A 72,089-nucleotide genomic window follows, 5' to 3' on the forward strand; every position below is an offset into this window, starting at 1 on the left:
ATTTACATCTTTGTTCTTGTGCCTCTTCCTTCAATAGTGGGATGGGAGAAAGGAAAAAAATAGACTTTTTTTGTGAGGAATTTATGTAGCAATTTTCACCCAGCCTCTGATTCCCACCCTGCTTGTTTCTGCTTGGTAAAGAAAGAGGACTTGCACCTGGACAAACTCAGTGCTGACTGGTGGGTGGGGCACTTCTTTTGAAAGCTGGGTTCTTTAATGGGAAAGGGGAGGGCATGCAAAGGAAAGCTAGTCACCGGCTGGGAATGAGGGGAGAGGGGTGGAGCCTGATTTACATTTGGAAGAATTGAAATTAAGTTCCAGACACCTGTTGTCAGCTCAAGGGCCATGGATACAGTTGGGTTATTGTCTCTCCCCACACTCCCTTTTTGAATTCCTTTCAAGCAAAAGGATGTATTTCTCCCACAGGCCCTTTAAATTTACTCCACCCTCTGAAAATAGATCTGTTTAACATACAGCCTTCTCTCTCTCTCTTACACACACACTCTCAACTCCTCCAGATTCCCACTGCTGCAAACTCCTATCTATATTAATTAAAGAACTACAGAGCAACACATGTCAGCTAATATGTTCTGCTGGCAAGACCCAAGGTACTGCTTGCTTATTGTGAATCAGGAATATCAGATCTTGAGTAAAGGCACATTGTACCATTCAAATATATAAGATATATAGTTGGTTAGTCTGAGATTCCTAACATATCCATTTGTTCATGGGCTCTAAAAAACACACTGTACTACTACAACTACTCCAGAAGTCGTAGACCACAATGCTGTGTATCCTCAGCCAGCATGGCCAGTGGTGAAGGATGCTGGGAAATATCGCCCAGCAATAACTGAAGGATCATATGTCCCACCTCCCCTTATATACTATGGTGAGCTATCCCTGCTCTATCAAAAGGAACCTATTGTGATACAGAACAAACCACACGCTTTCTCATGGCTAATTTCAGAAAGTTTGCAGCCATGCATTCCTGAATTTGACTGTCCAGAGACGGATACTGAGCAGCTCTTAAAACCAGAGAAAAGAATATGACATCGGGTGGTCCATAAATAGCAACTGGGGAACCCTTTCAAGGGTTACTTGTCATGGTCAATGCAAAAATGCTTAACGTGGAATCAGATTTTTCTCAGCATCATGGAGGAGCTGTTAATAATGCAAACTGCTGAAAAGTGCCTTCACAACTCTGATAGCCCTGTGGGGGCCCAGTACTATGCATCTGTGGTACATAATGCATTATGGAAAAGTTGATTAAAGTAAGAAATTACCTTTAGTTAGGAACTGTCTTGATGAACTGTCTTCAGGAATGTGCTTCCCTCTTTTAAACTGAAGTAATAAATAAATCTGGGGACTTTTTGAATGAGGTTCATAGAGAAAGCTAAACACCAGCATTCAGCATGGACCACTATGGATTTTCTTTACTTTTCCCCGGCCTCCACTGTGCCTTCCAGATGTTGCTGGGTTGTAGCTCCAGGCATTCCCCAACAGTGGTTAAGCTGTTAGGACTGCTGGAAATTGTACCTCAGTAACATCTGGACACCATAGCTTCCATAGCTGATGGACGATTTGCTTACAGTTTTGTATTAAAGGCCCAGTTTTAATATAGCATCCGATTTATTTTGATGGTTCTTCTCAATAGATTCTTTCAAAGGACTAAGTTTTTTTAGTGACATGGTTTGACTATTTGTACAGAGGCATCCGAAAAAAATGATTTGTAACTTTGTAACTTTAAAGAAATGATTCTTTAAAGAGAAAGAGGAGCTTGGATGCATAAAATTGGAGCAGGCAAATTAACATTCATGACTTGGAAGTAAGGTGATAAAACTTTGAGTACCATAACTTAGAGCAAAGAAAAAACACCTCCTTCTAATATTTGTAAGGCTTGTGGACACCCTTTTAAAGATGCCCATAACAAGAACAAAGTCAACATATCACAAACTAGGACTAGGCTTAAAAGAGAAAGGCTCCAGAGGTAGAAAAGTTTCCAGGATTTCTTTTTGTTTCTCCAGTCTCTTGTTTTCCATCAGTAATAGCCAGATGCCAAATGGTCAAATCAGTTGTGGACCATAAGATAGGATGACCTTTGTCAGAGGTATCACTGATCAGGAGTTTAGACAGTAGGGGCCATGTTGCTTTTGCTATGGTTAAACAGTTGGGAGTCACAAATCCATACTGATTTACTCCATGTGAGTGGGTCATAGGGCTGTAGACCTCTAATTTATCTTCTGCCCATCTTCATATCTATGCATTTAGAGACAGATGTCATTGTCTTTGAAAACAAAAATAGCAAGTAACTTATCAGAAACGCATGCAGGGCTGAGTTTGAGCCATTCAGGCATTCTGGAGTAGGAATTAAGCCAAAGGCATAGGAGGCATACAATATTCTACCATCCTAATTACTAGAGTTGTTAATGCAGACATATTTTATGAGCATAGGACATCCATTTTTTTCCAGCCCTGTAAAATCAATACAGCCCAAAAAAGTATTTTTAATGCATTGTAATATTATATGGCCTATCTAACACCAAGATGGCATCCTTCCCAAAAGAATGTACAGGAAGAACCCTTATTGAGAGGGATCAAAAATCAAATACCAGTATGAGAATTTTGCATTCAGCCAAAATGGATCCAGTGTAAGATACCATATAAACCATTCCTATCCAAGGATCAGAGTGTCTTTATGGCTTAAATAGGGTATCTTCTGCAATTCAAAGAATCCTCTGAAAGATACCCATGGCCACTTAAATTGAGTTTTTTGCTACTTTCAGCTCCAATACGAACATTTTCTTTCTACCCTTTCACACACATCCCTCTATAAATTCCCATCCTTGTGTGAGCACAATCTCCTTAATCGCAGTTCAGAGTAATGAAGGGGCACTATAAAGGTGGGAAAATGAATAGGAAACGTGCATTATGTGGTAGATGGTTTAGAGAGAGAGAAAGACTCAGGTGCATTGCCTTAGGCTACAATTTTCCTTAAATTAGCATATTGAGAGAAAAGAAGAAAGGTGGAACAACTCTGCAGGTAGTTTATATTCCTGATGCACTAGAAAGCAGAATTTGCACCTTGTTAAGAACTTTGTTATAACTTGGGGAGGACCTGAGCAAAGTAAAAGTTCATGTTGTTTTATCACATTAAAATCCAGACTTAAATCAATACTTCTAAAAATAGATTTTCAGGAGGTGTTGGGACTGGGTTCCAGAACTATCTGGGCATCTTATTTATTTTGAGGGTGGGGAGATGTTAGAAGGTAACCCTCCCTTTTCTATTTTGCAGCACCAGTCCTGTTTTCTGTTTGTAGCTACAACACACATGCACTATTATTGTGTTCTTGCCTGTTGAGAAGTCAAGTCCAACTGATTTATTCAGTTTATCTAGGATTGCAGCCTTCAGACATGGACAACAGGGCAGAAACAAGTGCCAGAATTATTCCTGGACAACATTACGGCATCTACAGAACTTGGAACTCCAACCAATATTTTTTGGTCCTGATCCAAGATTAGGCAAGCTCCTTCCACTGGAAATTTAGGTAAGGGAAATTCTTCTTTGAGTTGATCTTAATTCCTACCAAGAAGGCTGCATGGATTCATGAACCCATCCATGCAATCTTCTTGATAACATTACAGAAGGAAGTGGCCAATGCCTTCTTTCAGGACATTTTGTTGACTTCCCAATCAGTTCTACAGCTGTGGAGGAATCCCACCCAGGTACCCCACCCTGCTTAGATTTGGAGCCTAGCCAAAATTAGCCAGAAGCTGAGATTTACAAGAGCCCAAATGTCTTGCACAAGGACAGCAAAGGGGGTTCTTGCAGTGTAAACCTGATAATGTTATTTGCAAATAGGCATTAACATTACAGACTTTAATGGGGCTTATTCCCTAAGTAATTATGTTTTGGTTGCCACCTCTATGGCTGTCCTGCTTTCCATGAAGATTTGCCTAAATCCTCTAACCTTCTTTGGACTGCAGTGAAAAAAACCTTTTGTTTGGATTGGGATTGGGTGGCTCAGTTAAGCAAATACAGGGTTCAGTTTTAATTTATGTTGGTTTTTATCAAGTAGTCAGGCAGCCTTCCAGTGTCAAGGGCTGCCTGGTTATATAAAAGGGGCAATCAAGAAGAGTGGGAATAACTCTAGCAAGTGGCATAGCCATCACTAAATGAAGCCCATGCAGTGTCAAAAACTCAGTTGCCATTACAAAGTATCCAGTGTCTGCTCTGGATTATGTCAAATGGAATTCACTTATTCCAGAGTAAGGGGGTGGGGAGGGGGTCAGTTCCCTTTCAGGAATGTTAAAAAAAAACCCTTGCTGGAGAGCAAACACAATCACATTAAGAGAAATGGGCTCTAAACAAGCACAGATTGCATTTTCTTCTTCACTATGATCTTTTGGCACATAAAACCTAAGTTGTATTAATATTGCAATTGTGAGGGAAAATTCAGACAGCTTTTTAGTGACAAAATAGGCTAATAGGGCTTCTTTGGCCAAAAATATAAGTGCTAGGGATCATGAAATTTGGCATATTCTACTTGAAGAGTGAATACTTCCCTTGCAAATACAATGACACATCCAGCCTATTTTGTTACTGCCACTATGGGTTACTTCACACATGATGCTTTGAAGTACACCTACAGAATACAAGTGTAAGAATCACATGTGGCTAAATCCAAGGAAAACACAGATAATGCCCAGAGTCCCTCTTTTGGGGGAGATGGGCAGTAACAAAATTTGAATAATTTGAATTTGAGTAATAAATAAATAAAATAAATAATATCAGGATTAATTTGGCTTCCTGTTCAGGGGCAAAGGATCCTCTGAACTTACCAAGTATGATATGTGTGAGATTATCTAATAAATTCTTATTTTTCTAGGTCTAAGCCAGCAATCTAGAATTTGCTCAAGGGGGCTATGAAATCAGGTAAAACATCATCAGGTTAGGCCAGTGATTCTCAGCCTTGGCAACTTTAAGATGGGTGGCCTTCAACTCCCAGAATTCCCCAGCCAGCCATGTCCACCCATCTTAAAGTGGTCAAGGTTGAGAAACACTGGTTTAGGCAAAGGATAGAAAGTCCCACCCCCTATTCTGATCTGGCTTTGTTACCTCATCTGGATAACTATGTAATATTATCAGGAGCCTATTCCAAGTGAGGCCGATACTTTCTCTCCACATTCTGATTGTTATTATGGCATTATTATGCAGCCCAGTATGACTAGCTGCATCATATCACATCAGTATGGTTGGAACTGCCCCCTGGAAGAGTCCTTTTGTGGTTGTGGTCGTCATGAAAACAGGATTACCAGAAAGAAACTGTCTTAGACAAACAATATTTGTCCAAATTCTCTCCCCGCCACCCCTTTTTTTCCTGTGGGTAAAATTTTGGTTCAGACCTAACATAATTATTACTTCATCTGGCTTGAATGTACACACTAGAATGTGTGCTTCATAGTGCTGTGTGTAACAGTCCAACTGCCTTGTGCATTCCACATTCCACAATCTTTACAATCCAGGGAAAGAGTTTTTCCAAATGGATCTGTTTGCATCTTGACGACCGCCCCCAAACTTTGCTCTTTCATTTGTGGCCTTTTCAGAGGCTTCCAAGCATGCTTCTCTAAACTTGATAAAGTCCTACTTTTGCATGCCAAATTATAATCTCTGTAATCTTTGAGATCAGGCATCTGTTATCTTTTGCCTCAGGTTTACTTTTAAGGTAAACACAAACCGAAGTGCTAATGTGTGGGGCCTTCACAAAAACAGGATCGCAACACGACCTTTCATTTCTAATGACTCCCAAAGGCCAACATTGCTGAGGCTGGATATCTGTATCAACAGAAGTGTGGGGTGTCTAATCTTGGAAGGTTTTTTCCTAGCCTGGAGTAACGGTACAGTTGCTGGGGCAGGAGGAATCTTTTAGGAAAAGTTTCCATTTGTTGTTGGTGTTACAGAATCTCTCTTCTCCAGAGAAGATTTATCATCTCAGTCTTCTCCAGAGGGCTTTTGTATTGACGAGACCTGCGCCGTTCAACATTTGAAGGATCCTCAGCTTGAGTCATTTGGTCACCAGCAGGTGGCAACAGTCAGCTCAGATAAACAGAAAAATCTGGGGCCACATTATCTCTATTGAGAATATTAAAGAAAGTGATTCTGAGTCAAACTAGTCCTGGATTTTTAAAAATCACTTGATTTAGAAAACAAGAAAGGTCTCAAAGAATAGAGATCCCCAAAACAAGTTGTTGGACCTGAGGTTTGGTAGAGGTGGACAGATCGCGATAAATTTCTAAAACTCAGGGAGGTGTTCCAGTTACAGACAGGGATTTTTCTGCTGTGGGGTAGGGCATCTTTTGAATGCTGCCAATCACATTCAGGAATGGGTCTCCAAGATACCTAGGAGGCTGCTGCTAAAATAAATAAAACAAAATGTCCTTTGTGGGAATGTACAAAAATGCATTCGGTTTGTGCAACAGTGGTGAACGCTAGTCTTTATTTTCAAAGCAATAGGGAAATGTGTATCTGTGCATTATAAGCAACCTGCACATCAAGACTGCAAACACCACATTGTTTTAATGTGCACACCTGCATTCCCCCCCACGCAATATTCAGAGCTAACATTTCCTGCAGTGACGGACCAGCAGCTTCATAGAAGGGTTTCTGATTGTTCTTGAGCAGCTAGACAATTGCAAGCAGTTTGGACCAGGGCTTTTTTCCTGGAGAAGTATGTTGGCTAGCCATAAAACTTCAACAGAAATGGGAATGCTTTAAAACGGTGCTCTCATGAACATCAATGAGTTTCTTTATCTGTAAACATCTAACCTCAACTCTGAACTCTAGATACTCATAAAAGTTTCTTTCTTGGCTTTTAGGCCCCAGGTAGAAAAAAATGCTAGTTTCAAAACTGCATGATTTAATTTAGAAATGGGATCTGTTCACCACTGCAAGTGATCAACTGCTAATTTCAAATTACACCCACAAATTTGGCACATACTTTCTTATATTAAGAATATTTAACCAGAACTGGACTGCAAACTTCCAGACAATCAATTGATGACAGCAAAGAGTTTTCTATATCTCTTTGCTGCCATCTCATGGTCATCCAGACTTTTGCAGCCCAAGGCTGGCCCTACCTCAATTTCATATCCATATACAAGCACATTTTCACAGTAGAATAGAATAAAATAAAATAAAATAAAATACAGTTCTGAGATAACATCAGACACCTCCAAACGGCAGGGATCTCGGTGTTGTATTTATTTAGCTTCTGAAAGCTTTTCAAAACAGATGCTGTTTTTTTTTCTTTCAAGCTTATGTGTAGGGCAAAAGTCCCACAGTATACTTGATCAACATCACATCATCATATGATTCATCTATTCCAAATAAATGTTGTGTGTCTTATTAGCTTGTACGTCAAGGTAAACTACGCACAAATGTGTGCAGTGAAGCCCTTGATAGAGCAGAAACAGGGTAACAATTTCTTTCCTTCACTTGCCTCTTAAAAACATTTTATGTTCCAAAGCAGAAGTCACCAGGGCTGCTTTACATGCATTGAACATAGTTTTTCTTTCTTGATTATGTTTTTATAGCTGTATGGCTCTGGTGAGAGTCAGTTAAGCAAAGTCCTGTCCCTCAGACATTGCTGGACTGCGGTTCTCATGGTCTATGATTCCCAAGCATTCTGTCTGCAGTTTATGGAAGTTGTAAAGAGGTCACTAGGTCACCTACTCCATTTTATCCTGACACTGTCAGGAGACAACAGATTGGGATGGTAGCCTTTACAATTACATCTTTACGTGAATATGCAGTTGTGTGAAAAATAGCTTCTTAGTGTCAGCTATTACTATTCAGTTAATCAAGACCTCTCTTTTAAGGTGAGATGGAGTAATCTTATTAAGTGAAAAAGTTTCTGGTTTTGGTTGATACAGTCTGAACTATGAAGCACATCAGATATGGTTTATGCTACTGAGCAGGATGACTGCCCATAGGGCCTTGTATCAAAACCATGAAGTTTCTTGTTAACCCTTGTTTCTCATTTTTCTTGAACTGAGAAATCATACTTGTTGACATTGAAACAAGCCATGGTGTCTAACCAACAGTTGTTTAATGCCCAGGCTTTGTGGTTAGCTTTAGAACAGTGACTTTGGAACCATTCGTAACAGAAGCAGGAATGCAAACAACTCAATAAGTAACAAAATATAATTGACAATGATATTTTTGAAAACTCTTCTTCTGTCAAAGGGTCAATCTATCCATGGTTTGAGGAAGGGTTCAGCTGTGGGCAGGGGTAATGATATTGTCTTTCTTGTGATTCCATCCTCCAGTTCTTCATTCTAGATAATAGGCTATAATTACCAATCAAATAGGGGAGTGTGTCAACCCTGAGCAGAGCTTGGAAAAGAACTATAATTAAAGTTGGACTATATTTTTTGCAATCCATGTAGTGGTAGAAAAATTGCTCTGCAAAACAAGGATCCCAGGTCAACCCCTGGAATGTCCAGGTTATTCTGAAGTTAATTCTAGCTAAAACCTGCTATTAGTTAACATAGAGAACATCAAGGTAGATTAAGATTTGAGGGACACATAGATGCCACTTTTAACACATCCAGGGGTGTTTTCTAGAAGAGGAAGCAAGCGTCTGGAGTGTATCCCACTCCTATCTTTCCAGTGTCTTTCCACAGTTGTCATCGGTATTTCCACCAGCCTGTCCTCCTGATTTCCCAGTGTCCTATACTGCCATGACTCTTCCTTCCCAATCAACAGCATGCCTCTGTTTGCTTTATATGTTTTTGCTGGTCTAATAACACAACCACAGGCTACTGTAAATACTGAACCATCCACCCTAAAATGTGATTGTACAGTGCAATTACTTTCTACTGTTGTTGCATTTTCCCACAATACTGCAAAGCTTTAGAAATGTTCCCACTACCTATTAGCACCCAAGTGATTTATGTTCCTTATTTCAACGGCTGTTAGAGATTTCTCTCCCCTTCTCTAATCAGGATGTATTGTCTGAATTGCAGCTCCATTTCCTTTCTTCTCTCCCCTTTGTTTAAAGTTCATTCATCCTGCAGTCAATCTGTTTTCTCCTCTTTCCCCTTCTATTTGGTAATCTTCCTACTTTTCCTTATTAAAGGTAATTGCCCGACAATGTGAAACTGTTGGGAAGGGAATGGGAGTGGGATGGAAGAAAGAGGATCAATTAACTTCTTAATAGGGTGAGAGACTCTGCTCTAGGGCATCAGCAATTCACTTCTGAATTGGTCAAGTAGAGCTGTGGCTTGCATAATAGCTTCTCCCAAACTGTGGGCAGCAAAAGGCTTTATCTCACCATCCATTGCTCTTTGGGATGCCCTGGAGTCAAACGTACTAGGTTGCCTCTCAATTCCTTTAAATACAAGCCTCACTTTCTTTTTAAAAACAACCAAATAATACACAGTGGTCACAAAATGGAGGAGGAGGACTGATGGGACAGACATAATGGGGACTTGCAGCATCTTAAAAGATAAATGAATTTATTGGCACATGCTAGGGGTCTCTGGACCAGGACAGTTCATGGGCCAGAGGCCAATAATTTATGCCATAATGTGTTAGTCTTAAGCACTACCAGACTCTCTGCTTTTCCTTCAATGAAAGTTTAAACTTCTTAACAGCAAGAAGAGTTTGAGGTAGAACCAATTATCCAGAGCAGTAGTGGGCTCCTCTGGCTATGTTTGAGCAGAAGCTAGACAGCCATCAGACTGGGATGCTTTCATTTGGATCCCTGTGCTTGGCAAAGGCCTAAATTTGACTGATTGATATGTGCCATCAAGTTGTTTTGACTCCAGCGACCACGTAGATTTTTCAGGGCCTAAATGGCTCCTATGAATTTGTGAGCTGTTCAGATGACACCCTGGGTTGGGGGAAGTTAGCACCTTATGTGAACACCCTAATCAGTACAAACAACCCAAACAGCTACTTCAGAAGGGCTATGGTTTAGCACACAACAGTCCTGGGTCTGCTTGGGACTAAGATTATTCTCCCCAGTTAGCTGTTTCCCTTCTTATGAAGGGGAGGGGCAGAGAAAGCCACAAATAAAGCTTGACCTCTCTAGCCTAGCTCAGAATAACAGTGTTAAAGAGAGAGGAGGAAGGAATGTGCATTTGGTTGGCTTCCCTGGGTTAAAGTCGATAAACAAGAAAAAAGATGGTTCCTTCCAATTTGTTTCCAGAGCTACCTGCCATTCGGCTGAAAATAATCTTTCCATGCATTGTGGTAACCCGCACTCCAACAATAAATACAGAAATGTCAACGAAGAACTTAAAACAGCAACTATAAAAGTTATTAATTTTCTAAGTAATTTTTTCAGGAACTAAAATGTTCTTTATAATTGCAGAAAAAGAGTGATTTGGGCTTCTTGAATTGGAAGGAATACAAGTCAGCTTTTTCTTTAAAAAATACTGACTGTGAATAATGGAGATCAGATACCTTTGATCACATTGAGGCTATGCGGACTAGAAAGAGGATGTTTCTGGTTTAAAGGGGGTGATAGTTCCAATGATTGATTTTTAAATTAAACACAAGAAGGTTCTGATCACGCATGGAAAGAAATCGAGCAAAAGCAACTACCAGGTTTTTTGACATTTAAGATAAACATTTATAAGTATACAAAGTGTATGAGTCACCGCAAACCAGTGGAAATGTGTCATCTGGCCTTAACTATTAGAATGTCAGCCTCACTGCATGGATGCTTTCTGGTTCAGATATGGTATGGGGACCATACTGCCTCTCCGGTTTGAATGTTTGGCTTTACCTAAAGAACAGTGGTTAAGAATCCTGCTCTTGCCACTAAATCCTCTGATGTTCAGATATTTAATTAGGTCAATCTGTTCACTCCAATCTGTTTCCTTACAGGTACATGAGCAATCTGGCCATGATCTATTTCATTCTCCCAATTTTAACTTGCTGCTTCTTTAAAATAGTAGTGATGATGATGATGATGAAAGATGCTTTCTTAGGATAAGTCCAATCTTAATCTTATACACAGGCTCGTAGAAACTGTTGGGAGTGTTTTGCTCTTTCATCTTCCTTGGGTTTTGATCTCTCTCTACTTCTCCCTCTGCCTTTGAAATGGAAGCAACCTCCTGCAGGGTGCTCTGTGATCATTTTCCGGGTGTCGTCGCATGCTTTCGCTTCTTGCTGGAGGCGAAATGGCTCAGGAGCAATTGCATTAACTCCGTAAGCTCAGCAGAAGGATGAGAGCGCAGTTGAGGACTCCCCTGGCTCTTGGCTGTACAGCCCGGCTAGGTCTGTCTAGAAACCGAAAACATTTGGGTGTCTGAAAATGCAAGTGACAAGATACTGTACCTGATACGAAGAGAATTGTGGTCAGGAGACCCATTTTGCAAGAAGTGAGGGTGGGGGTGGCAGTAAGGGGACGCAGGTCTCAGCTTAGCAAACTGTTGCCAAGAAAATAACAAATAAAAGTTTGAGTTAGGTTGTGCAACTAAACTCTGGAGGATCCGAGTGCCATGAGCACTCTAACCGCATCTACCTGCCTACAACCTGTCAGTACGAAGGCAGAGTAACCCCATGCTGGGCCAGGAGAGCTCCCAGCAGATCTCATTTCCCTGCATGCTGATTCACCAAGCTTCAGAATCGAGGCGTAAAGCATCTGGCTAACGTTAATCACAAGGGTGTTCCCATTGATATTACATCCTAGTAATACAACCCCTGAGTGGTTAAGAGGGCCAGCCCTAGGGGGTGGCGAAGCTGGAGATGACTTGCCAGGGCCCTAAAAGTGGCAACCAACCAACTGCTCCAAAGGGCAACTTTGTGCTGTTGATTAGAGGCAACGGGAAGGAAACTGTGGGTTGAATATCGCCCCTCTCGGGCTGCCTTGCCTGAAGGCCCCCGAATCCTAGACCTGGGACTGCTGGTTAATGAAAATCAACCACTGAGCTTTGAAGGCATACTTACTCCGCCAGCCACAGACTTCTGTTGTAAAGCTATTTCAGTAATGCATGATGGGTGATTCTTAATAAGTTCTTTCACACAGAATGCACCCCAGGCCTAACTGTGTGCCAGTAGCATAGTTTTAAAAATTGAGTTATGTGAAACTTCCAGTTTGGGGGAAAGGGTCACAGCTCCATTGCAGAATCGGTGTTTTTGAAACAGAAGGTTCAGTTTTGGCCATTCCAGCTCTGAAGGGATCTTGGGTAGCAGAGGCTGGAAGAGAATTGGTCTGAAAGCACAAAGAACCATTGTTAGTCAGCACTGACCAGTCTTCTCCAGCCTGATGTCCTCCAAATATCTTGGAGAACAGCTCCCATTATGGATGAAGTTTATGGGAGCTGGAGCCCAAGGACCTAGCTGTCAGCCTTAAGAGGTAGCCCAGACCGGAAGCACAACCAGATAGTTAATTCTACTTTACTGTAAGGCTACATTAACAAAATCTTGCAAGTCTGAAAGTACAAATCTCCCGCCATCTCCTTTACAGCCCGGGAAACTAGGGAGGGTCCCTTCCGAGCCTCTTGCCCCACCCACTATCCAGCTGTGGGATATGCCCTCTCTTATCTGACCATTCCCTGGGCAGCCTCTCTTGGCCCATTCTCCCAAGGTCTTTCCCACATACAATTACACAAGCCCAGATCAGGAGCGGCTGGGGGAGACAGCCTGGGGTGGGTGGACCAAAACTCTCCATGCAGTCTAATTCATATGCTCTGTAGAACTTCCTCTCATGGGGGGAAAAAACCTGATGTTATATCATAAAGACAATTATCCACAGTAGCAGGTGTGTCATTTTCACAATGATTTTCTAACACACAGTAGTTTGTCTACTAGCCTAAGTGTGCATCATTCCCCAGAACCCTGAACTGCTTGCCACTGCTCCCTTCAAACTTGATCCCTAACAGAGTAATTGTTAACAATTCAATGCGCCTTACAGCCAAGCCCTGTTCAGTACAGTACGGACGTAATGGTATAGCAGGGGAAATAAAACAGGTTTTGTGCTGAACCTACGAAGATCTATTGCCCCTCTCACATGTTTCTCATTTGGGCCACACTGAACATAACAGAATGCATTTTATTTACTGGTGGGCTTTGCTTTTCCTATTAATTTGGTTCACACACGTTCCACATCATAATGAAGCATAATGTTTGCTTTTGGCCTAAAGTTTGTTCTCAGCACTGAATGCTTGTCTGTCTTGCAGACCAAACTGGAAAGAATTCTGCTAACCTGATCAGGACCCAGTGCGAGAACTCTCCAGTAGCTGGCCTTCATCTGTCAATGGATTTGGGGAGGATTATCAACGTATCTCTTCTTTTTCCTTACAAAGTCCCCAGTGCATAGAATCTCTTCAGTCCCCAATCAGGTTTGACTCTGTTTTTTGAGATCAGCCAAGGTCAGGTGGGTACCACTGCCTATTGTGAATGAGAAACAAATACTTGTTGAAAAGGGAAAGGTAAGGAAATAAAAATGATGAAGGAAGGAAGCTAGTCAAATGACAATGGACTCTATCCAGCAGTGACTTACTGTAGTTCCACTAATAAGATCTTCCACTTGTGTAAGCTTGAACACCAACTTGTTGACAAGTTCCCCCAATCCATTGCCCTTAATTTATGTCCAAGGCAGGGCACAATCTGCTTTTAATACCGGAGATGTTTTATACTGGTAAGAGGAGCTGATGTGGTGTTCTCCTATGTTCAGTGTGGCCCAAATGAGAAACATGTGAGAGAGGCAATAGATCTTTGTAGGTTCAGCACAAAACCTGTTTTATTTCCCCTGCTATACCATTATGTCCATACTGTACTAAACAGGGCTTGGCTGTAAGGCGCATTGAATTGTTAACAGTTACTCTGTTAGGGATCAACCCCATACCATCTTAACAGTATGATTTAAGCATAAAAAAAGATCAGTTTATTGGCATGGGAAAAGCAGGTAAATGGACAAGTCAGGGAATGGGGCATTTAATCTACTTATTCTCAGAGGTTAATTATCTTGTTATAGTGGGGAATCCCTGGAATCCTTAAATATATATGTTTTTCCTGCCATTAACAAAGAATCCTGGGGCTTTTCAAAATAAATATCTTTTTATGCCAGAGTACAAAAACAAATAGATAAAATGTTAGGCATTGGTTGAATGTCAAAAGAGAGTTTGAACATTTCATATTGCTATTTGGGAGGAATCAGGAATGAAAATAGGACGTTAATGTCTCTAAAGTAATAGGCACAGAAACCCACCTAATATAAATTGTCTACAAGGAAATACTCATCTGTCAGCAGAATGGTTCCAACTTTGCTTTACGTATGTGTGCACTGCAGGAAACTTGGAAACACCAATGATTTTTTGGCACACTGGAGCTCACACTTGACTCTCTGTAACATAACTCATTTACTCTTTGAAAGATACTTGGATAAATGTTCACATGTGAGACAGAGAAACTTCAAAGTTTGTTCTGTTTTTTTCAACCTTTGAAGGCACAGGCAACCGGAAGTAGCAAGATTAGCATCTAGGTTTTAGCTGACTGGTTGAAAAGACCACCCAAAGTTTTTATAAAGGGGGTTCATATCTTAGAGGAGTAATGCGAAACCGATTTCCATTACAAGGAGGCTTTTCTATCCCTCCGCTCAATTCCATTTCAAATTGGATAGATGCTCAACACAAAAGTACCTGTATTTACATTCTTATCCATGCTTAGATGCAATAGGTGAGCAGTAGAATCAAAAACACCATTCTAAGATAGTGAGCTAAGCTAATTGTGGAGTACCCCAAATTTGCTAGAGGATTTCATTATGCTGAAGACAGGGCACCCTTAGTTCAACCAAGTTCACTTGCAGTAGGCCACATTTTGTGGCCAAGGATCATATTTAATGGGGAGCAGGGGAGAAGGAAGCACATCACACATGGGGGCAGGGTGGAGTTTTTTGGGTAGAGTTCTTTATTTTTTAACCCTAAAACACTTACTTTAGGGATTAGGTTACTGTTTTTATCTGTTCCCATCTCAAAATGATCAGAGAAGATTCTGAGGGCCGTGAAGGGAGGATTCAAAACCATTGTATGCAGTCCTATGGATGTCAAATTCTGAGGCACATCATGCAGAGACCAAGGTGGTTCACCAGGGATTCATTGCTCTAGAGTCTTAACTGTTGGTTATAATCCAAAATGGTTTAGCTCTCATCTATACTGAAATGTGACTTAAAATATCTTCCTATAATGAGAAGTCTCAGCTGGGGCCTTTTCACTCCTTGATCATGAAAGGAGGCACCAAAGATGAGTTCCAGTAAAGAGGAATGATTGGACCTGTTCCTCCCCACCCCAAAATCTACCTGAAAGTTATTTGTGAACTTGGTGGCTCATTAACAAGCACTCTTCTGAACCCCCAGTTCAGCAGAGAGTCCCTGAGGGGGCCAAGGAGGTGCTGTGTGAAACCCTGCAACAAATGGGAGGCATGTATCGCCTTCGGGCACCGACTGACGGGAAGACCAGGCGGCAGGCAGCCTGGGACTAGGAACTCAAAGGCTGAGAGCCAGACTAGACACGCCTTGTTCCTGGCAGGAGATCAGCAATAACTCTAGACAACAGGACAGCAGGGAAGTTGGGGTGGGGTGGGGGGCATATAATTTAAGCAGTTTAGTTACACTGTGGCAAACTAGCCAGGTGGCTAGGCATAAAACTGGCTTTTAAAGTAATTGAATATATCTACACTCTGTAAAAGGGAAACAGAAATATAAGGACAGCCCAACTGTTTTACCCTAAAGTTCCTTTTCCAGAAGCTAGCCAGGTGGTTCTAGGAGGTCCAAAAGCAAGGCACGAAAGCAAGCACGGGCCTTCCCCTGCCCGGGCACCTTCCTGTCCCTGCAGACAAAAGTTCCCTGTAGCTGAGCAGCCAGCAACAGCCCTTCCCAATCCCCTTTTTGCAAAATCACAAGGCAAAATGCCAGCATAATTGCTTGGTGTAGAATTATCGTCAAGCCTTTTTATTTCGGAGTAAGATTTTGAAGCTAACCTGCCAAAGGACTTTTGGCTAAGAATGCAGCCTCCAAAACAGAGCTACCTCAGTGTATTGAGAACTATTAAGCAAGAACAAAACAAAAAGTTTCAGGATTTCACATGAGAAGATAGGCTGAAGGTCTGTGCATTTGTCAACATCTGGAGCAGTCCTCCCTGGGCCATCTTCTGTCCAAGTTATGGTTTGATGTATTTCGGAGCTGTGCTTGCTCATGGAGAGCCACAGTGCCTGGCACGTGAAATAGGGAGCTTCTGGTAGACTTTTTCAGCCAGCTCAGAACCGGTACCCTTCAACCAACATAGTTGGGATTAATTACAGCCAGACAGTTGGCTGTCATAGAGGAAAGGCATAGACCACATCCAGCATCCACGCAGCCTTTCTTTATAACGTTTCTAACATTAACTTTGTAACCTTGGTGAGATGCATATCCCAGCTCTCCTTTGGGAGTTCAAGGAGCTATACGCAGTGTTCTCTCCTCCAGCTGTTGCCCCAAAACAGTCCTGTGGGCAGAGAAATAGGAATTGCCTAAAATGGTCCACTGGGTTTTCAGGGCTGAGGACAGTCTAAGCCCCAACCCCCCAAGTGGAGATGCCAAGGTGTGGAGGAGGGTTGAAAGGAGGGTTGAAAGAGTCAGAATAGTGGTCATGACTGTGTAGTAGAAATTACGCTCCTTCTGGCATGTAAAGGCACAGGGGCAGGGTTTCAATCGCAACTACCATCTTGACCTTTTTGACCTCCCCACCCCCCAGTGGATAGCCCTGCTGAAGTACATGCCAGGTTTTCTTCCACATCTTCTTCTTTTTAATTAATTAAACAACAACAAAAGACAGGATAGGAAATTAGCATACCTGTCAAGAATTACCCACCGTTTTGTTTGCCATCTGCCAAATGAGTGCTTTGTGGCTGGCCTCACCAACCATAGCCATTATTTTGCGAGAGTGCCCATAACCTGCTTCCAAAGTTTCTGTGGGGCATCAGTTCTTTGGAGGACAGGGATTCATGTTTTTAATCCCAAAGGATGGAGTGTACTGCCTTATTTCTCCTTGCGCTTTTAGGCTAGATGGGGGGCAGGCTGGCCTCTGAGACATTTCCTCCCTCCATATTTGGCTTTCCAGAAACTAATCCCTCCAGAACAAATATCCTGCCTTAAATATGATCAGGAGTCAACCGATCTCAAAGGAAAGGGCCTTCAGGGCAAGCTGACTAAGCAAAGGACTGGATTTCTCTTGTGCTGCTCCAGGTTGTTTCTGCACCGACAGCAATGAGTTGCTGGAGTTTCTTCCTTGGTTAAGACTTCTGTGGGCAGGTGAGTAGCTATTCCTTCAGCCAAGTGTGGGATGGCCCCAATTCTCTTCTTCCATCAGCTTAGCTTCACCTCCTCTCTGGAAAGGGTCTCATCTAGGGATGAAGGAGGCGAGGAGTGTGGCCCCTCTTCCCAGCCCAGCTGTACATCCTTTAAGCCCAGACAAAGGCAAAGAGGTGCCATCATTTGGCCCTCAAGCCCATGGTACACCCTTGCAAGTTACTGACATAGAGCATTGCTGTTCCCTGATATTATTCTAACACGCTCTTCCCTTTGTTATATTGTCTTGAGAGCACTGGACAACATATACAGTTTTGATGCAGTTTGATGGCACCCTCTATCAACAGTCACGCTGTCCTTTCCTAGAGCAAATGATCTTGGTTGGTCACATGACACTCTCCCATTCATTCACAGCACACATGGGAGAAAGTTGCACTAATTGGCCCCACCCCTCATAACACTAGTCAATCAGGATTCCCTGAAGAAGTTCTGTGCATATCATTCAAGCTACGTGGCTAGCCCTTACTTGGTGTTTTGGGTAAATGGTAGAAGGGTCATATGATTCTCCGTGGTCCTTCAAAGTAGCAGAAGCCAGGCTGCTCTGACTGTCTTGACAGTCTGTCAATCCACTCTGACAGTGGATTGGGATATAGAAGAAATATGAGGGACTCAGCTACAGCCAGTGCCACTATCGAGGAAGAAGCACAAGGCCATCTGCCATGTCTGTAAAACAAGTCTGCCCCAAGCCGATGTCATCCAGATATTTTGTTAGGGATGGCATCTCCCAGAATTCTCAGCTCATCTTGCAAAACAGCTGGGAATTCTCGGAGCTGCACTGAAGCACTGGGGTGAAGAAGTTTGCTAGAAGTCATCTTGTGTTTTAGATGATTTTGCATTAGGAAATAAGGAAGCAGAACAGTGTTTTCTTCACCCTAAGATAAAAGATAATTTCATATATTTACTCCCATCTCTGTGACTGCAGGTGATGAGTTGCTTGTGTGAAACATTCACCACAGACCAGATATGACAAAGAAGGCATATCCTTCCGCAAACAGCTTTCCAGGGAAGTAGCTCACATATTCCATTTCAAGTCAGCAAGAGACCAATTACTGACGGATGAGCCGCCAATGTGTCATGTGTGTGCACCTATGATTCAGCATGACAAGCCTCATGACATCAGAACAATGACAGAGGGAAGGAAGTCCCTGTCTGGTAAAGTTTCAGTGGGAAATGTCTGGGTCACTCGGCCATCCTCATGGTCAAGAATCAAGGACTCTCTGTGAAGCTGTTTCCTGGATTCTTAGCTAACCTGGCAAAGCCAGCATGACATTTGTAAACTCCTATTTGCAGCGTGTAACAAAATGAAAGTGGGAGAAACTCAGTTGGTGCTTCCCCTTATGAACTGCTTGCTAATGTTTGTCCCTTCTCATTATACTGTAGGTTGCAAATGCAGTTCAGATTATGTCTTTATTTAAAAGATTTCTAAACGGCTTTTCATTGCAAAGAATCCTGCAAACATTAGGCAAGAATTTAAACTATCTGGCAAAAGTTCTTTGCATTAGAAGACATCACTGGAGATGGGGTAACCACAGGGCTATCGGGGTGGGGGCTAGGATGACCACCAACTTACGAACACAGGGTGGCTCTCATTTTGCCGCCCCCTGGCTAGTAACTCTTCCTTCTGAGCAGCTAGGTTAGGGATGGGTACCTTCCATCTGGTCCAGGAGACATAACCGCTCCCTCAGCACTGAGGCAGGTAGAACTCCTTCCATTTGCCCACTGCCACAACGCACAATGATCTGCCTCCATCCTCATCCTCTGACTCCCAATTTTTTACTGAGCAAGACTCAGTGTTCCATTTGAGACCTCCAGTTTCCCGCCCTGCCTCCCTACTGCATCCCTTTTAGGAGGCATTCAGTGAAAACACTTGTTCTCTCCGTCTGCCCTTTGCCACAGTGTGATTAATATCTTTTTTTAAAATCACTTTCCTAAATCCAAGCAAGGCAGGTCCCATTTTTCCCTGCTGGACTGTTTCATGCATTTATTCATCACTGTAACTTATTTCTAGGCAATTTTTTCTAGAAACACAAGAAATAAATTATATACATTCAACTGTTTAACTTGCATTTTTTTTCATCAGTGGTTCCCAATACTGTGTCTATAAACTAAACAGGTACAGACTTGTAAGCACACACATTAAGACAGTGATGCTGTGATTGTTAGCATACATGGGTTTAATTAACCTAAACAGGTAAAACAACAGCGGCAGTTGGGTACAATGAAGGGCTTCAACAAAAATAATCATCTAAAAATAATAATAAAGTAAAAAATCAGACCTTAATCTGCTCTCCATATGCACACCTAAAGCATCTTTATTCCCTTGCAATAAAGTGCAAAAAAGTGCACCCTCCAAAATACTTTGAAGATGAAGATGAATAATTGCTATAATTTGGGACCGATATTTGTTGCAGATCCTCATATAGAGAAAGGACTCAAGTATGGGAGAACATGCACCATGAGGTCCTTAGACACAAATCATTCAGGGCTGTAAAACCACTGCCCTGAATTGAGCATGAAATGAAGTAACAAAGAAATGGATAAAAATATATTTTAGGGGATCTTAGTGGCTGAAACTTGTCAGGAGATTTACATGTTTGGATTTAAGATATGGACAGGGTGGTTTATTATTATTATTTAATTCAGTGAGCCTCTTATTCCCCATAATCTAATTGAATGCAAATATCAAAGACCAATAATTGTCCCCAGGAAAATGTGAGAAATATTCAATCAGTTTGCAGAAATAAGGGTCATTCCCGTGCTTTGGAGGAGAAATGAACATCCGTTGACTGAACATCTATGTTCATCCTTAGTCCATGGAATCCGTTGATTGAAATCTGTGTTCTTCATTTTGTCCAGAATTCAACTCAGCCACACCCTCTGCCTAGGGCAGCTTGGGGTATAACCCTGGCCCTGTTCCAGGCATTCGCTCCAATGTATTCGTAGAACAGGGTCAAGGGAGAATGGTGGGTCAATTAAATAATGGGGCTGGCTGGCTGGATAAACATCAATAGCTGAAGCAAAGGCAACCTAGCTCTGTCAAGCTTACGTAGCTGTTCCAGGGAAATAATGGTCTAATCTTATTGAATAATGATAGCATCCATTTTGGTATCAACCAGTGTCAGCCAGGTAGTAGAGAAAGAAATATAGCAATGACATCATGCCACCTTCATTATTTGAGCACAGTCTCCTTTTCCCATATGTGGCATTAATGCAGAACATACATACTATTTGCAAATAGATCGGAAAACAAAAGGGTTGCATCTCCAAATGTCTTACTATCCAAAATGTGCAAGCTGGAAAAGACGGTTAGAAAAAAAGTGCAGAAATTGAGAATATGTTTAAGCCTCATCATCCCATTGTTCAAAGTCTTCTGGGTTTATGAGACCATTGCACACTTTAATAGGTAAGATTTAAAGGGCCCCTGTTTTCCATTACTTCGTAATGAGAATATGAAAGCTACATTTGGGTTGAACATCCATTTTAAAATAAGCACTTCCATGTTAACAGTGCCTGATGAGCACGATACAAACTGCACAGTTAAAAGTATTCTAAGTTGCTAAAGCACTGTGATTTGAAAAAAAACCTCTTCCATAATCATAAGAAACGAAATTACTTTTTAAAACTATAAAGTACTATTACTATGCAGTACTATCAAAACTTGTACTATTATCTAACGTGTAAGCTTTGCTCTCTACAAAGTTCAGCCACATTATCTACCTTGATCAAGCTGAATTTACTGTTAGGTGATACACAACATAATCTGTTATTTGAAAAATTCTGACAAACTGAACAGGAACAAGATTAAGACTCCATTCCCTACTGGTATGTCCATTTACTATTTAATCCTTTTCAAAAAGCTGAGGATTAGTATTTTATACTTCCACTCCTCCCTTTTTTCCCCTCACTCACATTCTCAGCATTACTTCTTCTACATCTAATACAGGTAGTCCTCGTTTAGCAACCACAATCGGGACTGGCAGCTTAGTTGCTAAATTAAGCAGTGGCTAAGTGAAACTGTGACTATGCTTAAGATCTTCAGTTTCCCTTTGCTTTATAGACCTGGGAAGGTCATAAATGCAAGGACTGGTCATAAAGTTACTTTTTCATCACCATTGTAACTGCGAATGGTTGCTAAATGAGGGAGTCACAAAATGAGGACTGCCTGTAATACAAATAGGCATTTCAGAACATCAGAGATTTGGATATTCCAACCACTTTTGGTGGTTCAACACAAATCATTAAATTTAGGCTGCATCTGGAGCACTCCATTATTTTTCATCTCTGCGTTAATGTTTCCAACCATTCTTCTGTACAGGAAAGAATCAGGCCATTGATCCTCCTAGCTTAGGGCTGTCTTCTCCAGAGTTTCCCTGCTAGAGGCATCTGCGGTATGTGTGTTCAAAAAAGTCAAGATGGCAGTCACAACTGTACATGTAAACAAGGGGCAGATCTTGGATCATGTTGTTGACTTTTTTGACTCCCCCCTGCCTGACACTCCTCCTCAGACACCTGGAGATAGGATCTGGAACTTCATTCATCCAAAATAGGGGCACCAGTTAATGGCTTTGTCAACTAACTTTTTTAGGAAGCCTACACTCCAACCATTTCTAAAGTTGTACAATTCTCCCCCTACTTTTGCAGTCAGGTTTGAACTTTTTGCCAACAAAATCAAGGTTTTTTTTTTAAGAGTCACCTTTCCCTGGAGTGTTTAAAACAACTGAACCTGTTCAGTAAGGTTTTGACAATGAATACCTTCCCCATATACACCAGTGAACCTAGCTTGTGGGCTGGGGAGGCGCCCTATTGAACACAAATAGTAGAGAAACATTCTAAACCAGAAAACATCTGAAAAACATGATGCTTCATTACAAATTGGCCAGCTTTGTATTATCAATCAGATAATGAATGTTACAGCCATTACTCTCTTATCTTCTAAACAGGTCTCACCCTGAAATATCAGGCTGTTATCAAACAGTCTTTCTTTGCACTGAACATTGTTTTCTTCCTTACTTCATACTAATTCAAGAGAAAAATTACAATCCTAAGCACAATGACTTATGAGTAACTTCCAGTGAGTCTTAGGCTAACTGGGCAATTTTGTTACCCCCATTTCTCTTTCAGAAAGGGATGAAGCAGAACACACGTATTGAGACAAGGGAGAAAGAAATGTTGGCACGCATTTTTAAGGCGTCAGCAATGACTGAGAAAGGACTTGGCTGAAGTCAATTCTCAAATGAAGGTCAGGGAGGTGAATGTGGGACCGCATCCATTGTCCCCACCTTTCCACCCCCTCAAATGTTCTAAAAACAATACTCAGAGAAACAAAACAAAAAGTAAGGAAGGCAGCGTGGCTGTTTTTTATTCTTGATAGTCCATGATTTTGTGCTTGATAGTAACTGTCTCTTATTATGTTCCCTGGGGGTTTCCTGGGATCAGGAGATAAATGAGAATATAAGGTAGCTTTGGGGGAAAAAAACAACTAGAAGGGTCTGTTCCTTAGAGTAGAAGGTGGATTTGGTTTTACTTGACAACAGACATTTGCAAAGTGGTAGTTGCATGGATAGGAGAAAAAACATTCAAGCAAACCTGAAAAGGAGCTATACTGAGAAGAAAATAATGCAATACTTTCAACAATCGAAGTCTAAAACACTGATGAGTATTTACATCAATTTGAAAGCCCTACTTGGATTGGACCCAGACAGCCTATCTTTTCCTTCATCTTGTCAAACAGAGGACTGTGGTGGGATTGTGCCTCTGGAGAACAAACAGTGCTGGAAGCTATGACTCTTAGCTAGAGCAAAGGCTGCCTTGGGAATTCAGTGGCTTCCCGCTCCAAGATGATGTCAGGGCCCATATATGGTGAAAGAGATGGTGATACTATGCACTCTTCCTGACAGCATATAAATGACATCAGCATAGAATTGGTGGATTTGGCTTGGAGGTACATCCTTTGGAAGTCCTTTTTTAAAGAGAAGGACAACAAATGAGGTAGAACCCAAGATGTTCTCCTGCAGATGTATGTTCCATAAACCATTCAAGAGGCTTTTAGTTTCAACTTTGCTGAGTTTCCTAATTCAGGATAATGTTTGGCATTGTGGTAATGTTTGATTACTGAATTTAGTACCCTAAAATACACCTTTGATGTTAATTATTTTAAATATTGTAAGGACTGAATCACAGGTACGCATGGTAGGTTTTTATTACCAGCATCATTAATTTGGGTTAGAAGTCAACATTTTCACTTAAGGCAATGTTGCACTCCCTACTAAGACTCAAACACCTGCATGATGTCTCATTTATTTAGTTAAACCAACTCCTAATTTCGTGAGCTAGTGCTCCCAAAAGTTGTCTTTGAGGGCTCTTGATCTTTTTCATATTTTAGAGTCTCTTCAGTGACAAATTTATTCAGTGCTCTTGTAGACAGATCAACAACCAAACACAAAGAGCTTTAAACATAAATTAAAACCTGTGTTGCAATATATTCTCCTCAAAGATAATACAACCAAGTGACTATGTAAAAGAATTGGCTGTGTACATTTTGGACTGGCCTATGAAGACATGAGCCAGTTTGGTCTAGTGGTTAAGGCAACGGGCTAGAAACTGGGAGACTGAGAGTTCTAGTCCCACCTTAGGCACAAAGCCAGCTGGGTGACCTTGGGCCAATCCTTCTCTCTCAGCCCTAGGAAGCAGGCAATGGCAAAGCACTTCTGAAAAACCTGCCAAGAAAACCACAGGCACTTGTCCAGGCAGTCTCCAAGAATTGGACATGATTGAACAGATTAAAAAAAAAATGAAGGCATAGCTCAGTCAACAATTGGAGAAGCCATATTCCCTTAGGTTAAAATATAAACATGGTGACCCTTGAAGTACTTGTCCAGCTCAATCTTCAATGATCTGAAACCACAAACACCTCCTTCCCTTCCACTCTCTATTATCTTGCTTGTATTTCAGAGGTAATAGAGAGTAGAAAAAAATGTTGCATTTTTTCCTCACAGTTTTTATTCAGTTTGATGAGACAGAGATTGCTTTAGAAATGTGTTTCAAACCACAAGAAAATTTCAGTGAAATTTCCATAAGTGAAATATGGTGTTCTTGTGCTTGTATAGTTACCAAGTGGTCAAGGAATGCCTGTCTGAACGTCCTGACTTTCATTGTGCAACCGTATCTCCACCCCCCTCCCATACAGCAACTCGTGTCAGCCCCATGGCATGGGAACCCGTTACGATGTTTTTCAGGAACATTGGAACAGTAACCATGACAGAACGGTGAGGTAAGAAGATATATTTCTTCACCTTCCAGACCCATATCTTCAGCTGGCCAAACTGCACACAATCTTAGAAGCACAAAAAAATGAACATGACAGTGATTAGCTAAACCAGCCCAGCATAATTCCTTTAAATCACTACCATACACTTTGGGAATCCTACTTGGAATCTGGCATAAGGAACCACACAAAGCAAACTGACTGCATTAAATCATTACACAACCATTTTACAGGCTTTAGTCTTTCGTAACAGGTGAGACAGTGGGCTAGATCCTTATCAGAAAATGGGCACAGCTCCATCTATTGCAGTAGAATCATGCTTGCATACCGCAACCAGGTGCTTAGCCAAATTTCATCTGCAAGAGAAGCAGAAATTGAAGTGTTACTGCCATCTCCCTTCAAGCCTTAAGGAAGTAGCTTGAACCACATATTTCAGTAGAGCTTCACAGAGCTCCTCTTCACAAGTAGTTCAACAAAGCCCTCAGAGACCAAAGTGCTGAATCGGCACTCATGTAAGCAAGTCACACACTTCCTCACTCAATCCAGTTTTACTGGCATCTTATCTACTTTCCAGATAGTTGCTGGCTCATAAAAAGTTTGAATCAAGTCTAAAGCCCATTATTTAAAAAATTCAGCCCCTTGTTTCTCACTAAGCTTTATTACCTCCCAGTGACTTGCTTGCAGGCTTATGGTTTCAGTGGATAATGCAACTTCTCTCCTATCATATTAGTGGAGAATCCACAGCTGTTTTCCTCCAAGATAAGAGAGACTTGGAAATTTAGGATGATAAGGCATAACCCAAAGAGAAACACCTGTTTCACTTTCACTGGCGTATGCCAATATTGGTTGGCTCATTCTTGATATAACGCCAGAAAATAGAGTTTTCCTACTCCAGGTCCTAGCATTCATCTCCTGGCAAGGAAATCATTGCTCTTGTTTCCAAGGTCCAAGGTCCTTTTCCTTGGACAAGCATTACACGGACTGTTAGGTGTGTGTGTGTGTGTGTGTGTGTGTGTGTGTGTGGGTGGGTGGGTGGGTGGAGAGAAAGGTATTCTTCTCACCAAGGTAACTGGCAACAACTTAGTTCTGGACTTACTTGTAGTATGAAATGTAGGTGATATAGGTGTCCATTCCTAACCATGATGATGACAAACATGTATAAAATGTGCATCATAATGCAAGCTCCACCATTTTACTCTTGCATCATGACATCCCATGCAAGTGCATAAGGGGTGGAGTTTATGTTGTGATGTCACATGTTTTGTCACTCTCTTTCTCTCCCCCTCACCTATGTGTACTGAAACATTTGGAAATCAATGCCCAAGACTGTGAATCCTAAAAGCAGTGGTTTGTTATTTTTTAAAGAAAGAAATGAAAAAGAGCACCTCATAAAGTCAACCACTTTCCAATAGTAGAAGCTGGAGATGATATGTTTGATTTTATCCTTTCATGATCTCTTCCTGGCTCAATGTCATTCTGTCCACAGAGGCAGTTAGAGGACCATTCCCCTACCTCTTCCATGAAAATAACCTCTGGAAGCAAGACTAGGAAAGATCTCTGCTGAAGCCTTGAAGAATTGCTGCCAATGAGATTAGGCAAGATAACACGTCACGTGTTATTCTTTTAAAATACAAAGAGAGAGAGAGAGAGAGAGAGAAAGAGAAGAAGAAAGAGGAGGAAGAGGAAGCCTGATGACTTCATGCACTGATTCACATAGCTTCCTTGGCATCTGTACTGAAGCAGTTTCTCCCTCCTTCCTTCTGCATTATTTTTTCCCCCCACTTTCCAATCTAGTAACTCTTGGTGATCTCACCTTCAAATACTGATCAGTGTGGCTATGCAGCATTGTGGAAATAACGTGGAAAGATTATTTAGATCGTGCAGGAGTGCAACCATAGCAGCTATTTTTAACCTTTTAAAGCAGCTGTCTTTTTCGAGAATAACAAGGTTAGACTTGCATAGCATTAGACATGTGCTACCTTAATGAGCTGCCGACAGGTTCTACATCTGTGCCCTGATGTGCTCAGAAGTATCTTTTCCAAGTTATTTCCAAAATGACACTAATCAGATCCAAGCCATCTTAGCTTTTTGAAATTAGCCAAGATTGGCTCAATTGTAAAAGAAGAACAAAAACATAGCCCTAACACCTGTTTGTATAAATTATACATATGGCCTGGTCTTTGCGATACATGGATTTGGAATGGTGACAGTGGAATAACCCAGCGGTGTTCAGTGAATGGAAAACAGGACAAGTCGTCACAAGGTAAAGGGTTAAGGTTTATGATGCACCTTCAATTGAGCCAGAAGGTAATTGGCAGCTAGCACAGTTAACTTAAGAAATCGGTAACTCAAGTTTTCCTAGAAGATGGGCCAATTAGCAAGCATATCTTGAGCACAGTGCAGTAATCTAGTGGTTATGAAAGCCTCTTTTGAATGCTCTATGAAGCTACAGGATCACAGTACCTGGCTGCCTGATACATCACTGAGAAAGCGCACTGGAACCTCAGTTTGTAGTATCTCCGTGGCAGAGAGAAAAAAAAAGAACCAGGACTTTGAAATCATCTGCTCACGTTTTTGGAAAGGTGGCTCTTTTTAAAATGCATAATTAAAGACAATACCATGCAGTCAAAATACCGTAAGTATGGTAGCATTAAATCATACGTCCCAAATAGAATTTCAGTAAATAAAGCAACGGTTCAAACAGTAAAGACTGTAATGCTCAGTTTGAGAATCCATGAAAATGAGTTGATTAGTTAGCAGAAACACAGTTGTGAATTTGAAGGAAGATTTGTTGAGCTTCTGCACTGAAATGTTTTCTCTCTTAATTGGGTGTAACCCCTTTCTTTGCTTTAGGTCTAAAGGGAGATGGTTTCTCTTGTCAGTTAAATCATAATTCTAATTGTTTTACAAGATTGCTCATTGTGGTGGTGTCCCAAGCTGTGCCTTTTAATTCAGGAATGTCTGCCCATGCTGTATAATGCAGAATTACTCAGAAGCCTCATTGCGTTCGTTGAGATTGGAGCCAAATTTCTGGATACTTTCAAAATAGCCTGCTTAAGTTTGCCACTTCTATTCTGAAGGCTAAAAGCATCTTTATGAGGCCTCTCCCACAATCCTCCCTCCTTTACTATTTGTAGATGGTCCTGGTAGAAAAGAAGATAGCATTTGTAGATATCTGAGTTACACAGATCGAAAAATGCAAAGTGAAAAGGGGGGGAGGGTGGATGGGTTAAAATTTCTGTTCCTTATCAGCCAGGTAACTGATTCACCACACCAATTCCTTGTCTCTGTCACCCATTGGAATCCAAACACTGCTTTGTAATCTTTTCCCTGTTCAATCTTTGGAAGCATCCCCTCCCTGTTAGTGATGATGCCAGCAGTTTATTTTTCAGGTTTCATGCAAGAAGAATGTCATGCAATTCTCTTCAGAGCTGGTATTAAAAATGACTTACAGTTAACAGAACATGAGTGTTATGTATCTGAAGAGCACCTTTAATGTGAAACTTTCCAACTGCTTTACACATGAATAGATGCCTCGTCCCCACCCAGGGGAGACAGTCGCGTCTCATTCCCATATTAGAGATGGAGACACTGAGAATAAGACAGTAATCCTGATGGCTCCCAGCACGTGAAGCACAAGCTAGCAAGCTACTGTGCCTGCCAACTGTCCTCTCTTCTCAAGCAGCAGCTTAGCATCTTGGCTCCAGGGTTTTTCTTACATTACCCTGGCATTAGCCAGAGTTAGGATTTCTACCCATTCTAGAAAGTCTATAGGAGAGATGGCTACATTTTCTCTGGAATATACAGTAGAACATACCTGTAGGTTTGTCAGTTTGCTGGTCAAAATGCCCCAAGATAATGTCGTGCTCTGGTAAAAACCTCAGAGTTGTAGAGGAGAGATCAGCTGTTTATCTCTGCTGTGCCAACCATTCTGAGTGATCTCTGAACTGGAATTCTGGAATTTTTATTTTTACAAAGACGCCACTGCAGAGGGGAGGGGTCCCATATCCAAACAGTTCTCAACATTTGGTATGGGGATTTCAACTCTAACATTTCCAGATCAAAACAGCCCTTTGGAGCTGCTCTTTGCCCCACAAGGGGAAAAGAGAGGCAGCGGAGGAGGAGTTGTGGGTTCCAGAAGAACAATCCTACATGGGGGTGAGAGAATTAAAACTGCTTTAGCCAAAGCTCCACCGAGTTTGTACGGACAAGGAGAAAATGAGAAGCTATTGTTTGCAGAGCATTTGGCAGGGGGGGGGGGGGAATGGTAGTACAGGTCCCAAGTTTCTTCTCCCTAGGCTTCCCTGTTCATGCTGTTTTGCCTTCTGCTCATGTTAGAAAACAGCCACAGAGACATTTGAAATGGGATCTGCCCCTCTGAGAGTGACTCTCTGCTTGCCCTTGATGTCCCACAGGTATTCTTAACCCTTCACTGTAGCTGTTCAGTATGGTTCTAAAAGGTACAATCCCTGAGTGCTTCTGCCCTCCTTGTGACAAGGGCAGTTTCACTTTAACACACACACACACACACACACACGGGATGAAGCAATCCTGAACCAAGTAGCAGGTGTATGCTTTTACAAGCCCTTTGACATGTGCAGTTTTAGCAGAGATCTGCAAGTGATGGCAAATCAAGCTGGCTTAGTTTCAGGTTTGTTAAACAAAAAGTCAGCAGATCCATAGAGGAATTAACAATACCCAACTTACCAAAAATTAATCCTTACATGTCCAAGTCGCCTGAAGGAGAAGGCAGAAGGCAATAAGAGCTTTTGGATTACAGAGCAAAGAGAAAGACTTCTTTCCCTTTGCAGTGCGATTGAAGAAGTTTCTGAAGTTGAAAGAAAAGTCAAGAGTCCAGGGTTCTGGGTTATTCCTGATAGCCTAAAGGTGGTGGAAATTCAAAGAAATTAAAAGATTTAAATTAAAATTAATTTAAAAGAATTTAAAAGAAAAAATGTCTATTTCTCCTTTCCTTTCCTTGATGTTACTCAAGTGGTAGAACTTCCTTCTTTCCTTCCTTCCTGATGTGACTAAGGGCTCATCCACACACCTACGTTGATGTGCTTTCCTATCAACTTTAAGACTGGGGTAATATGTGGCACTTTAAAAACTGCTCCTCCCTTTCCCCCCATCCCAGCCTTCCTGTTATTGTAACGCAGGAATCAAATCAGGAGTGCTGCTATCTGCACGGCCATTAATGTAGGCTGTTTTCTGCCTGGACAATGATTGGTTCTTCTGGGCGGGGAAAAAACAGTACCAGAGGACACTGTCTGTTTTTTCCCAGCCCAGTAGAACCAACCTTCTGGCTGGAAAAAAGTAGCAAGAATAAGTTCTCCCAGTACAAGTGCTGTGTGGTGAGCCTCTCCGGCCACTTTCCTTCTCCCCCTAACCTCCGTACTATTACTGATGGCTTGAGGATATTCCTAGCCAGTTATGGTCCTTCCCTGCCTTTCACCCAAATAGATTGTGGATGCTGTGTAAATATTTGATAGGAGGATGTTCTATTAGTCACATTCTATTTGTAGGCCAGTTATTGCATCAGACAGCACCCAAAGTCTGTTAGATTGCAGGTGGGGGTTAGAAATGCTGTCAAATAAATTAATTTATTTAAGGTACTAATGCTTACTTTAAAGGCACATGTGCCCTTATGAGAATGCCACCTCTACCACCATGACCTGGAATCATTTTTCAGTACTTGGTTACACCAATAGAAGCTGAATCTCAAGGGAGAAGGTACAACCAAGAACAAGATTATAAACCTCCAAGCTGGAGTTCAGCTGTTTTTCTTTGCTAGGCTCTGCCACATAGTCTCCATCCCCCTGCTGGGCTTTCATGCCCTTGTCTCTTCCTCCTCCTACAGGAGTCCTACAGAGCTGTTTAGTCTGTGTGTTGATGGGAAATATTGACCTCCTGGCAGATGTGTGTCCATCTTCTGCAAGACTGATTCCCATGAGTGAACCTAACAGAAAACAAACGAACCCAGATGCAGGCAATGCTGATGAGGTGCCTCCTCTCTCTGGCAGCCACAGCAAAACTGCTGACAGAGGTACAGAGTCCTCCAGCCTCATGGAAGGTGGTGGCTGAATGCCACAAGGTCATTGAATGGTGTCATGTGAGAGGCTTTTGATGAAATTGAGATGGTGGTTAGATCATCACCAGGGTACTGCTGCTGCTCTTGACATTTCTACCACCTTTAGGTCAGCCTACTAAGGTCTGTGGGTAGAAGAAATATTCAGAGAGCGGGCATTTTGCCCTTACTTTCTGAAAGTGGAGAACCGGAACTCTCTACTATGCTATTGTGTGGATATGGGGAGAAGCACACAGGGAAAAAATAAGTTTAGTGGGTGGAGGAAGTTTGTGGTAGAGGGAGGAGAAGGAAAGAAAAACACAGTGGGATAGGAACATGAATGGAAAATGAAGGAAATATTGGAACACCAATTTTATTTCCTGCCAGTGAGAGTCTACTGGTCTTCCCTATTGCATCACTTCAAACATTATCACAAATCCTTGCCATATACAAGATTGCTTGTGAAAGTGAAGAGACTTTTCCGATCACTTGGGACTGGGATGTGGCATAACGCAAATGAATGTTGAATTGGTTTTGGGGGGGTCCAGGCATTTCTCAGTGAAGAACAGAACGTTTATAAATGTTGAGTTGGATCCATGTGCTCGCTGAAGGACAGTTTGTCATTATATATTGTACTATATAACTACAATTAAAAATGAACTCCAAATACATTCGGAAACAAAGGTTGTATTCACAGAGCTCCACCATGCTGAGGCGGAGCTCAGCAGAGGATTTTGAACTGGGGACAGGGTAGAGATACCCATCTCACCTCAAGTGAATTATGACCTACCCCTGCTTGTGTGAGGCTGGCTTTTCACTGAACTGGAGCACAGCCCAGCTTCCTATTTTCATGACCTGTAAGGGGGGGGGGGCTTCCTAAAAGAGAGATGTTTTGCTGCTGCTGCTCAATACTAGCTGGGAGACCTCTTACACTCTCTCAACTCTCTTTCCTTCCACCATGCACTCAACTAGCATTGTGACTTAATAAAAAGGAATCTCCCAAACAAATGGACAAATCTCATACTTATCTAGTTACGCAGAGAAAAAAAACATCAACACCTCTTTCCCTTGGCAGTCAAGAAAAGAGAGCCAACAACTTATAGCTGGCCCCATCAGGTGATCAAACAATCTTAGACTGCCTCAAGGCCAGGTGGGTACATAGGTTGCAAATTCTGCTTCCAAGGAGGCTCAGGAAGAGGTGTGGTGACCTGTAGATGTATTGAGGTGTTTTTCTAGGGGCCATTTGGCACAAGGCCACCACCAGCTTAGCCCTACCACCCCAGCAAGGCTGAATCTTCACACATACAGTGGGCTGGGTGGAGAAGTATATGTATATGTATACACCCACACACACACACAGAGTATGTATATATATGTGTGTGTGTGTGTGTACATATATATAGAGAGAGATACACATGCATGTGTGCGCACAAACACATCTCATAACTTTACAGGCAATTCTCCCTTCCACCATGTATGTATGTATGTATGTATCAGATTTTATCACCACCCATTTCCTCCTCAAGGAGGGACTCTGGGCAGTTTACAATAAAAATGTATGCCCTGTAGTCCCTCTTATTGTAGCTCTAATATCTCAAGAAGTAAAATGATTGACTTTTGCCTTTACATCTCCCCAGTGAAGCATACATTGAAAATATTGGCAGTTCCACATTATAGTAAACCAAATGGTTTAGTATAATAATAAACCATTTAGCGTTGTTTATCGTTTTGTGTGATTTTGGCCATTGTACTTTCTTCGGTTTATGGCTTCACAGGTTGTGTGGTACCAATAAAGGGCAATGTGTGAAGCCAGTAAGTGTGACAAACAATCTCTTGGACGAGGGCTTTAGGTACGTGAGGAGTTTCTAGTTTGCTTGTTATGGTTTGGCACTGCTCTACCACCTGGCTGAAGGGTCAGTTTTGCCTTGAAAAAGGTGAACACAGGAGGCTTCAGGAATGGAGCAAATTCTGAATCGGTTACTGATCAAGCTGACAGGAAGATGTCCCGCTGCAGCAGAAACGCCTGAGAAATGCGAAAGGCCTTCCTCACTCCCAGGTTACAGCCTCAGTTGCAGTAAGTTGCCAGAGCAGTTGTAAGTGTAGCTTTACACAGCCAACCTTCGGGAAGTGAGCTAGTATTCATGTTTATTGTTGGTACGCTCAATTGCACAAATGCAGCCCGCCTGGCTTGTTTCTGGTTCAATGTATTGTGCGAATTCAGAAAAGGGGTTCACTTTACCTCATGATTACAGTTTATTTACCTGGCACCCCCAACATTGCTGGTGCTTTACAAAGTACCAGGCTGCCAACGTCTGTTAAATGGCATTAATTAATGTGTTCATTTGCAGGTGCCCTGCCATCATTCAAAAGCCTGGGGTGGCACCTGGTGCCTAAAGAGATTGCTGGTCTTTAAGACAGACAGAGAAACCTGGTAATTGTAACAGTGATCTCTCTCTCTCTCTCACACACACAGAGAGGGAGTGAGAGAGAGAGAGTTGCCACACAGAAGAGTAACCACTAGGAGAAACGGTTACTAGAAAAAGGGGACAGGTCCCCAAGGGAAAAGTCAGGGTTAGGTTGAATAATTAATTCACCTTGACCAAAAACATACTTGGAAATAATGCACGTAAGCAATATTGCAAAATAACAATACTTACTACTGCTGCCATCTGCTGTGAGCGAAGCAGATCAAGCTTCATGTCTTGATTTGTCTAAACCTGAGGAATATCTGGGGAATCAGGAATAGCATGTGGTTATTGGTAGCACTGGTTGCATTTTTTTAACACTCTGGGAAAATCATCAATACCTTGTTCTAGATCTTATATATATATATATATATATATATATATATATATATATATATATATATATATATATAAAAGTTTTGAAATAGGTCAATCACAAACTATCCAGAAAAAATAAATCATCTCCATTTCTTCCAAACTCTGGCTTTTGGGGAATGGAGTAAAAAGGCCATGGACAAGCATAATGATGCCAAGCTGTCCCTTCTAGAGTGTCAGTAAAGCATATAAGGGCAGCCTGTGATCTACCAGCTGGATTTATTCCTCTAGGTACAGCCTGCAGAATCCTTTAAAGTCATACTTACTTTTCTGGGTTGCCTAGGTTAGCAGCAGCAACAGAAGCAAGACCCTTATCAGCTCTGGGGGAAAAGGCAATTGTAGACAACTCTCAGCCCTTTGATAAAATGTCCATTCAGAGATGTAATATTAGATGTTGGACATAATGGAAGTAAAAATCATAATATGGACATCTTTTACCATCTCCCTGTTTGGCTACTTGTTCCTAATTCTAAAATATTTTAAAAGAAGAGGAAAGAAAAAATAATGCTCAGACATTGAGCCAGATGATCACCTGTTTGCTTCTGGTTCCATTCCTCTGCCACTTTGGCTATATTCACACGACTCATTGAACCACCAACCATGTTTTAGCCCTAACACATTATATGAACTTAACCCTTACCCCTGCAGTTTGAAAGCAGAAAACTGACTTTGGTGAACCATCGTTAAAATCAACTTCAGGATGGTTATTTTTAAGGCATTTAACCTGAGTCACTGACATTTGACCCTAATGTCCAGCTTTAACTACACCACTGAGGATAGTTAGGAACTATACTATTCCACAGCAAAACTATAGGCCCCTGAGAAGGAAGTAGGAGATACTGCTCAAGGTATGATTCCACCATCTGGAATTGTGATAATACACGAACAGAGGAGACAGCAAGAAGTGGCCTACCCACAGATATTTCAAACTCCACAAATTTTGGCCCAAGGTTTTGTTGTTTATTCGTTTAGTCGCTTCCGACTCTTCGTGACTTCATGGACCAGCCCATGCCAGAGCTTCCTGTCGGTTGTCAACACCCCCAGCTCCCCCAGGGACGAGTCCGTCACCTCTAGAATATCATCCATCCATCTTGCCCTTGGTCGGCCCCTCTTCCTTTTGCCCTCCACTCTCCTTAGCATCAGTATCTTCTCCAGGGTGTCCTGTCTTCTCATTGTGTGGCCAAAGTATTTCAGTTTTGCCTTTAATATCATTCCCTCAAGTGAGCCGTCTGGCTATATTTCCTGGAGGATGGACTAGTTTGATCTTCTTGCGGTCCAAGGCACTCTCAGAATTTTCCTCCAACACCACAGTTCCAAAGCATCTATCTTCCTTCTCTCAGCCTTCCTTATGGTCCAGCTCTCGCAGCCATATGTTACTACGGGGAACACCATTGCTTTAACTATGTGGACCTTTGTTGTCAGTGTGATGTCTCTGCTCTTAACTATTTTATCGAGATTTGTCATTGCTCTTCTTCCAAGGATTAAGTGTCTTCTGATTTCCTGACTGCAGTCAGCATCTACAGTAATCTTCACACCTAGAAATACAAAGTCTTTCACTGCTTCTACATTTTCTCCCTCTATTTGCCAGTTATCGATCAAGCTGGTTGCCATAATCTTGCTTTTTTTGAGGTTTAGCTGCAAGCCAGCTTTTGCACTTTCTTCTTTCACCTTCATCATAAGGCTCCTCAGTTCCTCTTCGCTTTCAGCCATCAAAGTGGTATCATCTGCATATCTGAGATTGTTAATGTTTCTTCCAGAGATTTTAACTCTAGCCTTGGATTCCTCAAGCCCTGTTTGTCGCATGATGTGTTCTGCGTACAAGTTGAATAGGTAGGGTGAGAGTATACAGCCCTGCCGCACTCCTTTCCCAATCTTAAACCAGTCCGTTCCGTGGTCTGTTCTTACTGTTGCTACTTGGTCGTTATACAGATTCTTCAGGAGGCAGACAAGATGACTTGGTATCCCCATACCGCTAAGAACTTGCCACAATTTGTTATGGTCCACACAGTCAAAGGCTTTTGAATAGTCAATAAAACAGAAATAGATCTTTTTCTGAAACTCCCTGGCTTTTTCCATTATCCAGCGGATATTGGCAATTTGGTCCCTAGTTCCTTTGCCTTTTCTAAACCCAGCTTGTACATCTGGCAATTCTCGCTCCATGAATTGCTGAAGTCTACCTTGCAGGATCTTGAGCATTACCTTACTGGCATGTGAAACGAGTGCCACTGTTCGATAGTTTGAACATTCTTTAGTGTTTCCCTTTTTTGGTATGGGGATATAAGTTGATTTTTTTTCCAATCTGATGGCCATTCTTGTATTTTCCAAATTTGCTGGCATATAGCATTCATCCATTTCAGTTCACTGACACCCAAAATGTCTATCTTTAATCTTGACATCTCACCAAGAACCACATCCAATTTGTCCTGGCTCATAGATCTTACATTCCAGGTTCCAATGGTGTGTTGATCCTTAGAAGATCGGATTCGCCATTCACCACCAGCACCGTCGGCCGCTAGCCGTCCTTTCGGCTTTGAGCTAGCTGCGTCATCACGTCTGGGGCTAGTTGAACTCATCCTCTGTTCCTCCCCTTTAGCATTTTGACCATCTTCCAACCTGGGGGTCTCATCTTCCGATGGTATACCGACATATCTCTGGTTGTACTGATCCATTTAGTTTTCACGGCAAGAATACTGGGGTGGGTTGCCATTACCTTCCCCAGGGATCGCATTTAGTCTGACCTCTCTGTCATGACCTTCCCGTCTTGGGTGGCCCTTCACGGTTTAGCTCATGGCATCATTGAGGTGCTCAAGCTCCAGCACCATGGCAAGGTAACGATCCTTTGCTGAAGGGCCCAAGGTTAGGTACAAAATATTTCTTAAGCATGCCCAATTGGTCCTTGTTCTTATGCAGCCTTGACTTGGTTGCAATACTTGGTATAGGGGTGCATCTTTGAAACACAACTTTCCTTCTGACTGGGGATTTCAGGAAAAAAATCGCAAACAGATTAAGTTCCTTTCAGTTTACTACATCTGGAATAAGCAGGAATAAACTCCTCCAATGACATTGTAGTAAATTGTGTGGGTGCTAAAAAGACAACAAAGCTGCTAATGTGTCTCGGGGATAACAGGCTGTAATGATTGCCCTAGCCCAAATACTCAGACTCACAAGAGGCTGCTATATGAAATCTGATTTATTAAGGAACTAAAGGCAAATACAGAGAAAGCTGAGAATGAGCAAAAGCGCGCCAAATACAAACTTAAACCCTTGGTGCAAACGTATCCCGCCTCCCTCGTAACAGCCCCGCCCGGCACAGGTGCAAGCAATCGTCAGAGTTGCTAGCCTTGGAAAGTAACCTTGAGCGCAGTAGATAATGCAAATACATTCCAGAGCAAAGCCAAAAGATAAGTACTCCCATCCTCCCGAGAAAGATGAAACACGCATCCTGCTAATGACATGCAAAACGTTACGATGTATCAAAGACATTGAAACGGCGAACATGACATACCGCCCCCCTAAAAATATCCCTAGGGACCCGGCTTAGTGGGGACCCGGCTTAGCGGGATAAGCAGAGTGGAAACGGGCAACTAGGATAGGGGAAGCCACATCTGGTGCAGCGACCCACTCTGGATGAGGGAAATGTTTCCAACGAACTAGGTATTGCAGAGTATTGCGAAGGCGTCTAGAGTCCAAAATTTCTTTAACTTCAAAGTGTTGCTGACCGTCAATCATGATGGGGGTTGGAGGTGGAGGTTGGCGATGCCAGCGGTCAGAAGGAATAGTCGGTTTGAGCAAACTGCAATGAAAAACAGGGTGTAAGCGTTTGAGGTTATGAGGCAAGTCAAGTTTAAAAGTCACAGGGTTAATTTGAGCGGTAATTGGGAAAGGACCCACAAATTTAGGAGCCAGCTTCTTGGAAGGTTGTGAGGACTTTATGAACTTGGTGGAAAGGTAAACCGAGTCCCCTACTTGAAACGCCGGCTGAGGAGCACGCTTCCGATCAGCATACTGTTTGTAATCCAATTGTGCCTCAGCTAGTGCCTTTTGAATCATTGGCCAGGAGTCTGCCAGTTGCAACGCCCAATCACCCGGAGTGGCCGATCCGCCCGAAGGCTGCGGTAGATCAGGGATAGGTACAAAGTCTTTGCCTTGGGCCACCCGAAATGGGGTTTGGCCGGTGCTTTGATGCACTGCATTGTTGTAAGCCACTTCGGCAAAAGGGAGGAGGTCTACCCAATTGTCCTGCTGGTAATTCACAAAAGCTCGAAGGTATTGCTCCAGAGTAGAATTTAAAGCCTCTGTGGCCCCATCCGTCTGGGGGTGCCAAGCCGTGGATAGGGCTTGCTTCGTTCCCAACAATTTGAGGAACGCCCGCCAAAACTGTGAGGTAAATTGTGTGCCCCTGTCCGAAATTAAGCGGGAAGGACATCCGTGTAGCCTGTACACGTGTACTAGAAACAGGCGGGCCAATTGACGTGCCGACGGAATGGACACGCAAGGGATGAAGTGGGCTTGTTTTGAGAAATAGTCTTTGACCACTCAAATGACAGTTTTGCGTTGACTGGGTGGTAATTCAACAATAAAGTCCATGGAGATTTCATCCCAGGGGCAAGAAGGGGCAGCCACCGGCTGCAGCAGTCCTTGGGGCTTCCCCACCTTGCGCTTAGAGATCGCACAAACAGTGCAGGAGGCAATATAGTCTTTGACATTCTTACGTAATGTGGGCCACCAGAACTGCCTCCTAACAAGGTGCAAGGTTTTTACAAAACCGAAGTGACCTGCCAGCTTGTCATCGTGTGAATGTAGTAACACCTCTTTTCTGAGGCTTTCAGGGACGTAGAGGCGGTCGGATTTCCAAGCGAAGCCTCGGTCAAAAGTAACATTGTTTTTATTTGCCAGCAACCAAGTATCTGTTTTCAGTTCTTTTAGAAACTTTTGTTGCAACTGGGAAGGAATTGACAAAGCGCTCGGCTGGGCGGTGTCCGCAGCGGGTGGCTGCTGCGCGCGCGTTTGGCTACGCGTCACAGCCTGCATACCCAATTGGGGCGCTGTCCACAGGGTGCTAACCACTTCTGGCACTGCCCCCGAGTCCTGAGGTTGCCTTGACAACGCATCAGCCAGGAAATTCTTTTTCCCCGGAATAAACTTCAAATGAAAATTGAACCGATTAAAAAATTGAGCCCAACGGACTTGTTTCGGGCTCAGTTTTCGAGGGGTGCTAAGAGCCTCCAAATTTTTATGGTCAGTCCACACCTCAAAGGGGTGATTCGCCCCTTCTAACAGATGCCGCCAAGCTTCCAACGCGGCTTTTACTGCGAATGCCTCCTTTTCCCATACATGCCAACGTCGCTCAGTCTCGGAGAACTTGCGGGACAAGTAGGCACATGGCTTGAGGCATCCTGTCCCGTCTTGTTGCATCAACAATGCCCCAATGGAATAATCGGAGGCATCCACCTGCACCACAAACGGTTTGGAGGGATCAGGATGTTGCAAAATGGGCTCTTTTATAAAAGCTGCTTTCAGCCACTCAAACGCCGTTTGACAAGCAGGCGTCCAGCGCAACAGCGCCCCTGGATTCTTTACTCTCCGAGTATCTCCCACACCCTTGGTTCGGAGCAGTTCTGTTAGTGGCAAGGCAATTTCAGCAAATCCCCTTATGAATAATCTGTAGTAGTTGCTGAACCCCAGGAAACTTTGAAGTTGCCTGCGGGTGCGGGGGCTTTCCCAGTCCATGATAGCCTGCACCTTGGCAGGGTCCATTTCTATGCCTTTATCTGAAATTCTATACCCCAAATAGTCAATTTGTGTCTGGTGAAATGCACATTTAGACAGTTTGGCATACAATTCTGCTGATCTGAGTTTACTCAGCACTTTTTTTACCAGAGACACATGCTCTTCCATGGTTTCAGTATAAATCAATACATCATCCAAATACACCAATACCCCTTTAAACAGATGTTCATGCAGTACTTCATTGATCAGTTGCATAAATACCCCAGGGGCCCCAGCCAAACCAAAAGGTAACACCTTATACTGGAAAGCTCCCAACGGGCAATTGAAGGCAGTTTTCCACTCATTGCCCTCCTTGATGCGTACACGATAGTAGGCTTCTCTTAAATCAAGTTTAGAGAAGACCTTCCCCTTAGCCAGATGTGACAACATGTCCTTGATCAATGGCAAGGGATATTTATTGGAAATTGAGACGGCATTTAATCCGCAGAAATCGGTACAAAGTCTCAATGTCCCATCCTTTTTTGGGCGAAAGAGAACCGGTGCCCCCACCGGTGAATTCGCCGGCTCGATGAATCCGCGCGCCAAATTTTTGTCCACAAAGTCTCGTAACAGAGTCAGTTCCTTTTGTGTCATGGAATAAATCTTTGGCTTGGGCAATTGGGTGTTGGGCACCAGTTCAATGGCACAGTCCGTCTTTCTATGGGGGGGTAATTGGTCGGCTTCTTTTTCGCCAAACACATCAGCAAACGTCCTGTACTCTGCCGGCAAGCCTTCCAGAGGAGGGGCCGGGACATGCGGAGTCGCAGCTGCCGCAACCCCCACCATCTCCTCTGGGGCACCCTTCCCTTCAGTCGCTTGGTAGAACCCATCCCTAAACGTGATAGTCCGGTAAACCCAGTTTATTTGGGGATTTTGCTGAACCAACCAAGGGACCCCCAACACCACCAAGGGACCCCCTACTGGAGCCACGACAAAAGACAAACCTTCCTGATGGCTGCCCAGCTGCAAGGATACCCGCCCTGTGAAATGGGTGACCGGTTTGCCCCCTGCCATGGACCCATCCAGCTGTGTAAAGGCGATGGGTCGCTGTAAAGGGAAAGTGGGTAGCTCCAGAGCCGCTACCACATCAGGGTGCATTAGACACCGGGAACACCCCGAATCAATCATGGCCCATACTTCTACAGTCTTGGATTGGGAGCCCAACTTCAACTTCACCGTGAGAATGCGGTAACTGCCACTCACCGATGAAGGCTCGCGCCCTTCTTCCACCACCTGCCCTGCGGCGCCCTTTAAAGCAGGTGGCTGGCGTTTCCCGCCGGCTGCAGGATTTCGGGCTCACCCTCCTCCTCGTAGAACATCGCATCGTCTCCCATGGTTTCAGCCACCGCAGCTTTCTGCTTCCTTGGCAGGGCAGGGGACTTCGTCGGCGGCTTGCCGAGCCGTTCCTCTCCCTTTGCCTTCGGGCACGCCGCCACTCGATGCCCCTCTTTACCACATCTCAGACACAGGCCTTTTGCATACCGCTTCTCTCGCTCCTCATCCCAGGGTCGTTGTCCTGGTCTCCCCCCGGTGCTCGATGGGCGGCTGGGCTTCACCTCCCGCCCCGATTTGGCGGTCTTTCGATGGGCGAAGATCTCATGGGCATGCTCAGCCCTCCCCGCCAGTTGGATCCATTCGTAGAGCGTATATGGGTCGTCCCTCCCCAAGGACCAGCGCAGCACCTCTGTATTCAGGCCATCCTTGAATAGCTCGATAATGGTGGCTTGGGACCAATCATCCACCTTCCCAGCAAGTGCTTTAAACTCCAGTGCATAATCAGCCACGGATCTTGACCCCTGCTTAAGTTCCTTCAGAGCTCGCTTTGCCCTCTCTTTCGCCAAGGGATCCTCGAAGTGTTGTCTCAATGCCCAGAGGAACTCATCGAATTTCTCCAGTTCAGGCGCTTCCGACTGGCACATCTGGACATACCAGTCTGCCGCCCTCCCTTTCAGCTTGGTGGCAATGGTGATGATCTTTGCCTTTTCCGATTGAAAAAGCGACCCCCATTCCTCCATGTAGGCTTTAGCATTCGTCAGGAAAAATGAGAGTTTGGTTGGGTCCCCATCAAACTTGACAGGGAAGTCTCTCATCCCGCCCCCCGCCGGGCTGCGCCCCGCCACCGGGGCTGCAGGGGTTGGTACCTCCCGGGCCCGCGGCGGCGCGGGGCCCGGGGACGGCCGCGCCGGCGATGCTGCGATTTCCATCTGGACCGACTGGTCCCCCTCGCGCCTCCGCGCCGGCTGCCATTGCTCCGGGGACCGCCCATGGGATGAAGGAGTTGAATGCCGCTGGCTTGATCCTTCCCGGGTTTCTCTCAACGAGGTCACATCTAGGCTCAGCTGCTTCAGTATAGTTTCTAACGAGTCCATTTTTGACTCCAGTACTCGGATACGATCCGGGGTGGGGGAGCCCTCCGTTGGCTGCACCTGCACCACGGTGGGGGATAATGGGTATCTCTGCCTCCAGGATGGGCCCCCTGCCACCGTGACATCCCCTTGGGTCTCATCCCAGGTGACCAGCTCACCCGGAGAATTTACGGTAGTCTCCGGGGCGGTTTTCAGACCCTCGGCTTCACCCTCCGAGTCGGAGCTCGCCTCTTCTAGGATGGCTGACAGCTCCCCCCCCCTGGGACGGTCGGTCGGGCCGCCTCACGGTCGAGTCCGGTTCCCCTTCTTCCATCATCACGATGTCGGGTTCGGTCATCGCTGGCGCTCTCCCTCACAGGGTTAGACAACTTGTCTTTTCCTGGACAGGGGCCAGCGGAGTTAGGATCTTAGATTCTCAGCTTTATGTAATGATTGCCCTAGCCCAAATACTCAGACTCACAAGAGGCTGCTATATGAAATCTGATTTATTAAGGAACTAAAGGCAAATACAGAGAAAGCTGAGAATGAGCAAAAGCGCGCCAAATACAAACTTAAACCCTTGGTGCAAACGTATCCCGCCTCCCTCGTAACAGCCCCGCCCGGCACAGGTGCAAGCAATCGTCAGAGTTGCTAGCCTGGGAAAGTAACCTTGAGCGCAGTAGATAATGCAAATACATTCCAGAGCAAAGCCAAAAGATAAGTACTCCCATCCTCCCGAGAAAGATGAAACACACATCCTGCTAATGACATGCGAAACGTTACGATGTATCAAAGACATTGAAACGGCGAACATGACACAGGCCAATAATTTAGTCATTTTTTTAAAATTATAGTGTAACCAGTGCTTTGGTGTCATGAAGGGAGCTGAATCACAAGCAGCATTTTTCTTTAAGATCCCTTTCTTTCCCCCTTTTTTTCTTAGAGACAACTAATAGCAAATTTTAAATTTCTCCTTGTTCAGTCAGGGGTCAGGGAGTGGTGCTCCCGCCATTCACTTTTGTGCTACCCTGACCTTGTCCTAAAACAGTAAAGGCCACAGAGCTCTTCACAGGATTGCTGGCTGAAGCGTTCAGCGCCCTTGCACAAATCTGATAGCCCCAACCCAGGGAAACAGCAGCACAATGAAGCTGACCAGGAACCAGAAAGAATTGAGAGGTCCCCCTGTTTGTGTGAAACAGCTAATTTTATTTATTTCTTCTAGTTATATTGGCACCAAGTGATTCTGTGTGCTAACAGAGGATTTAAAGACTCCAAAATACAGATAAGAAACAGTAAAGAACACACAGAGCACTGGGGACATTAACTAACCTACTATACACTACAATACTACAATGGCTCCCATAAATCCTGGCCTGGAGCCCAAGGGAAAAACCTGGTGTTCAGGACCTTTCTGATGGCTCTTATTGGGGGCCATCCAAATTAAGCCATTTCGTCCTACCTATCACTAGTTACCCACCTTTGCCTCTAAAGTAACACATAACAAAGCTGAATAGATTTTAACACTCATAGAGATTGTCTGGTTGTTTATTTATTTTTCAAATTTTGCCACCACCCATTCTGGGCAGTTAATTGTTGTGTGTCATTGTTGAACATGACACTCATCTCCCCAAAGTTGTCAGGGCATGTCTGTACCATAGTTAGGTGGAAATGCGAATGTGGCCTTAGGTTGCCATCCTTAACAGTAAACCTCATTTATTTCTGAAGAAACAAGCCTAGGTTTTTGCTTTTCATTCCCTTTAGATAACACCTTTTTTGTGTTTGTGCATCTGCGTGCATGTTTTTTTAATCTAATTACAATGTAAATTCAATTTTGCTTTTAGTTAGTGCATGTAGAAAAACACATTTGGGAGCAAACCCCATGGAACTCAATAGTCCTATTGTTGCAAAACAGTTGTAGGTCAAAAGTGTTGAGAAATCATTTCTAGAGATGAAAAAAATCAAACAGCTATAATGCATATATTCCCTGGAAGAAAGGTAACAATGATAAAAATAATATTTCGGTAACTCCGTGTGTGTGTGTGTGTGTGTGTGTGTGTGTATGTATATATATCCATCCCAGACAACACTTTTTTAAAAAAAACCTTTCTTCTGAATTGTGTCTAGACGCTGAACCTCAAATACTCTGGCTACAGAGCTAAAGCATATCTGTGATGCCACTGTATTTAACAGGAAGGCAAAAGCATACATTTTGCAGATTTTTTTTTTTTTGGCATCTGATTCTCTTCACATGAGATGCCCCATGCTTTTAAAATTATATCAAAATTACATGATTTTTAATATCAAATCAGGACTGTGAAAGGTTATGTGACAATATAAAAAACCAGAGTAATTGGGTGCAACTGGATGCTATTCTTCAAAAGGTTTATTACCAAGAAAGTTTCAAAGTGTGAGCTTTATATCTCAACACCAATACTTTGAATACAGTCTTCTTATGGTATTATACTTAAAATGCATCATTCTAAACAAACAAAAATAGGCATTTGGCAGCCCACAATAGCTTCATTTAGTTTTTTCATATGAATGAATAAGATTAGATTAAGATCCACAAAAAGAATCTGAAATAAATCTTCGAATGTGGCATGCCTCACGTTCTGGAAATATAGTGAGATGTGAAGTGGGAAGAAGAATATGTGCATCTATTCAGAAGGAAGCCCTAATGATTTCAAGTGAGGCTAATAGGACTATTTATTTATTTATATTTCAAATTTCATCACTGCCCATCTCACTCAAAGAGCAACTCTGGGCGATTTGCAATAAAACTAACATAAATACAGGTTAAAATACAATAAAAACTATTCTTAAATATAAATATGAAATCCACGATGGAGATGGTAAGAAGTTCTTAATTTAAATTCATGGAATTCATGGGGGCCTCTTCAGGGTGCTAACCACCCCCAGAATTGATCCTCCTCCCGCCCCACATGAGATGGCACAGCCAGGTCTTCACCCCTTTTCAGAAGGCCGGGAGAGTGGGGGCCCGCCTCACCTCTGGGGGAAGAGTGTTCCATAGGGTGAGGGCCACAGCAGAGAAGGCTCTCTTCCTGGACCCCACCAATGGACAATCTCTCACGGACAGGGTCCATAACATGCTCTCTCTACCTCACTGGGTGGGACAGGTCGATGTAATGGGGATGAGACGGTCCCTCAGGTAACCTGGACCACTGCCATGTAGGGCTTTAAAGGTAATAACCAACACCTTGAATTGGACCTGGAAGCAAACTGGCACCCAATCCAGCTCCCACAGCAAAGATGTTACATGTGCTGTCCTTGGGGCACCCAAGACTGCTTGCGTGGCCACATTCTGAACCAGCTGTAGCTTCCAGATACTCTTCAAGGGTAGCCCCATGTAGAGTGCATTGCAATAGTCTATATGGGAATTGACTAGGGCATGAGTGACTGATCCAGGAAAGGGCATAACTGGCGCACAACACGAAGTTGAGCAAAGGCCGCCCTGGCCATGACTGCCACTGTGGTCACGACTATGGCCTTACAATGAATGTTTCATTAAATGGAAGTTCCATCAAGGTTAAGGGCACTTACTTCCAAGTATATAGGATTTAGTTGATTAGATTTTTGTATTTTTTTTAACCTGAAAGATACAAGTGGCCTGCAAAACAGTCACACCCAACGTAACAGACCTGGAGTGCCAGTATCTTTAATATTCCAATACCTATTAATCCCACCCACATGGACAATGGACAAAGAAGTAAGGAGTTATGGTGCACCATCATCTGCTTGTCATGAATGTTTGGAAATGCCTAGGTGTAGCCTAAATGAGCAACCAAGAGAGAGTTTCATTCAGCTTTCTACAGGAATGGGAACAAAGTAGTTCGAAGATTTTTCTTAACTTGATCGAGTCTTATGAAGTACAAGTCAGACAATGAGTCAGGTTTATGGACAAGGCACAAGTTTATTTAGATTGTTTGTTACCTTCAGTGATTGCATATTGTATGCTGTCTTGACTTTGGTTGGGTTCATAGGCCACAAACAAAAGCAAACCACAGTTTAGCCTAGCATAACACATGAGCTCACACTTCAAGCAGGTTAAACATTAAAGCAAACAATACAACTTTTCTCAGAATAGTCTATAACGTGAAGCCCACAGCAATAAACAAACTATGTGAGCTGAATCTTCTTGCTCTTAAATTAGCGTCTCTGGCATTCAGTCTGAAAGTTATAGTTTTTTGTTTTAATTGTTGTAATTCAATAGCTCTTTTCATTGTGAAGACACTGAGAGAAAAATCTTGTACCTACTTTCAGAGCATAATTTGCACCTTTCATGTTCAAATATAACACAATCACCATATTCATTTTCAAAGGGGGTAAAGAAACACAAAATAAACACCATTCTCTGTTTTAAATTCAAAAAAATGGCTTAAGTACCACACCCATTTTCAGATAAATTTCCATTATAAACCACAATTCAACCCACAAAAGTTTTCAGTGAGGCCAGTACAGCTGTAAAAAAACAAACATATTTTGATTTAATTTTTAAAATCAGAATCAATATTGATATCTATGTACAGTGTATCATTTCATATTTTAAGTTTCAAGAATGGTTTAACCACTGGACCTACAGTATGTTGGAAATGGGAAAGGATATAGTCTAAGTACTAAAATGACATCTACTAGAATACTGTTTTTCAATAGTTATCTTAATTTATGATATGTCATTATTTGGATATCTCTTGCTCCCATTATTAGGGTTTAATTTTAGTGATAAGAAGGGAAATCATTAACAGTCAAATTGAAACAGCCTTTGCTTACCCATGTGGCTATATTCTGAAGCCTAGAATTACCACCCTACAGGAGATACTATGATGAAAACTATGAATTTACCCAAGAAGGGCAGATATCTGGATATATCTCCACACTGTTGGTGAGATGGTATGTCTCTGGAGGGACTGGACCTTGATGAGACTGTTTTGCAATGGCTCTAGTGCTTCCTGTTTAACTGTCTCCAGAAGAGGTAGGGAACTTACTGTTTGAGACCTGGGCCATCGATCTACAGTACGGTGACTCACAGGATTCCATCTACTTCTCGTGATCTTCAACAGCTGCCTGAAACAATGGGGCAGCATGAAAGGCTATGTCATCTGCTAAACTACATGAAGCCTGGCATGGTATCTATTCCATGGCCAGGGGAAGAGAGGGAGGGAGGGAGAGAAGAGAGAACTGGAAAAGATGACAACCCTGAGAATGTCAATCTAACCAATTAGAAGCCTGCTAGATAATGTCGAAGAGGACATAAAGGACTCAGACAGGGGAATGCCTGCACTAACTTTGACTACGTCCATTATTCTTACTGGCCAAAAGGATGAGAAGGTGTAACAAGGCAATGCATGCAGAAGAAAACAACCTATAGCCTTAAACAGTGAGTAAGCCTGATAATGGATTGGATGAGGAAGAAAAAAGACAAGAGGGAGGTTATTCTTGGCAAAGAGGAACCTCAGGAATAGATTCACCCTATTTTGGAGGGGTCTGCTATCTTCCCACTACAACAGCAGGTCCTCAGTCTGGGAGCACTCATTGACCTCAGGTGTCACTAAATTCACAGATAGTGGCTCTGGTGAGGAGCACCTTTGCACAGTTATGCCTAATGCACCACCTGTGACCCTTTCTGAGCTAGTTGGATTTGACAATGCTTATTCACCCCTTGGTTACATCCCACCTAGACTACTGCCTCACATCCTATGTGGGATTATTCTGAAAGGGTCCAGAAGCTGCAAGTGGTATAAAATGCAGCATCTGGGTTGCTAACACGTGCAAAATACAAAATTCACCTGCTCCAGTACTGAAAGATCTGCATTGTTTGTCAGTTGCTTACCAGAATCAATTTAAAGGTGTTGATATTAACCTTTAGGGATTTAAATGGTATAGGGGCTGATGATCAGAGGGACATCCTTTCATATTATGAACAAGTTCTGCCCTGAAGACTTGCAGGAAAGATCCTTCTGAAGATGTCCTCTCTATAAGAAGCTTGTCTTTCTTGCAAGCAGTGAGGGTCTTCTTCTGCATGACTTGCAGATTATGGAATTAACTCCTTCTGGAGCTGCACTTGGGTCCATGCTTTTAGAATAGTAATAATAATAATAATAATTAGTAATAAATAATAATAAAAACCATGGAAAGTTGCATTTCTTTCACCAGGCATTTCATTGTTAATTGATTTCAGTATTAAAGTTACGCATTTTGCTTTTTAAAGTTTGCTAGCCACTTGAGTGCTTTATTGAGTGATAAGGCAGGATACTGAATGAATGAATGAATGAATGAGAGGCACATTAAAATGACATGCCAAGATGGAACGGATTAATGAGCATGGCAATTTTATGTTTAAAATATGGACTCAGTCTTCTATACTATGCTTTTTTTACTGGCAAATAATGAAATGGAATCAGTTCTTGGACTTTGAAACAAAAGGAGAAGAAACTCAGAGATTTCCAGGAGCTGGCAATAAAACAAGGGAAATTGATTCAGTCCTTCCAGGAACAGGCAGTTATGCTAAAGGAACACATTGAAATCGATAGTTTCAGGCTGTTCTGTGGCTGTTCCCAGTTGACTTCATCTCTTTGTACCTCACAGAAGTACAAAGCCCAGATAAAAGGGAGTGACTGTAACATCAATTTAGAAGCCTTTCCCCACTGCTGAGTTAAAATGGTAGCTTCTCATCCTTCCATTGGTAAAAAATTTATACCGAGATGCAGATTGATGTCCTTATTGCTGATATCTGTCCTCCGTCTATTGCCTCTGTTTGAAGTCACTGCAGTCAGCTCCAGACTCCAGACAATGGATGACAAAGTCTAACCAAATGTATATACCTTGAGGCTGCCTTGGACAGTGTTGGACTAAGGGGGACAAAATGCTACGTTAACAGCGGTGTGTATAAGGATGACTTAAGCCAGTCTCACTCCTGGGGCTAAGTGGAAGAAAGAGGCAGTCAGGGCCTGTTTGTGCCACGGTTAGGCATAAGTGGGGAAGGGCCCTACATCTACAATACAGAGATATTCTCTAAATCGACCAATCTGTAGTTTAAATGGTAACTGGTAGACCCCTCTCTCCCAGAACATAATTTAATCTTACCTGGCAACTGCTAGATATATATTTACTCAATAGATGCAATTCTGATCCAGATTAATGATCAACTGTCCGGGTCGTCCATAAGGAGTTCTAAGCAAACAAATATAAACAATTGGGGAATGTGAAGAAATATTGTACAGCTTCCACAAAGCAACCCAACTGCAGTTGATAACAAGACAGTATTATTAAATTTGGCTCCTGGTGGTATTTTTGTCAGGACATAATCTTCCTGCACTTTTATCCTTGACACAAAGGATGAGGTTAGGCTGAAAAGCCATCTGCATCCAGTTTATCTTATCTGTCTCATATTTGACTGCAGTGCCAATGCTGGTAACCAACAATAAGAAGTAATAAACCATCTCATGTATGAACAGAAGGGATTGTTATTAATGAGTAAAATCAAATGTTCATGAAAACAAATACTAGTGGGATTTTACAGGAACAGCAAATGAAAGATGGATGATCTCATGCTGAGCCGTGTTCTTTCGCTTGCCCCTGACTTAGTATTGGTTTCTAAGGTCTATGCCGGTTTCCAATCAGCAAACATACCCCAAAATCTTAGTCTTTTGCCAGCATTTTTCATGGGCTCAGATGTTGCTTGGTGGTCACTAACCTGTAATTTTCCTAGTTCTGCAAAATTCCTGCTCTGACCTGGTCTCCTTTAATCCCTTTCTATACATTTCCTATTGTGGACAATGTTTGATACTTATTTATAGCTCTGGAGATTTACACTTGATATGCTTGGCTGTTTTTTAATTCCTCTTTCAGAAGTACCTTCCATTTCATTTGTGCATCCATAAATTGGAGATGCTGTAGTGAATGGTGATACTGAAAGAAACAGAGATGAGTCAGGAGGGAAACATTCTGAATGCGTGAAATCCAAGAGAAGTGATTGCAGAGCTCTAAAGAAGGAGCCTCCAGCTGAATGAATGGAATTAAAAGTTAAAGTGATGAAATGGTTTTGGATGAAAATGAAGTAAAGAAATGCTGGAAGGAGTTATTTATTTATCTGTTTGATTCATCGCTGCCTCAGTTAGAGATCTATATGGGAACGATAGTGAAGGGCTGAAGAGCAGAATTGAAGCAAATTCTATAAAGGTTACTGTCCAAGGGGAAAAAAATAACAAGCAAATACTGTGAGGAAGAAAAATGATAAAGCTGCTGGTGGGGATGGTATAATGGGAGAAACGTTATAGAAGCGATTTGCCGATAGAGTGTTGTGCAACTTGTTTAATGTGTGGGGAAAATGTCTGCATATGTGCCTGACAAATGGAAAGATGCTGTTATTGTTCCCCTAAAACTAACAGAAAGATAGCAATAATGGAAGCTAAAACTACAGAAGGGGATAGAGTACTTAAGATGTGTGTGCGTTGTAAAACAAGAAGTGGGATCAAGAAGAAATGGGTGCTCAGTGAAGGTGGATTTGATATACTATAATAGTGAATGTCCAGTATGAAGGAAATACATTGTGGTGGTGTTGTCAGACAGACAGACTGCATCCATTCCTAAGCATAGTAATACCAAAATGTACGCAGTGACATCACAATGGAAGTTGTGTTGCAATACTGCACGCAAGTACATGGCAGGCAAAGCTAGCATCACAACATCACAAAGCAAATTTCATCACCTGCTATATAAGATGACCTTGCTGGAGATAAACAAGCTCTGTTACCAAAGCAACAAGGGGGGGAAACATATCTTAAATCCACAATGGACAGAAAATATGTGGAGCCTCAGAGAGACACCCCACTGAAACCAGTAGAGTTTCAGAAGGAGCTCGGGGTAGTTCCGGGAAGTCTGCTGCACGGTCTGACTGAGGCCTTGGTGGCCATGTGGAATGAGAAATTGGCCATGGCCTTGGATCGGATTGCACCTGAGCAGCTTCTCCATGCCCATGGCTCTCGAGGCTCCCCGTGGTTTATGGAGGAGTTGAGGAGGCTTAAGAGGGCTAAGAGATGCCTGGAGCACCGCTGGCAGAAGACAGGAAACGAAGATGATTGAACACGAGCTATAACCACTATTAGAGCCTACCTTGTGGTGGTAAGGGCAGCAAAATGTGGTTATTTCTCCGCTTTTATTGTGTCTGCAGATTGCTACCCAGCGGCCCTATCTCGGATGACCCGGTCCCTCCTTGGAGGGACTAATACCGGGTTTCACCTGCAGGGTTGCTGTGAGGAATATACTGTGCATCTGGCGGATAAAGTCACTTGCATTCGCTCCACATTGGACTCCAGCTTTAAGGCAGTGCCAGTGGAGACTATGGTGGCTAAGTCTGGCATGGTTATCTGGGAGGAGTTTGATCCGGTTGCACCTGAGGAAGTAGACAGGGCACTTGCAGCTGCTAGTTCAGCCACTTCTGTATTAGATCCGTGCCCCTCCTGGTTGGTCAAGGCTGCCTGGGAGGAAGCACGTGATTGGGTCTGGGTAGTAGTTAATAATTCCTTGAGAGAAGGGATGGTGACATCGGCTCTTAAGGAGGCGGTAGTGTGTCCTCTCCTCAAGGGGCCATTGCTCGACCCAACTAGCCTGGATAGTTTTTGGGCAGTCTCCAACCTCCCCTTTTTAGGGAAGGTTGTGGAGAGAGTAGTCACGTGGCAGTTGCAGAGGACCCTGGATGAAACAGATTATCTGGACCCTTTTCAGTAAGGGTTCAGGTCAGGTTACCAGACAGAGACAGCATTGATTGCACTCTGGCAGGAGCGCAATGGGGGCAGTGCGACCATCCTTGCTCTTCTTGACCTCTCAGTGGCCTTCAATACCATTGATCATGGTAGTCTTCTGGACTGGCTTTGGGAACTTGGGGTAGGTGGCACAGTGTTGTGCTGGTTCTCCTCCTTCCTCCAGGGTCAGTTCCAGTCAGTGTTGATGGGGGGCAGAGGTCCCGCCGATGTCCCCTACTTTGTGGGGTGCCTCAGGGTTTGGTTCTTTCCCCTCTTCTATTTAATATCTACACGAGGCTGCTGTGGGAGGTGATCTGATGGTTGGGGTGAGATATCATCAATATGCTGATGATACCCAGCTTTATATCTCTACCCCTGGCTGCCTGAGTGATGTTGTGGGTGTCCTTGTTAGCAGATTGCTAGGAAAGCCTTTGGCCCAGGAGAGATCAGAAAAGTCACACACCAGGCATTTCTATAAAAAAAAAATTATTTACAGAAAGCAAACATATTTAAAAGCTTCTGCATTCTTACAGGCTCTCAGTGAGAGCTGCTTAACTCTCTACATGCCTACACAGAAGGGAAACTGAAACTAAAACAAGTCCAGGCAAGTTCTTCTCCCCAGGTGCAAAAATTAACATCCGAAAAGAGGGCAATTAAATTCAACCTCTTCACCCGGCCAAAATGATTAGTTACCATAGTAAACTTAATCTGTAGTAGAAAACATATTAACAGTCCTGTCCAAGTGCCTGGAGGCTGTAAGGGCCTGGATGGGGTGCAATGGGCTTCAACTCAACCCAAGCAGGACTGAGTGGCTTTGGGTTTGTGGGCCTCCCAGTGACAAGGTTTTTCCAACATTGGTCCTGGATGGGGTGGCACTGCCCCAGACAGATCCAGTGCGCAATTTGGGGGTCCTCATAGACTCATGGCTCCTTCTGGAAGAGCAGGTGGCAGTCGTGGCTAGGAGGGGCTTTGCACACCTTCGGGTTGTGCGCCTGTTGCGCCCATTCCTGGAGCAAGAGGCTCTGCTCACAGTCACTCATGCCCTTATGACCTCCCATGTGGATTACTGCAATGCTTTCTAGATGGGGCTGCCCTTGAAGAGCATTTGGAAGCTTCAGCTGGTACAGAATGAGGCTGCATGGGTGGTAAATGGAGTCAGATATTTGACACATATAACACCACTGCTAGGTGAGCTGCATTGGCTGCCAGTGTGCTTCCAGGTGCAATTCAAGGTGCTGGTTGTCACCTTTAAAGCCCTTCATGGCTTGGGACCAGGTTACCTAAGGGACCGTCTTCTCCCAGTTGTTTCTTCCCATCCAGTTTGATCTAGTGGGCTGGGTATGGTGTAAGCCACTCTGAGTCACTTGCTGAGAAGGGCTGCTATACAAATTGAATAAATAAAATAAAATAAATAAAGTACAATAAAGGTAACGTACTGCAGAGAAAAAAGCCTATTTGTTGAAATGGGTGATTGAATTTTTAAAAATGTATTTATGGGGCATGAATTGCTATTAATTACTGATCACCAACCTCTTGTATAGTTACAAAAGAAAAAATTAAAAAAAAGAAAAGAAAAAGAAAAAAAGAAACACCTGTAAGAAATAAATGTGATGACATTTAACTCCTAAAACTTATAGGTTCAAAGTATAGCACCAATTTGGAAAACACCATCAGGTGGTAGATTGTCTGTCCAGATGGGGCAGACAATGAGAGTGCTACAGGCTTAAAAAACTGAGGTATGGAAACCATTGTGAAGGCTTTGTTTGGTCTAGTGGTCAAGGTGCTAGGCTAGAAACCGGGAGACTGAGTTCTAGTCCTGCCTGAGGCAGGAAAGCCGGCTGGGTGACCCTGGGCCAGTCCCTCTCTCTCAGCCCAACTCACCTCACAAGGTTGTTGTTGTAGGGAAAATAGGTTTCTAAAAAAAAAAAGAAGGGGGTATGTGGCAAGGTGAGCTGCTATAGTTGAGGACATAGATCTTAATTACAGCATTGTACATGCCAAGGCTAAATATTTTTTTCTGGGAGGTCCAACAGCTGAGTGCAAGGCCCCAGGCATGTAGGCAAGTTGGGGGGAAAAAGCCTAAACTCCCTGGAAGCACCTACAAGCTGGCTTTAAACTTTGGAAAGATACATAAGAATAGAGGTAGGGAGCTGGGATGAGTGGGAAGAGGAGGGAGGAAATCCCTCAGGTTCTGCAGGAGACGCTGCAGTGAGAGAGGTGACTCGACCAGAAATGATCGAGAAGCAGCACCAACCGGAGATGGGGGGACCCCAGACAATTCATGGCTGAAGAGCAAGGAGGAATCAGGGGATGCCTGCTGCAGATTGAAGCCAAAACTCAATGTTTCATTATTCTCTTTGGCATTGGACAGTTTCAGAGCCCTGGGTGGGATGGGGAAGACTGCTTGGCTGTACTTACTGCCTTGTACCTCAGTGCTGCAGCTGGATGCCCACATCTGCCTAAGCCCCCAAATATGGAGAGGGATACGTGGCTGGCCATGGCGAAAAGCACCTGAATTGTTCTTTCTCTTTCATTGTTTTTCAGATGGGAAGGGCTTTTCATTTCTGGCATGACAATAAGTGGATGAGACTTGCTGGGTGGCAGGGATCCATTGGCCAGTAAGATTTGGCTCAACTATGACATTACAAAACCATGAAGCCAATCAGAATAGGCTGTGAGATGATGTCACAAGAACATTCAGCATATACGGTAGATTATACTCTTTCCATTCTGAATGAGCAGAGTTATTTGCTTTGTCTTGCACCTCCCACAAAACAAAAAAAGGGGCCAATAATTTGGATAGAAGCCAGTAACCACAACCCCCTTCTATACAATTGCCATAGTTGTGTCTATGAAGTCACCAAAAATTGAATTTGACTAAAAACAGCTTTTATCTTTTTATTCCTGTTTGGGCTTCGTGTTCTTTCATTGCCCCCCAAAGAATCAACCCTATTTTCACACAATAATTTTGCCAGTGTAACAACTTTGGGTAGATGGTAAAGATTTTGCATGGGATTTAATAGGTATAATTAATGAAATTAAGTGTTATGATAAAGAAATACCAGTTGCCTCACTAATGTAAGAACTGAAGATAGATGAAAAAAATCCCTGTGCCAATTCACACATGCACTTTCAAGGAAGCCTTTATCGTGTGCTTCATTACATGTGTTGATCCAGCTCTTCTCTAGAAGTATTTCTACAATGACCATTAAAAGAAGAAACAGATGTATACAAAATTAAAACCTAAAACCTCTCTCCTCAACAGCCTGGTAGTTATAAATAGACATTTTGAGGTGTCATTCCAGCAGATCTATTGACTTGTACTACTGGGAGTGGGAAGGAACTATTTTCTGTCCTGTTTTGGTCCACCTTCCAATTATGATAGACATTGTGTTTATGGTGACCATATTTTCTTGGAAAAAATAAACGTCAAACCTGAAAAAGGGACAAATCTGAAAGAGGTTCATAAGAATAAAAAAAAATAATTGTTTATGTCTGTAACTTTGCTTTACAAAGGAAAATTCAGGAGCAAAACCAAGAAAAATGTTACAAAAACACATATTCTAATAAGCATATCTAAAATCAAACAGTATATGTAAATGTATTTAAAAAGACAATTCAATTTCCATATTTTTCACATAAATGTGAAAGACTGTGGATTACGTGGTACCATTTGCATGGTAAAAATGACCAAAATAAAGGGCAAAGGTGAGTTTTTGAAAAATAAATCTAAAGGACAGCCTTCTGAAATAAAGGACTGTCCTTTATAATAAAGGATGTATGGTCACTACAGTTATGATATGATGGCCAGTAAAGTCACCACAGCTCATTTAAGCCTCTCAATCTTGCTGCCATTCTTGGTCATCCTACACAACAACTCTTTCTTCACCACAACTGCAATACCATCTCTTGAGATGATTTTGTTGTGAATTCTTCATGACTGAGGGAGTAAGCATCTAATTGATATTGCTAAAAGAGCAAGCTAATTATAACATCTCATATGGACTGGCCAGTTCTCCTCATTTAGGTTTCATTTACATCAATAGAACAGTTAGTCACATAGTTTTCATTAGGACTGCGTGTTAGCCATACTTGGAATTCCAGAAAGACTAAGTTTTCCAAAGAATTCGTGCCTTGATTAAATTTCAATTTATCATTCTATGTAAATAGATTAATTCATTTATATTTGGGGCTACCTCTGGCTAGTAAATAATCTTCATTGTTTATGTAAATATACAGATCAGATACTCCAGAAGTAAGAAATGCCACACTGACACCTGAACTTTAATGCTCCTTTGGACATAGTTTCATTATTTCTTGCTGAATGAAGAGTTAAATTTATCTGGTGAACTGCTGGCATCCAAAATAATTAAGCATCATTTCAAGGCATACAATCTGCCTTTCCCCATGCAAATACTTTATATTAGATATGTCTGTCTCTTTTCAATGTCCTCCATATATAAAAGAGAAAGAAGGTTCTTGAGTTCTTCAGGAGACTCATTAAAATGAAACCGGAGCGTAAGTTTCCTATTTTTACAGGTGGCTTTTTTTTTCAGGTTTAGTTGGTTCATGATGTTTTACTTATTTCAAGGACTCCCCCCCCGCCCCCTATTCTTCCCACAATTCTGCATCCAAGAGGAAGAGAGAAAAAGTAGTTTGCTGGGGAAGAGGCAAGAAAAAGCTACAGCTATCAACAAACATCATTTTGTTAAATAATAAATTAGCATTAATACAATTATTGGCAGTATCACAATGATAGAACATCAGAAGGTAAATGAAGACCAGCTGGACCCAGCTGAGGTATGAGGTTCTGCAGCTGCAATCAGGATCATTTTGCTACCTATAGATGTGGGGAGGGGGGGAATGTTGCCTATTCTAGCCAAAAATCAGAAGGCGTCTGGTAGCACTTTTTCTGATCAACAGATCTTATTAAGAGGCATACATTTTCATGAGCTACAGCCCACATCTTCAGCTACAGTGGAGTAGCTCCACTGATGTAGGATTTAAACTGGGATGAGATAGGAGGGAGGACAGAAAAATAAAGAAAGGGCTGGTTACGCAGGTTTCATGTACCTTATCAATTCACAGTTGTATTGTGTGAAAAACCTATTTTCACACAGTTGTATTGTGTGAAAAACCTGAAACTTTCTGAGGTATGTGAGTTCACCCATTTCTCACTCAGCTGTGCTGTGAAGCTCCCATTTCTGCAGGTCTACCACAGACAGTCCTGGGAGGCTGAAACACTCTGATACTACTTCGCTCTTGTTTGGAGTCCTGATGTCAAACTTGTCTCCCTTAATTCTTTTGTCCAAAGTGTGTCTGGTTTGTCCTACATAAAATTTAAGAGTGGCATTGCTGGCAGATAAGGGCATACACCACATCTGATGACTGAAACAAGAATAAAGTAATACTTGTATCTGTTTCACATGTAACCTGCATCTACATAACTAAACTTCCTTCTCCTCCTTCTCACCCATCCCAGTTTAAATCCTACATCAGTCTAGTCCAGAGTTTCTCAACCAGGGTTCCATGGAACCCTGGGGTTCCACAAGAGGTCACTAGCGGTTCCTTGGGAGATCATGATTTATTTAAAAAATTATTTCAAATCGGTCAACTTCACATTAAAGAGGTCAGTTTCATTCTTTATTTTCCGTTTAAGAACACTGTTAGTGCACATATACAGGCCTACACATGAAATGAATATAATAATTTTGTAACTTCTGGCCTATATTTGGGCCTGAATGTGCAGGGGTTCCCCGAAGCCTGAAAAATATTCCAAGGGTTCCTCCAGGGTCAAAAGGTTGAGAAAGGCTGTTTTAGTCACTGTGCATCCAGAGAAGTGAGCTGCAGCTCACAGAAGCTTGTACCTTTTAATAACAATTGTTGGAAAAGGTGCTACCAGACTCTTGATTTTTTTCCCACCATAGGCTAACATGGCTCTTCTCCTTCAATAGTACAAGCCAAAGTAGTCTAACATCTAGAAAGAAGATCTCCTATCTGTTAAACATCATAAAAGATAACCATTTGCCAGCCGTTCATGATACCCTAAGGCAGGTACCTATTGGTAGGGCTCACCTGTTAACAGCATAAGCAGTTTTATGGTCTTGGTCCACAAGCTGAGCATTCACCAGCACAAGGCTCTTCCATCAAACCCTGCCTTTCTGGGAGAAGAGTTTATTGATTTTGCAACTTCTTCCTGAGAAACGGGTAGGTGGCTAGACTAATCAAAGAGCTATTAGTCCAAGTCACATTTGCCTTGATCAATCCAACTTACACTTGCATTGCAGTTTTGCAAAAAAGGTGGGGAGCAAGAAAGCTCCAAAGCTAGAGTGAAATCTTCCTTCTCATTGTGCAAAGCCATATTCCATATTTACTTGAGCTGCATGCTTGCAGCTGCTCTGGTCTTCCCATTCCACCCCCCACCCCCCAATGCCCCAAATAAAACCCCATGGAGAACTGCATGTTCCTTCTATGTCCAAGACAACAGAACTGAGAAAATCTAGTTTCGGGCTGTAAACAACCACAAGAACTTTATGCATTTGACTGCAGGTTGCCTCCACTTTGCAGCTAGCACTAGTAGTAGCTCTGGAGTTCTGGCCAGGATCTTTCCCAGGTGCAATAGACTTCTGTATCTCCAGCTATGGGTCCTACCTAATGGATCCTATCTAACACCTCTAATTATGGATCCTATCTAACACCAAATAGAAGACTCAACCATGAACCATGAATTTAAAGCAGCTGTTGAAGCGGGTACCAGTGATTCTGATTTTATTTTCATTTAAAACCACCAACAATTATGTTATTTGAAAGATCCTCCTCCAAATTATTTGTCCAGACACAATATAGCAACTCAAGCAACACCCAAGAAATTTGCGGTAGGGCTTCACATACTGCATGACTACCACTGCTATAATTATAACTATTCTGTGTAGGTGTTAGTGATTCTAAATGACTAGCTAACCATATGCTTTCTATTTATAAAAACGTGTCAACACTTTTTAAGGTAATTTGATTGAATTACTATAAATCAAGTGATGAAAAATCAACCTCGATTCCACCTGAAATGGCAAGCCAAGTCCTATGCAAACTCTGGTTAAAATTATTAATCGAAGTGTTTAAAAAATGCCTGGTTTTTACTTTTTTACCAGCACAAACTAGCATTCAAATTTTCAGCATAAAATGGTTTTATCTAAGCAAATTGGCATGGGGGAGTTATATATATCTAGATCAATCATTAGGCCACATCAGAGTAGCGCATCCGATTGTTAATTAATGTAAAATTGGCCATTGCTATTTTAATTGCTTAAAATTTTCTAGTTTTTAATCATCTAGCATGTTGCCTCATCTTTAATGTGGTGGAGCTGATTCCTCCTGAGATTTCAGGAGAACAAATTGTCAATGAACTACAGCAAGACAGTTCTTTTACCCTATATGTGATATTAAAGCAATCCACTTATAACTGAGCAAGCTTTCAGTAGCATTTTCCACATGACCTTCAGGACATCAATACAAAATGGAAAATGAAATGGGAAACCATAAAAAATCCTCAATAGAGTCAGTGATGAGTTGGGCGGTCACAGGAATCTAAATAATGAATACCTTGATCTCTTCAGCAATTGAACCATAGTGTTCATAGGTGATATTCAAAGCTGGCTATGTTTCCAATATTGGAAATGTTGCCAGAGGCTTATCCAATTGACCTTTATGGATATAGGCCAACATACCACACATAAAGTAAAAACAAAAAATTCTTAACTCAGGAAGCATAAGATGCTCCTGTCATTATCACTGTGCATTCAAATGCAGCACAAGGGATACTTTTACTTGGGCATAAATTTTCAACATGCAGATGATTTTAAACTAGGGATTTACAGTTCAGTGCAAGATACAATCCCATGTGAGAACCAAACCATGACTGTGACCTCTGCAGAAAGGTTTGAATCCACTAAATTTCAACAGTTCTAAAATTAAAAAAAAAAATCTGGCTATTCCTAAACCTACTGTCAACATAGTCACTGTTGATTAAAATGAGGATTTTCCTGAAATATTTCAATTTCAATTCATTTCTTAAGGCTGATTGAGGGCTAATATTAGATAAGAAGTTTAGGTGATGGTAAATAATTTTTTGCTACTATAGTCTTACATATGTTTATCTCTGTTTAATGCTAGCCTTTCTCCCCTTCACAGGCATGACCATGAAAAAGAGAATGCAAATATTTGATTCTGTTTTCAGCTGACCTTAGGGAGGAACCAAAGGCATCTCAAGAGGCGGTTTCTGCAAACAATCCCCTCTGTATTTGCCCACTCTTGGACTTTGCACCCCAATGCAGTGAACCTCCTAGGGTCTGGGCACTGACTGAATCTCATGGTCAGAGTTTGAGGCTGATTCCCCAGTGCTGGAAAGGGCATCCCAGCATTATGCCTACAGATGGCCTGGGGCTCTGCCTCTTCCTGAGTGGGGAGAGGGCTCTCCAGAGGACCGAGGACACGTTCTTTTAACAATCATGTCTGAACTTACCTTCTTCCACTAAACTGTGCTATTTCTTATGAAGGCCATCTAAGCCATTAGGCCCTACCTCTTGTGGCAGATAATCCTATATATTAATGGTGCAATAGGTAAAGAATGTATTTTCCTTTTTTCCCCTAAATCTACTGCCAATACTGTCTATCTCCTCAGCTCTGGAAAACTTTAATGCTGCTCTTGATTTTTCAGTGTTGCAGTCCAAACTCAGAGTTTATAGGAGCTCTTTAAGTGCCACTGTTTGAGGTTCTCAGTCAGGCCTTAAGCTGGGCAACTGTTTGTATGCAGGTTCCTGGCCTTCCATGTAGACTGACATTAGCTAGCTGGGCATTTTGTCCTGAAGCTCCTGCTTGGAACACCTGATTGACCAGGATCTTATTTCAGTGGCATGAAACTTCTGTCCTATGTCATGGCCTGAAGGTCCTCTAGATCCCTGGGGATTCAACAATCTGCTTGAAGTTTCTGCTTTCCCTGCTCATCCTCCAGGCAGATTGCTAGTTTAATACACATTTGAAAGTACTGTGTCTTTTATCTCAGAGTTCCATAAAATCTGTTATCTGAACAATACATTTTCAGTGCTACCTTCTTGGGCACTAAATAAAAAATGATGCTATGAATATCACTGAACTGCCATAGCATTCTTCTCTGTAAAATTTTCTGGAGTCCTTGCCAGAAGCCAGCTGAATTGCCAGGAAACATAATGCAAAGAATGTTTTTTAAGCTTCATTTCCTTCAGTTAATCTCAGAGGCAGCGCCATTTGTGAGGATGGAAATCCAGGAAGTGTAAATATGCATCCTTGCTTTATGCGGGACATGCTTTATTGCAGTAATCCTGTCTAAATTTTCTTAAAAATTGGGAACCTATAGACCACATAAGTAAGCAGCCTGAAAGCTGTTTTATTTTCTTTAAAGAAGAGCTTGTGTAGCAAATGGCAGGAAGCCATGAACCACAAAAATAAAACCATTCTAACCCTAGTGCTAAGTAAGGAAAACAAAGATGTCTCAGCAATTAGCAGTATTATATATGTTAGTCCTAAGTAACAACAGATGTTCCAACTGGAGCCCAGCACATTCTTTGCAATCCTTCAGAAACCAAAAGCCTCTTGACATTGCTATACATTACAATGATCTAGGGCTTTGCAATTCTTTGCAGTGTCTTTGGAGCTGTGAGTACTTTGTGTGTATCAGGGAGCTTTTACCTGCATCGACATCAGCCCACCACAAACTTCTGCTGACTTAACAGACGAGTGAGCATGCGCTGTAAAAACATGCACCAGCTGTGAGTCAGGAGCAAGTGCGCAAAGCTATCTGGCAAAACGCTCATGAAATATTTGGAAGGTGGGCTAATTACAATCCATTATGTAAACCATTCCAGAGTTATTGTTAGAGAAAAAAAGCATCAACAGCTCTCAAGGTCTGGTGTTTTATGATTTGCTTTGCCATGGTTTGAGAAAGTCCTTCAGTCTTGCTACATTGATTAAAATTCAAGCCACAAAAGTCTTTACAGGGTTTCTCCACATTATTTCCATGCTTGTTTTTTGGGACTTTACGTGGGCTGCATATTACTAATCGGCAAGAAGTCAAAAAACATTTATGGCATTTTCTTACTATATACATGGTGCAGCTTTAAAGTAGGAGAACATGTGAAGATCATGGAACATTGCTCAATTTTGGATTATTGAATCAATATTTATATAATTTATCTCACCCATTCAGAGAAACAGGAAGTAGGACAATGACTGCTCAGGGTATAATTATGAAAACTGTGCCTGATAACTGAATGTTACAGTAGACTACATTCATGTTGTTCTCATCCATCATTTAAAGTACATTTCCAAAAGAATGATATGGTATGCTTTGTTTCCTTGAATCTAGAATAACCGAATGCAACAAATGAATGGAAACTATATCAGTAACCCAAAAAAGGTAATAAGGTATCTACACAGATAATGTTAATTGTGAAATCACACTAAGTCTTCTACTGGTCGTTTATATACTCAAATAACTGGATACTTTTGACTACAAATCATGGCAATGTGTGGGAATAAGAGAGGTGGGAAATATATGAAACTTGAGTCTTCAGGTAAATCACTTTACAAATGTGCTAATGAGGCATTGACAGATTCATCGTGTGTCCCACCGTCCAACTTAAATTCACAAGTGTTAGTTTTCTTTGATTTTTTTGTAGATGCTTTGTTCTGTGTCATCATCATACACATTTCTAAAGCATCTTGTCAAACTATTGCATTAACTTCAGTATCATTGGTTTTATCTTTCAAAGATGAAGAGCCTCGTGTGGCGCAGAGTGGTAGGTGGCAGCAGTATTGCAACCGAAACTCTCCCCACGACCCGAGTTTGATCCCAGCGGAAGCTGGAGTCTCTCTTGGGTAGCTGGCTCAGGTCGACTCAGCCTTCTGTCCTTCCGAGGTCGGTAAAATGAGGACCTGGCTCGCTGGGGGAAAGGTAATTATGACTGGGAAAGGCAATGGCAAACCAGCTGGCTCTATAGTCTGCCAAGAAAAACATTGCAAAAGCAGCGTCCCCCAAAGACTCAGAAAGTGACTCAGGGACCTTTCTTCTTCTTCTTCTCCACCTCCTCCTCCTCCTCTTCTAAGATGAAGGTGTCTTAAAGGTAATAAGAATCTCAGCACAATATCTGAAATTTAAAGTTGTGCTCTGATGCCAACTTACTTGATAAAGTGCCGTTGGGTTCAGTGGATCTTATTTATGAATAAATGCGTAAGTTCTTGAGGGAAAACATTTTGGCCCCCACTATGCTTTGAACAAGCAATCTTAACAAAATTAAACACCCACCCACAAGAAATTGGTATTTTAAAGCCAACTAAATGAATATTTCCATGTGGTTTTGCCGTCAGTATAATTGTGGCCTGACATTTTCTCTAAATCCCAGTTTTGATTAAAGTTATAAGAATCTGGCCTATGTCAGATAGTCACTGTTTTGCTGGAATCAAGCCCCATGACAAAAGGTTCTGACATTCTTGAGTTAAGATACTGAAAGATGATGAACTTTAGTCAGCAACTGATTTATAATTGTAGTCCCAAAGCTTCAGGGATGAAACTATAGTCTTTGATGGTAGTTCTCAAGGAGAGAAATTTTTGTTAATTTTTCTCAATGAATGTGGTTTCCAGGGATAAAGATCAAAGTGATGACAGTGGCCAGAACTACAGCTAATGCGGAGTGCAGCTGGTACAACCTGCAATTATACACTACAGTTAGACCGAAGTCTAGACGAGAAGCCAGTCCCTGGCCAGCTGCAGCTCACATTGATAGCAATGCGGCAAGACGGAACGTTGCTGCGGTGGAGAGAACAGAAAGAGACAACTACCAGTTGGAAGGAGAAGGGAGACTGGATTAGACTGATAGTAAGCAGCAGGTTCAAAAATAGCCATCCTTGTGACTGGAAATAGTTAATATTTAATGTAAGAGTGGCTTACCTGTCTTATACAATGGGATTAGTATATGCTGTTAATTGGGGAGAGGAAGGGGGGTGGTTATCCATGCAGATGGCACTTCTCTTATTTTCTGTGGAAAAATGGAATCAGAACACAGCCCAGTACCTGTCTTTGGTTCAGTGGATGACAGCATCAGTATAGTGGGCAATATTTTTGAACCAGCAGATAATTTAGGATTTTGAGAGCGCGATGTGAGCGGTTTCACAAAATGGCTGTTGGAGTGATTTGCCAGTGATTTGCCAATCACAGAATAAAAACACATTTCCCAACTAATGGGTCTGCCCCAAAGTTTCTCCTTCTATTTACCTTTGCCTTTTCCCCCCCTCTGAGCAAATGCGTACCTTTCCAAACAAAGCATCGGCTGCAGCCGCTCACTTCTGATTTTTTCCAACCCAATGGAATGTTGGAAGGAAATTATGTAAAAGGGCTCTGGAATCTCTTTGTCCATCTTTCTGTCTGTCGCAAGATAACATTTTGAAAACAAAACAGGGTGGGGACCAAATTTGGTGTGGCAGGAGAAGTAAGCAAAAGGAAGATCCAGTCTGAAAATGAGATGGATCTGGCCAGGGCTTGTGGGGGGAAAAATGTAAAAAAAAAAAATCACTCTAGAAGAGGGGCCATTGGGCAGTGGCTCAGAAGGCTATCAACTCATCTATTCTAGGCTCCTTCTCTCCTTATCATACGATCCAGAGCACAGCATATACAGCCCATACCACTAGAAACTGAGGGTGAGGGCATGAGGATTCTGTGAAACAGCTCCTGTCTTCAGGTTTGATTCCAGATAATGCATGAAGTTTCTGCTCTACTTTATGGTACTTATATTGTATAATCCTACAAGGTCGCCTCTTAGCCCATGTTGTTTTAGTAAAACCATGTATGGAGAATCTGCATCACTTAAAGGCTGCTTAGTCCACCAGTAACCCTTGGAATATACAGTATTTGTTACCTGACGATAGTTCCTAACAGCTTGTTGATCAGGTGGTTCAAAGGGTGTTTTTTTACTGGAACACAGCAGCCAGAACTCAGTGCTGTGAAGCAGGATCATGGGAAGGGAGAGAGAAGCTGTGTGGCTATCTTGGGTGAGGTGAGCAAGAATGTGTACATAACTGTCCATGCACAAGCAGATGTGCTTCCAAATATTAGACAATCTGGTGCTCAAGGCTGAAAATGTCTACCCACAATCTACATGAGGCTACTGCATGAGGTCAAAGCAAGAGATATGAAGTAAAGTGTTATCTACATCTTGATGACATCCTTCTCTCCATGCCATCTGAGGTAGATAAGACTGTGTAAGTGTGGAACCTCTGCCTGAACTTAAAAAAAGGCTAAATGAGGGCCATTAAACAAGTTGAATCCTGATAAGACAAAGGCCCTGTGGGTAGCCAATTCCTAAATTCAAGAACTGGATGTGCAACTTATTCTACCTAAGATTGTGTTCCCTTCAAAAGCAGGTATCTAGCTGGAGTACTTTTGGATCCAGTGTTGTCTCCCAAGGCCCAGATTTACCTGTTGGATTACTCTAATCTTCACTTTCCCACAATAAATGTAGACATTGCCAAGAAGAATCTATAAAATAGTTGGCTGGATATTCTATCTGTATCTGCTAAGGCTCATTGGGTGCTTACTGTGCTCCAGAAACCAATTTGAAAATGGAAATCAGTCAGAGAATAAGGGCTGAGGATATTAGATAGTAAGAACATTGATGACAGACAAGGGAATAAATAGAGCAGATGGATGAGAACGCATGGGAGTAGCAGAGTGCACTTAAACCTTGTCATGAAGCTCAGAGAGTTTAGACCAACATAAACAGATTATGTGTCTTCTCTTCCATGTTCATGAAGGATATATTATAAAATAAAATTCTGACAGCCAAGAGTTGGGCTTCCTAAAAGGTCTCTGATTTATCCAACAGGCATAAAGAAAAAGTGTACAGCCCAGGTTTTGGGGAGTAAACCCAGCGAGGGAGCACGACAGCGAAGTCCCCTGCTTGTGTTGGTTCTGTTGTTTATTGTTAGGTTGGTCCTACTGTGAATCTAATTCTGAGGGCTAATACTCATGAACAGATTCAGAAGTGCTTCAAATCAGGTCTAAAATTTCTTTTTGTGAATTGGTTCCAGCTTTGTGAAACACTCAAACTAATGTCCCTTTAAATTGGAAACTGAATATACAGTAGATGTCCTAGGAAAGCAAGGTTTCATATACCCAGGCTTTGTTCCTCCCTGCTGATTCATCTATATGGCCATATGAGATTCAGTTGACCTTTATTTACCCATCAAGGATCTGGAAGATTATTAATATTCACATACCTCCTGGCATGCTGAGAGATTCCCTTAATTAACATTTGGAAAGCTCCTTTAGAAAGTGGGATGAAAGTTGCTCCTATACCTGAAAGTTATTAAGATTATCTCCTAGGCCTTTGCTAAATTAGGGCAGATGCAGATAGTCATTAAAACCATTAAGTGCTAAGCTCTGTATATTTTGTTCTCTTAGTAGCATCAGCATCTAGTGGATAAACCATTTCCATCCTTACAGGATTCAAGGTCTCCACGTTTGCCTTTTCCTGCTTACGGTGATTTGAAAACAGCCATATTTCCTCTCCCCCGATGTACAACATTAGAGCATCTTTTCTTTCTAATGATGGCACGCTTCACTCACTGCCTGCCGATATATTAAAAAACTTTATTGCATGTTTCAGATGTTCTTGTTTTTAGAAGTTGCTGCCACAAATCAGGGAGCGCATCTGCATCTAGATGTATCAAATTTTAAAGTATGTTTTTAAGTCCCTGACTAGTTGGCAAAAGAATCTGTACATTAAATTATCAATTTCCCCAGTGTTAAGTAAATCTGATAGAATGAGATAGAAGGTGAGTCCAGAATACATGTCTTTACCAGCTAGGTGAAATCTGTTTTGGAAACTGGATCTGTTAAACTGTTGTGGCATTTGGGGAGTGAGAGATCACAAAGCTAACATTTTGTGATGGTGTTTTTCCTAAGCTCTAAGAAGTTTAGAGATCTTTTCAGGGGATGGCTTAAAAGACAAGGAAAATCAACAGGTCTATATATTGCATGTAGCAATATGCAGACCACAATATTTGTCTAGCATTCTATCATATTTTCATTATTGCCCAACAGTGTATGTTTAAGCCAAAATCTGAAATATTGTACAGACTATGCTACCCAATTCTAGTTCCTGAGGAGCTGGGCCCTCAGGGATATTTTGTTTGTGTAATGACTGTTCAACTATGTAACCAGTTAAAACTGAACCTAAGGAATACATAGAGCTGGGTTATCTTATTTATTGAGGTGTGGTAGACTAACTGTTGCAATTAAAAAGTATTAATACTATAAGCTGCTTAAAGCAGCAGTTTTCATTATCTTGAAATTTCTTGGATATTTTGTCTCCTGTGGAGGTATTGGATTGCAAATTATTTAGAATCAAAATATTGCTAACACACCTAGCAAGAACCACATCCTGTATGGACAAAAATTTACTTAATGTGGTTCGACATCAATCTAAGTAACTTGCAAAGAGATATGTTTTGTTGGGTTTTTTTTACACACATTCACCTCGAAAAATGAACACAAAAAGGAGACCTAGGATTTTCAACCTACACTTTCTGGATCTATCTTCAATAATTTATGGAATTCACACAATGGAAGTGGGAACTCATTGGAATTAATTATTGTGGGGGACCAGCAGAAGCACAAGCCCACTTGACCCAAGGATGGGGAGGTGGGACCGAGGCACCCTGACCTCTTGAGGGAGAAGGGGTTTGTTGGAGTTGGGAGGTGGGACTTGTGGCTGAGGGGCAACTACCCACTTCAGAGGAAAAGCTGCAGAAGGGGCAATTAACTTCTGAAGTGAATAGGCTCAAGTTTCAAAGAACTTGGGCAGTCCCCCAGTGTTCTCAAAGCAAAGGAGCAGCTCTCACTTGTGAAAGGAACCAAAGACTCATACAGGACTGGAAGGGCCCATTTAGGCCCCCAAAGCTTACATCCCCTCTTGTGATATAAGCTTTTGGGGTCCATGCTCATTTGACCAGATACTTACATTTTTCACTTAAATGAGTGACTCTGTGTGCAAGCTAGCACTGCATGGTAGTAAAAAGAGTGAGCTACAAATTGGGAAGTCTATAGTTCAGACAGACTTCTGTCATAAACTTACTAGGTAATCTATTACTAAAGTAATCTATTTCCTCTCCGTTTCAGTTCTCCCTTTTCAATATGTATTTATTTGTTTGTTTGATTCATATCCTGCTTTCCTTTAGAAGCTCAAGGTGGTGTACACAGTGCTCATTCCTCCCCTTTTTCTACATCATACGGTAATGGTCTGTGGGAATGTCCTTGGGAGGCAGGAGAAATACTACAGACTCGGAAACTGTCATGCCAAAGGTATCTCAACCCGCAGAAACAGAAGGAATATGGAAGTGCCTCAGAAGGGACCCTCCCTAGTTTTCCAGGAAGAAGGGGAGAGATACACTTTCAGACTTGTAAGATTCTGTTACTGTAACCTCAAAATAAAGATAGTGTTAGTACTCATGGTTTGTGCTTCTTATCTGGACTATCTCGAAGGGCTGACACAACCACCCTGTGAGATAGATTGGGCTGAGAGAGAGAAATTGGTCCAAAGTTACCCAGGTCTCCCCAGTGCCAGTCCAATATCTTAACCACTACATCATCCAGTATGTAGCCACAAAAGCCTTACTCACTTCTGGACATGAAGTACCTTGAACATCTAAAAGTTCCATATGCGCATGTTAAAGTTTATTAGACCCCAAGAAAAGAAAATACTTCTTTTAAACAGGGCAAAAGATTAGTGATGCCAGAGATAGCAGGGCAGCCTTTGGCGGAGATCAGATGGATAACCTTTGGCAGAGGTCAGATTGGTCCAAAAAACCAGTCCTAGGACTATAAAGTAGATGACACTGAATGCCTGCATGAAACACAGCTACATGAAGCCAAATTACCCAGAGTAATTTCCGTATCTTCACAAATGCCTTCTCCTAAATAAAGAGGCCCTCTGAGAAGAACAGATAATGCACTATCAAAATTGCACATGCAGAGCATTATATTATGGTTCAGTAAACTATCAATATGCCTTCTATAAAAATGCAGAAAAGCTGAATTGCACTTAAGAAAAGTACTTGGGTAATAAAGGGCAATAGGGAAGGGAAGTAAGAATACTGAGTTGTAACAGTTTGCAAAACTGTTTTTTTTAAACTGGCTAATTACTGAAATAATTGTTTGGATAATTACAATGTCTAATGAAGCAAATAGCTTAAATCAGATATATTTCAACAGATTCTATTATAAAGTGTTAAACAGTTGAAGAAGCAGGAAGCAGAAAGTAGGAATAATTTACAACTGCTCACATTATAAAAAGTGGGTTGCTTCCTCTTAAGGACCTTTTAGTATGTTCATAAATAACTGAGAGTTGTGGTTGATGGTCAGATATGCTGTCAATACCAATTTAGTCACTGTGGTAAAAATAAAAAAGGAATCCCAAAGGTGATGATAGTCTCTCCATATTGGATAAGCAAGTGATAAAAGAGCAAAAGTAGTCCAAGCAAAGATAAATATAAAGCGCAGCTGAGCAACCCAAAGCACCAGTACTTAATGAGCCCTCCATACTGCTTTTTGGGGAGAATCCCCTTTGGCAGCAACTGCTGAAAATCCATGTCACAGTTTCTACCATTCTGAGTTGGGAAATCTGTGGAAATTGTAGTATTAACCCTACAAGATGTAATAAAATTTAGAACAAAGGAAACCTCTAAAACTCAGCTGTGTTGTCCAAACTCAGAACAAGAGTGTTTCTTCAAGGCATTCACCACAGTACATAGCCATAAATCAACAGCAAAAAGACACAGCTGTTTTTTATGGTTAGCTCTGGCTAACCAGAAGTTATCTATAGACCAGGGTTTCTTAACCTGGGCTACCTTAAGATGTGTGGACTTCAACTCCCTGAATTCCCTAGCCTGGCTGGGGAATTCTAGGGAGCTGCAGTCCACACATCTTAAGGTGGCCCAGGTTGAGAAACCCTGCTATAGACCAATGGTTTGCAAGCCACAGGGCTTGGGAGAACATTTAGAGAAAATCCAGATGTTGTAAATTTAATCTGGCTAACCCTGATATAAAAACACAGTGCTGGCTTAAGGGCATATGGTGCCCCTAGGTCACATTAACTGATGGCACCACCTCCTGGCAATGTGAAGATTTGCATTTTTAGAATGATATAGAAGGAGGGATGGTGTTGGTGCCCCTAACCTTTGGCACCGTGGGCCAGCAACTACTCAACCTTAGACGGAAGCAAGCCTTGTGCCACTTCTTTGTGTTGATAAAAGAGAAATCAAACAACTTCACAGAAGTGTTGTCTATTCATGGCTGAAGTCATCCTGGCTGGAGGCAGGAAGTCCATCAACGCCGGGTGTTGAGGACTTCTGAGGATGGTCCTTCCTTCCTTCCTTCCTTCCTTCCTTCCTTCCTTCCTTCCTTCCTTCCTTCCTTCCTTCCTTCCTTCCTTCCTTCCTTCCTTCCTTCCTTCCTTCCTTCCTTCCTTCCTTCCTTCCTTCCTTCCTTCCTTCCTTCCTTCCTTCCTTCCTTCCTTCCTTCCTTCCTTCCTTCCTTCCTTCCTTCCTTCCTTCCTTCCTTCCTTCCTTCCTTCCTTCCTAGCATCTGCTTGGTTCTAATAGGAACAAAATGCTGGAACAGCTAAGCCTTGCATGCCTGTTCTTAGCAGCAGTCTATTTAACATGATAATCAATCATCTACTGATTAATGAATCTGTTAATTATAGCAATTACAGGTTTAACCCTCATTAAAAAAGGAGACACATCTTATGCAGTAATGGCCGCCCAATATTCTCTTCCTTGTTCACTCTGGTAGGGTTGTGGGGCTGTCTGCCCTGGAAGCAGATATGCTCAGCACCAAAGGCAACCTTAGGACTGCCAATAGCTACAGAGATCAAATACCACAAGGAGCTTATGAGCCAAAAGGAATTCATTGTAAAGTCACCACCCACACAGACAGAAAGTGGAGACTTCAGCTTCTTCATTTAGCAGAATTCAACAGAGCATTAGATTGTGTGCAATCTTGCTTTTAAGCTACAGTGCCCTTCACTATTTGAACCACTGAAAGTCAATGGCTTAGGAGTCTTCTTTCCTATGGAAACTTTCCTTGCACTTTAAAAAGCCTTTTTTTAAAAAAAAAAAATGACAATGATCTATTTAGAGAGTTTGCATAGAACACATCTGTCTCACACACCTAGGTGAACTGGTTGCCTTATGCATGACAAGCAAATTATCTTTTGACTAAATCTCTTACAGCTAGCCACAAAATAATGCAGTTAAGAAGTCTGGACCAAAGAACTGATTGTTCAGATTAATATGTGAAAGGGTGATATGGACACCTACTGATTGCTTTTTAGCCTTAAAGTGTCCAGATGATAATCCTGCAGTGAAAAAAAATCACTACATTTATAATGCTGATTCTGCTGTGCAGTAAAATGTGTGCGTATATGCCTTCAAGTCAGTCTTGACTCCTGGCAACTGCCTGGACAAGTGCCTGAAGTTTTCTTGGCAAGATTTTTAGAAGTGGATTGCCACTGTCTGCTTCCTAGGGCTGAGAGAGAGGGACTGGCCCAAGGTCAACCAGCTGGCTTTGTGCCTAAAGTGGGACTAGAACTCACGGTCTCCCGGTTGCTAGCCTGGTGCTTTAACCACTACACCAAACTGGCTCTCTGCAGTGAACAAGTTTTAGAATTAATTGCGTCTCTCATTCATACTTAACATAAATTTATTATGAGCAGATTAATTATGAATCTGGCATACTGATGATGTTACCTACACATCAGTGTCCACAGGCTGCCAACTATAGTTTGACCTTTTAGCATTATGGGAAATGCAAGTCTAGAGGGAAGGTTCTGGTGTGAATACAGCAGTGATGAGGTCTGGGAAGTCATGCAGTTTGTCCAGTCATTCAAGATGTCATAAATAGGATTCAAGTCCCATTATGCAAGTTATAATCTGCCTTGGAGGGATTTAGCAGCAACCTAGTGTTGACATAAAGGTTGATCAGTGTTACTTTTAGCTGGGCCCTTAGGACAACTAGTTTGAAGCTTTGCAAGTATTTCAGTTAGACTAATAATCAGATTACACATGTTCTTGATCCAAGTCCGTAGCAAGAAAAAAAATAGCTTGATCAATAACAGCACTGAGAATATATCAAGAAATCCATTCGTTCTAGAATTTTATATTAATTATATAGTTACTAGGAGATCTAACCAGGAAAGAAGCAGTGGTATTCCTCTGCCTAAACACAACTGCATAATGATGTCATCTGATTAAATCATAATAGGAAACAAATAAATAAATAAATAAATACAGACTCAAAATCATGGAAGACAAGAAGAAGGAAGTACAGAAAGAACTTGATTGCCCAGGGGAAATCCTTCCTTGCCACAAATGTATGATATTCAAAGGTTTGCATGAATGCACCAGAATATGGAACAAGCATATGAAATTATTAAAAATCTCTCTCCCTACTTTTATACATTTAATGGTTTTATAGAGCTAAAAAGTCAAGCTAGTGGGAACTGATTTTGAATTTCCTCCTTCTAGCTTCCTTAAATTAATATTGTTTTCACTGATCAAACAGGCACTTGTGTATGTCATACTCCCATACAGAGGAAGAAGGATGTAA

General features: G+C 42.2%; 1 long non-coding RNA gene across 1 annotated transcript; it reads right to left on the reverse strand.

Moving 5' to 3' along the window:
• Positions 1 to 23,029: 23,029 nt before the first annotated feature.
• On the reverse strand, positions 23,030 to 28,746 carry LOC134488952 (uncharacterized). Its single transcript, XR_010067062.1, has 3 exons — positions 28,436 to 28,746; positions 26,004 to 26,197; positions 23,030 to 24,974 (listed from the first exon to the last, which is right to left on the reverse strand). It is a non-coding gene; the product is annotated as an uncharacterized LOC134488952 (long non-coding RNA).
• Between the last annotated feature and the right edge of the window lie 43,343 nt (positions 28,747 to 72,089).

This window comes from Candoia aspera, chromosome 1 (genome assembly GCF_035149785.1).
Source record: "Candoia aspera isolate rCanAsp1 chromosome 1, rCanAsp1.hap2, whole genome shotgun sequence".
NCBI classification, from domain to species: domain Eukaryota; kingdom Metazoa; phylum Chordata; class Lepidosauria; order Squamata; family Boidae; genus Candoia; species Candoia aspera.